Raw genomic sequence first — 71,110 nt, forward strand, 5'->3', positions numbered from 1 at the left:
AGTTTGGGCCAGGTACATCTCAGTCCTCAAAGTGTCATCCTTGCTCTTCAACCTGTAAGGAGGTCTGTGCAGCAGGTTTGCTCAACGAACTGCATCATTTAATTGACTGTGGCTTCCATGAGTATTGATTGCAGATCCAAGCGAGATGAACTCCTTCACGGCTTCAATATTATCTCCATTTATCTGATATTTTCCATTGGTCACATAGTGGAGAGTTTAATTTCTTTACATTGAATTTTAAACTAAAGGGAAAGCAGCAGTCCCGCTCTTTATCAGTAAGTTTTACAAGCCATGCTGCCTTACAATATGTAGTTTTGTGTCATTTGTAAATGACAGATCATTAACATGACTTCCTACAATCTTGATGTCGTAGTTTTCAGTTAGTACAGCTTCTCAGGTTATTTGCTGAGTATAGCATGTTTCTCAGAGAAACTACTGAAGTTTTCAATGATTCTATATTACTGTGATGTACACTGAAAATCCATGGAAACAAAAAAATACACCACAGATTGCATTGAAGGTATGTGTTTAAAAGAAGAAGAAAAAAGATTCCATGAAAGTACTAAAAATGTTATCTGGGAAATATGGCCAGGTCCTCTCTAACTATTCCACAAAAAGATCTGAAAAACAAAATCAACCAAATAATAACAACACCAATGAGTAATGGAAGTTAACATATTTGTATGTGTATCTTTGCAACGTGAATGCCTCCTTTAGTCATGTATCTATTCATTTCTTTTGCCCATTTTGTGTCTCGAAACTGTACATGTACATTGTCTCAACTGGGCTGATTTAGATGTTAGAAAAAATAAAGAGGATTAAATTCTCAAGAGAATATTCAGAGAAACGAGGAAACACAGTAGAATTAATATCCACTGTCAATTGGGGGTTTTAATGAAATCAGAATTTCTTAACACTCTCTATGCTTTCTGTGTCCAGACATTTTCTCTGCTCTTCAGCTTAAGGACCTTGAGTTCTCAATAAATGGAGGCCAATCCCAGAGAAGATGAAGACATTACACTTTCTCTTTTCGGTTTTTGAGAAAAGACTGAAAGCTTCTCTACTTTTTCCTCCTGAGACTCTAACACGCAGATCACACCTTCAATTTTTGGGTTAAATTTCAAAACATGATGAAAGACATGACACTGTGGTCAGAGATCTCTACGAACTACCTAACTTGTCCATAAGTTTTTATTTTCTTTCGGATATTCTTTGGCCTGGTGGTTATGTATTTCTCACAATATCAAGATATTTTAAAATGGTTGATATAAAAGAGGCTCATATTAGTAGTCATCATGGATTTTTCTCCCTGTCCTGGGTGCCCTGTGACAGGTACACCATCAGGATTTGAGCCCAGGAGTGATGAATCCCTCACAAATTCTCCCCCTAAGATTTTCTGTCTCTTGTGGTTCCATATTTCTGGAGCTAAATCTACCACAACCTGCAGAAAAGTTTGCAGTGGTTGTAAGCAATATGTTGATCAGCAGAAAACAATTACCCACCTCAAAGGAGTTGACTATCAAGCTCCAGAAGAACATCCACCAAGTCGTTCACCCCGCAATACTGAGCTCAATGACCACTGAGGGACACAGCTGTCCATTACTGTGTGAGAGGAACAGTGAGAGGACTCAGTGCCATCCCAGGCGCAACCTTCCCTGCAATAATGACCTCAGTCTATAGGGATCACATGGGCTGCACAGAGCATAGGAGCCAGACTTCTGGGCAAGGGCAATGGGGGAGGCAGAGGAGCAAGGAGCTTCCTGTTAGTATCTAGGGTTTCCTTTCCCTCCAAAATAGTTTCTCCAATAATCTTTGCTTCCTTAATATTTATTACAAAATCACACATCAATTTCAATGTTAATTCATTTATAAGTTGTATGCATAAACACAATTAAATATATGTATGCATGCACACATGAATCGTGAGGGTATAGTGGTTGCTCATTAAGCTGAGACTTCAAATTTCAGGAGATCTGAACCACCAGCTGTTCCACAGTAGAGAAATGGGTCTTGCTGTTCCCATAAAGAGTTACAGCTTCAGAAATGCTCACGGGCAGTTCTATCCTGTCCCCGTGAGTCACTGTGAGTCTGCACTGACTCATGGCAGTGAGTGAGTGTGAGTGACGAATACATGGATGTATACTATATTATTTGTATCATTAACATGAATGGTTGTACTGGGTTAAATGAAAATGAAATCACAATACAACAAACTGTGGGGTTTATCTGAAGAGAACTTAGAAGGCAGTTCATAACCACACACATTTGAATAGTGTGGAAGCAAAACTCTGAAATTGATTACCTCCATTTCCAATTAATGGACCTAGAAAAAGATGAGTATGCATAGGTAGTATCCATAGAATAGGTAGCAGAGGGGAGGAGGCAATATAAAAGGAACCAAGATAAATGAAATTATAGGAACACCATCAGTAAGCCAATGATATGAAAACTGACTCTTTTAGAAAATAAAGAAAAGTGAAAATTAGCCAGGTTTCCTGATCATGACAAAAGAAGGGGGACTTGAATCTCCCAGATCAGAAACCAGAGAGACACCATTCTGCATGTTTTGTGGACATGCCTTATGAACAGCTTCCTGTCCACGGGGTACAAATGTCACTGAAATGTGGGAATGCCTTGGAAGGCAAGAAAATCAGTAAGATTCCCACACAAGAAACATATAATTGAATGGCCACTATGATCATGTGTATCCACATCTTAAGGGGAATGAGAGAGGATGCATTGTGAGCGTTCATACCACAAAGTTAAAAAGTTTGTTTTGTATGTAATATAAAGTTTACAAATAGAAAACTACTTTATAAAATGTTGATAATATAGAACAATTAAAGCAATGCTTGATAAACAGTTTGTTAAAGTGCAGTTTTTCTTTGATAGTGTTTGTATTTCTCTGGGTCCGAGGGAGAATTATTGCCTAAATTTTCTACTCATCTGCTTCTAAATATCAGGGGATATGCAAATGCAACTGTCTGCTGATAAACCAGCCACAGTCCCTGATGTGGGCCTTCTCAGAAGACAGTCTGTCTCCGGGGTCTTAGTTACTATTTTGAACACAGGAACTAGTACAGAGGACACATAATGAATTTTATACCAAAGTTGGCTTTCATTTTGACAATTTTACATGGCAATTACTGAGAGCTTGCTGTATGTGTGTATAATTGCGATTGTCTGTGATTTTATGTGTGTCGTCTAATCACAGTGACTCTATGTTTAGAGGTGTCCAGTGTGAGGTGCAACTGGTGGAGTCTGGGGGTGACCTAAGAAAGCCTGGGGGTTCACTGAGACTCTCCTGTGCAGCCTCTGGATTCACCTTCAGTGACTATGGCATGAACTGGGTACGCCAGGTTTCAGGGAAAGGCCTGCAGTGGGGGGCAACCATAAGCTATGATGGTGGTAGTACATACTACACAGACTCTGTAAAAGGACGATTCACCATCTCCAGAGACAACTCCAAGAACACGCTGTATCTTCAAATGAACAACCTGAAAGCTGAGGACACAGCCATGTATTACTGTGCAAGTGACACAGTGAGGGGAAGTCAGTGTGTGCCCAGACACAAACCCCACTTGCAGGGAGGAGACTGGTCCCCAGGAGGCACTCAGGACCCTCAGAGCACAGGACTCAGACCCAGGAGTAGGTGCAGCGCGAGCTTCAACGCTAGTTTCCTGTTGTCATGTGTGGATTCTCTAAATTTTAGAGTTCCCTCTGGGAATCTCCGTCTAATTTAAAAATAATAATTCTGTGCCTACTCCTGTTATCTATATTAAAAAATTATATTGTAACAGGAAAAGATATTCTGTCCTACAGCAACAATCAACTTGTTAACCTTTAAGGACAAGAAATGACTCTGCCAGGGGTCCCTGCATCAGAGTTCTCATGACTTTCAGATAAATACTTTCCAATCAGACTCTAGAAACATTGTAGCTGGCAAAGTTGAGTCTTAAGTGTTTGACTATTTGCTGAAAATTTCACAGCATGTTCTTCCAACACAATTTGTGAGGCATTCTGACAATCATCTAGCTAATGATGTAGTTAAAATCTAGGCAGTCAGCATGTTTTATGTTGAAATTATTCTTCACATGACACAGGTTTTGTTGCTGCTGTTGTTTGGTTTGGTTGTTTTCCTAATCTGGATGGTAGCCTACGTGTGTGTGTGTCTTTTCTGGAGCCCCATATGAAAACACACAAGCTCATCCATTGCATTTTATTATCTGTGTGCTAATATCTTGTGTTGATCTATCCTTCAGAACCTTCAACCCGTGATAATCCAGAGAGACACGAACTTATCTGTGCAAATTCAGTATTCAGGGAGATCTCTAGGGCCAAAAGGGATCATTCAGTTCTTCATGCTGGATGCTGTATCTTCACCTTCACAGCCCCACAGAATGTTGGCCACTCTTTCTTGTTTCACCCAGAGAGTCCATACCTGTCACTCTCCTTCTGGTGGCTTTGCTACTATTTTGTATTGGGATACCAGTAACATTCCCAGTATCAAGTGACATGCAACTTTACGTGAGGATTTTCGGATATTTCAGTATAAGAATCTGTATTAAATGTAAAATTAGGTGTGAATGACATTATTAACGATGACATTTTGTATGAGAAATATCTTCCTGTGACAAAGGTAAATTGCTTTACAGTGATATGTACTCTTTCCACAGTAGAATGACTCTTAAGTAGACATAGCAGTGTAGTTGTTGAAGAAAAGCTCTTTCTCTTTAGTGACTTACAAAAGCCATTCCTATTTACAGCAATCATTGAATTGGAGCCACTTTGGGAAGAATTCACTAAGATTGCTAGATTTAGCTGATCTTCTAACTTTTGAATAATTCTACCATAATCTAATGGAGAAGAGAAAATGTATATCTGACAGTTTAAATGTTCTTGGTTTTGTTATGTGTGTCTGATAAATATATAAGTTCCCGATAGTAGAGGACTACTGACTTTATTCCTAAAGTCATCCTCAATGCTAAGCCAAGTCTACCTCCTCAGCCATCTTCCCCATCACTTTCTGTGTTCTGGAAGAATGGGACCTTCGTCTTGGTGAATGGAAAAGTCATGGACAGGATTGTGTTCTCTGAGGATACAGTCAACAATCTCAACCCAGATGAACCCATTTTAAAATATATTAGAAAGCTACCAATGATATGCAAATCTCCAACCAGATATAGTTTCATGATGTATTTATTTAAATTTAGGTCTCATTCACTCTTTATAATATATCTCAGAACCATGGACCTCATTCCCAAGAATATGTCGGTTTCGTCATATTGGGGCAGCTCTCAGAGGTGAGTAGGTCAGAGACTGAAACGAGAAGGTTTGGCAATACTTCATCTGAGCACCTGGATCTCTGTCTCCAGGCCAATGTGCTGGGGTTGGACCAATGTATAAAGTGTATACATTTTGTCTCACTATTCTGTCTCCTGATTCTCTTACATCAGCTACGAGTCAGCGTATTATGGAGTGGTGTGTGCAGACTATACTCCTCCTCCCATATATCAAGTACACATCCCCAGTGACCCTGTTCATAGTCACATTCATTGAACACTGAGCTCCATTGCTGCGCAGGCCATTGCCGTGCATCCCTGTGAAAGGAGGTGGGGGAGAAGGCAATGTGACTCCTGAAGTCCAGGAGAAGAAAGGCGTATGAGCTGCATAATGCTACATGATCTCCGTTTCTGTGTATTCTTGTTTTTTCTTACACGTAATGTACATTATTGGATAGAATGTTCTTTATTTTCTATAGTAATAGTCTCCAAAAATAAATACCCACTTTATGTTTTTCTTTGTATCAGGTCATTTTTGTGACCTTGTTAACGATAATATTTATACCACATTTATTGACATTTTCCTGTAGATTTTTTATCATAATTTTAGAGTTTCATATTTAATTTTATAATACCCATCTCTGTGTCAATCATGTATCCCAAATTGATGTGTATCACTTACAACCGTTTCTTACTATTTTGTATTACCCATAATATTTGTGGATAGATGGGCATGTTCAATATGTCCATATATATCAGCATATTATGTTCTGTATGATGTTTTCTATTGAGGACTGATTATGACCAAAGTTCTGCTAGGCTTTAGTTGTCAGAGTTTGTTAAAATATAGTCATGGATCCATTTGTAGTTAACTACAAACAATGTACATCACTGCTAACCTTGGTTTTTATTTAAAATATTAAAGGACTCAAATTCCTCTATAAAACTCTTTTTAAAATGTGTTTGCTTTGTGTTCACTTGCTCTATCACTAGAGAGAATCTCGATATTAACTTCCCTGATGCACCCTGCTGTTATTTTTACTGAGTGCGGGTCACTGTTGTGGCAGGGTGTGGGCCATGAGCATTTCTCTGGTCTTTTGACTGAGCCTCATTCCAAGGGGGTCCTCCTGGACCGGGCTCTGAGATATGGTTTCTACCTGTTCCTTTTAGTCTGCGAAGGTTCTACGGATCTGCACATTCTGCCTACCCTTTCCCATTGGGCAGAGAACTTTTCTTCCAAGTTGTTCATTCCGTTGGTGCAAAGGTTTTCCCCAGTGCCTTCAGCTACTAATCATTAAGCTCTTCCTCTTCAGATGGAAGACTTCATGCCTAAATAGAGAGGTGGTCTGGGGCATGACTTTAGACTTGCCCTTTTAAAGATAGATTATTTTTTTTGTCTTACGGTGGCTTTTATTATTATTTTTTTGACACTGTTTTTTAATTTTAACAATTTATTAGGGGCTCATACAACACTTATCACAATCCATACATAAACATACATCAATTGTATAAAGCACATCTGTACATTCTTTGCCCTAATCATTTCCTTTTTTTTTTTCCTTTTCTTTTTTTACATTTTATTCGGGGCTCATACAACTCTTATCACAATACATACATATAAAAACATCAATTGTATAAAGCACATCGCACATTCCCTGCCCCAATCATTCTCAAAGCATTTGCTCTCCACTTAAGCCCTTTGCATCAGGTCCTCTTTTTTTTCCCTCCCTCCCCGCTCCCCCCTCCCTCATGTGTCCTTGGTAATATATACATTGTTATTTTGTCATATCTTGCCCTATCTGGAGTCTCCCTTCCCCCCCTTCTCTGCCGTCCATCTCCCAGGGAGGAGGTCACTTGTGGATCCTTGTAATCAGTTCCCCATTTCCAACCCACTCACCCTACACTCTCCCAGCATCGCCCCTCACACCCTTGGTCCTGAAGGTATCATCCACCCTGGATTCCCTGTGCCTCCAGCCCCCATATGCGCCAGTGTACAACCTCTGCCCTATCCAGGCCTGCAAGGTAGAATTCGGATCATGGTAGTTGGGGGAGGAAGCATCCAGGATCTGGGGGAAAGCTGTGTTCTTCATCGGTACTACCTCAAACCCTGACTGACCCATCTCCTCTCCTAAACCCCTCTATGAGGGGATCTCCAGTGGCCGACACTTGAGCCTTGGGTCTCCATTCTGCTCATCCCCCTTCATTCAATATGGTGTGGATATATATATATATATATATACACACATACATATACATACACACACATATATATACATATACATATATATCTTTTTTTTTCATGATGCCTTATACCTGGTCCCTTTGGCACCTCATGATCGCACTGGCTCGTGTGCTTCTTCCATGTGGGCTTTTTTGCTTCTGAGCTAGATGGCCGCTTGTTCATCTTCAAGCCTTTAAGACCCCAGACACTATCTCTTTTGATAGCCGGGCACCATCAGCTTTCTTCGCCACATTTGCTTATGCACCCATTTGTCTTCAGCGATCCTATCATGGAGGTGTTCAGCCAATGATATGATTTTTTTGTTCTTTGATGCCTGATAACTGATCCTTTCGGGACCACTCAATCACACAGGCTGGTATGTTCTTCCAGGTGGGCTTTGTTTCTTCTGAGCTAGATGGCCGCTTGTTTAAAAGATAGATTTTTACCAATTGGTATTGAGCCTTAAAGTCATTTTGTTCTTCGCAGAGTCAGGAGTGGTGGATCTGGTGCATGGGGCAGTGACTCTTCATCTGTTACTGTAGCCATGATCAAGAGATATAAGGAAATAAGGTTTTGTTTATTATCTGCAGCGTAAGGGATTTTTCTGCAAGAAAACAGTATTTTTTTAAGTCTGTGTTCCAGGGAGATGCTATTTACTTTAACCCAAGGAACATTTAACTGTTTCTTAAATGTTTCAGCCTAATCTTATTGAGTTTAAATATCATCCAAGACATCTTCTCCAGAGAAGGTAAGAACTTGCTCCTTTTCCTTCCTGATAGCAGCTCTCTCTCTCAAAATACGATCGATGTTTGTTGTTTTAAGTGTAATGATCAAGGACCTAATATGAATCCCAGCGCTATGAAGACCATTTATAAGGAAGCAGGGACACATGTTAGTGCCCCATTTCAGGGCGTTCATACGCTGTCAAACACAGCAAAGGAAGTACACACAAAGAAGGCAACATAGATGAGAGTGATCTAAAAATCAGACATTTATGTGCATCAAAAGAGTTAAAAGGGAAATCAAGCAACAAATAAAAAGCTCTTTCAATTTTAAGCTGCAATGTATATCTATTCCTTGTACAACAATAGACAACTGGAGCAAATATTATTGCATTTTCCTTAAGCCATATTTTCTATTATTTCCATCTTTCAGAATTTTGAGAGATGCAGTGCACCTTGATTAAGTGACTGACCAAGCCCAACCTCATGAGATAGGGGACTGCAAAAGAAACCCAGACATCTGAGTCTAGAAGAGTTCGATGTGTTGCTCCTTCAGAGTACAGGGAGATAGGAGATCATTGAGAACATGTGTACCAAACCTGTTAGGATAGTGATGTGTACATGAATAATGTCATGTGGTTGACACTTAAGAAGACCCCTACTAATCACTGCTATGAAATTATGATATGATCATGGCAGTGACCTGAACTAGTGTGCAGCTATGTGGTAGTCACCTAATCTGGTGTCAATTTAAGGACTGAGAGTGTAAGGGTGGAGTCTAGGTTGTCAATCTGAAGATAGCCAAAGGGACCTCTGTTGGCATGACCTTCTGAGAATTCCGATACTTCCTCTTTGGAGGAAGAAGACACCTCTCTCTCTCTGCTACTCCCTGGGAGACATTCCAGAAGACAAGCCACATGGACAGAACCAGACCACAGAAGCCAGAGAAGCCACAGAGACTTCTGCCAGGGCTAAGATATTCCTAATGATACTGGATCCAAAGACTTCCTACCCACTGGCCTGTGATCTTCTGCATTTGGCATCATTGCATGTGTTGTGTGAATCTCAAGAGGACTTTGCAGATTGATATCAGAAATATGGGCTAATATCGGATGTATGGACTTGATCTGGACTTTGCTGAGATGTTTTTCAATGTTCAATTGCTCTTGTATATAAATATGTTTTTTATACACATATGTGTGTCCATGGATTTCTTTCTCTAGTCTACCCAGATTAACACAAGCTACATCACGGTCTCAAGCTTGAATCGGTTAGACAAGCACCAAGAGCAAAGAGTGAGATGGGGGTTTGATGAAATGAACAGGATCAAGTGATGCTCTGCCAGTGTGCATATGAAAAGTGAACCAACTCAATGATCTCCAAATGAAAAATGCTAGAGTGTCCTGTGCTTTCACCCCTGGATTGTAGTGAGTACAATGTGTCTTCACTTTAAAGTAATTGATTATGCCCTTCAGCAAATTCTGGCACAAAGAAGTCCAGGTGACCAACACGTAGTGCTTGGATTTCCCCACCGTAAAAAGAAACATTAATTTGGAGGTGTACAGATTCTAATTAATCAGCAAATGAGTGTTGTCAACCCTCAGTCTGAGGAAAATATTTAAACTTTATGAGGAAAGAATCTATAAACTACATGTTTATAGATGTCACAGCTTCTATAGCCAATAATATGTACCATTTTCCAAAATTAGACAATCTTTGAGTTTAGGGAATAAATGTCAGTTGAGACCCATGAGCAGTTGTGATGTGGCTGTGCCCAGAGCACAAATGGAGAGGCTGTCTGTGGTTGGAGATGCTCACATTTCAATGGAACCAGAGTCCCAGGGCAAGGGACATTTACAAGAGTGTCTGTTTAATCTCTAAATGTCGAGGATCAGTTGGATGGATAGACCTAATTATAATGACGAGTGCCTCGTGGGTTTCAGGAAAAGGTCTTTGGTTTCAAAGTCGACAATATTGTACTTGACTCTTACTCTGAGCCTTTTCTTAAATGATTAGTTTTCATTTACTGGTTTTCTCCATCTTTGTACTTGAAATCATGACTCGACTGATTTTTCACTATTCCGGATATTCTAGCAAACAAGGGAGTGGTTTTCTATTCAGAATCTTGCATTTCTTAGAGGCTACTGAATTAAAATATTGTCTTGCCTGGGGCCCAACTTTTCCAGGTGTCACGTTCTTCCCTGAGACCCAGTAACACTTGAATCACTTTACTTACACTGAGGTTGACCTCGATCATTGGGCTCTGGGATGTAGTGTGGGTATTACAGGTAAGAGTAGTGGGGTTGGTGATGACCATGGCCCAAGTTTGGGAAATCCTGGCTGCAACAGATTAGCAGAGGGACAATGTTGACTGGAAACATTCTGCCTGAGGCTTCAGGTCAGATGTGTGCAAATAAACTGCAAAGCTGGGAGTGGAGCTTGTCCTTTGGGCACAGCATCTGGTTTACCCTTTCCTGAGTGTCAGAATTTGGACTGAACAGAACCCACCGTCACGTGATTCCTTTCCTCAAAATTTCATTAATTTCTTTTGGATTTTTCATTGATTCACAGAATCCAGAAACATAAGGGAATCTCCTCAAGAGTGGAGTAGGTGGAAATTGGAACTGAATGGCTTCATAGAAGAGTTGGACCTTTGGGATCTTATCAACCACAACTCCTTGGGACTAACCTGATATTCATGCTTCTCAAAGATGTCACTCCCACACAAGGAAAACTATTAAGGCTCTGAGGAGGTTAATTAAGAAGTTTCAGGGTATACAGGAAAAAAAGGACCTTGGAAATTGTGAGGTCTGAAGATGACTTGGGGTCCAATTGATGGTTTTAACAAACTATATTCTGCCCACTCTCTGGAGCACAGGATATACAGGAGCCCAAGGCAGGGCAGGAGCAATGAGGACCGGGAAGGAAAGAACACTGGGCTCAGAAATTCTGGGCACTCTTTGACCTCTCCCACACACCTCTTGGTAAAAACTTCTTCTGTTATAGACTAATATGCATATGAGTTCAAACATTTACCCTACCATGAGCTCAGAAGATAGAGGGGGTCTGGTCTCTATCACTTTCTGTTTATAAGGACAGGACATCCTCATATGCAAATTATATTTCAGGCACTAGGGTACAATTTCACCCTTGGGGTGGGAAAGCTATCAGTTCTCTTCAGACGGGGCTGTAGGTCTCTTGGGAAAGCAGAGGTGTGGTGTTAAGATGCTATTGTTATGTGTTCTCCTATGCTTGGTGACAGTTCCCCAAGGTGAGAGATACAGATATCTGACCTGGGTCTATGGGGATAGTTATGACTTCAAGTGACTGACATGGAACATTTGTTTTTGTTTTCAGGGGTCCTGTCCCAGGTGCAGCTTCAGGAGTCAGGTCCAGGACTGGTGAAGCCGTCCCAGAAGCTGTCCCTCACCTGCATTGTCTCTGGTTTCTCCATCACAAGCAGTGGTTACTGCTGGCATTGGATTTGCCAGACTTCTGGAAAGGGGCTGCAGTGGATGGGAGAGCTATGCTCTATTGGTAATACATATTATAACCCGTCTTTTCAAAGCCGACTCTCCATCACCAGAAACACATCGAAGAATCAGTTCTCCCTGCAGCTGAACCCCGTGACTGCTGAGGACACGGCCATGTATTACTGTGCAAGGGAAACACACAGTGAGGGGAAGTCAGTGTGAACCCAGACACAAATCTCCCCTGCAGGGGAGACACTGGGCAGCAGGGGGCACGCAGGATTCATGAGCACAGACACCCAGTCCTAGACAGGCACAGATAGATGACAGGGAGGATTTCCTGTTGGAATTAGGGCTTTCTCACTTAACTCTTAGCCTCCCCTGGGACAGCTTTTTTTTTTTTAATTTTGCCATCTTTTTTGTTTATTTTATATTGGGATGCAAAGTGCAAGGTCAGTAGTTTGAAACCACCAGTTCCTCCAAGGGAGAAAGATGAGGCTGTTTGCTCCTCCAAAAGATTAACAGTGTCTGAAACCCTACGGAGCAGTTCTACTCTGTCCGAGAGTCACTGTGATTTGGGATTCACTTGGTGCCAATGTCTTACAGTTATCAAATTTCTGAATTTGTATCTTGTTTTGTTTGTTTATGTCCATTAATTGCTTTCTGTGTATTCTGTATTTTGTTTAATCGTATTTGATATTATCAGGAATTGTTCTATTTTTTCCATCATCCTGGTCTCCATAGAACTTCATACATCGTGTTTTCATTTTAATTATATCATCCTTTTCTGTGACACCTTTTATGATATTATTTATAAAATTATTATTAACATGTTAATGGTTCCCTTTTACATATATTTTGCTGGTTGTGCTTCAATTTACAAGGTACTTTTATAAAAATAACCTTAGTCTCCCTTCAAGTTGAATTACTCCCCTTCTTGTGTACTGCACAAAATATAACTGTTGATTTCGGTAAAACCAGTGTGTGAGGTCACTGACAAAAGCTCAGCTCACACACAGGCTCTGTGTGCAACAGTAGTTTGCTCGCACAGAGAAGAGACAGGGCCGGCTCATCATCAAAGTAGGCAGCAGTCCTCACAGCCAGTGGCTTCACCTGTGGCAAGTGCAGGAATGGAGGTTTGCAAGCATGTCTTGTTTGTGCTGCAGTTGTAGAATAGTGTTCCTTCCTCAACAGCAAACATAGAGAAATAGGGTTGTGCTGTGAGCTGAAACCTCCTGGAAGGCAGGGAGTTGGTTGTGTTGTTTGTTTTTGTTGTTGTTGCTTGGTGTATTTAATGTCATGTGAAGGACAAGCCGTTTGCTTGTTCAGCATGAGCCACAGGGTGTGTTGCAGGATACCAGCTACTAAAGAGTGCTTTTGGTTCCAGAAAATCCTGAGAAAGGCGGTCAACTGGCAAGATCCTCACATTCCAGTAGCCAGACTGACACATCTGAAACACACCTAGGTCTGTTATGGATTCCGGGCAAGGGCCGCAGACTATACTTGGACTGCCTACTTCCTCAATTTTAAATTCCTATTAGAGTTTATCTCATGTGTTTTGTCATTGGGGGATAGCATTATTGAATTTCTGTGATATGTTTTTCTGTTTGACTGTAGATGAAAGCCAGAATTGATGTACATAAAGAGACAGCAAGTAGAATAAGGGCTTCTGGGGCTACAGTGGGGGGTAGGGGAGTGGAATAAAGGAAGATGATGCCATTAGTTGAAGAAGGAAGATGATGTTTTGAAGCTAATTGTGGTAGCAGTCATACAATACTGCTTGATGCACTTGAACTACTGATGAACATGACACCTGTATTTGCTCCCCAAAAAATGGTTTTGGAGGGGGAAAAAAGTGAGAAAATAATTAAAATATTAAATAAAGACTATTCCATTGCTAACAATTTTTACAAATTCAAATTTTGGGCTTATATCATAATCTCTTTTCGGGTTCAATGTTTTAGCTGGCTTTTTGAAGTGTTGCTGTACCAGCAATACTTTCCGTCAGTTTCTGATTGTGGTTGAAAAACTATGTCATATTTTAAAAGTTATTTTTCTCATACACGTGCAACAAACTAATATTTTCATCACTCTTCTCATGCATAATTCAATGGAGAGGGAGGTGGTTTATTGTACCAACCTGGTAGATAAACACATGTGGGGTCAATTGAGGGGCGGAGGGATAAATGACTCGGTGAGCCTTGCCTTTCTAGTTTTGGGGTCTCTTGCTTTCTGATGGTTGGAGCAGATTGCAGATCCCTTACCCAGTGCCATGCTTGATCTGGCAAGGCTCACTTCCTGCAAGAACATCCCCAAGGACACACCGCATGTACCTACCCCAATGCAGCCCTGGGTGCTGGAATAGCTCTGTGGATACCCCTGCCAGCGCTGAGATGCATACACTGCTCACTGATCCAGTTTTCCTCCTGCAATCGGTCTCATTGCATGTGTTTTGTGACATGGAGGAGGACTTTGTGCATTAGTGTCAGACATATGGGCTAATGTTGGACTTGTGGACTTGGGTAGTACTTGGTTGTGATATTTTCCTGATGTAAACTTACCATTTATATAAAACTTTCTCTTATTCAAATGAGTTTCTGTGGACTCGTTTCTCTAATATACCCACACTAACACAAATGGAATTAGATTATCACTGTGTTCAACAATTATCAACAGCTGAAAATTTTCCTATCACACGTCACTGAAACCCATAAAAAAGAATTCTGACTTGTCAATTTCCTCCTTAATGTGGAATAAATAACTCTATAACTCTCTTGCTTTAATTAATTTGAATAGAAATCTTCTTTAAGTACGTTTCCTCTTCCTGTGGAAAGAATGAAGCCTAACCGGTGTTCAATATTTGATTGTTTTTCAGGCAAATTTCTTTCTTGATCAGTATTTTATTGTGGTATATATCTCAATCTCAAAATCTAGATAAATATCTACATGTATATATCATACTTCCTTTCACTGCAACCAATTCAGAGTGTTTGCAACTTGTATCACACTCTATGTCCAAAGTATTTTATAGTGAGGGAGAGTCAGTGGGAGTCCAGACATAAAACTAACCTCAGGGGGTGGGCTGACTTGCAAGGATGCTAAGAACCCACCCACTCTGGACCAAGTGAAGAAAGAGGTGAGCACGGGAGCCTGGATAAGGACTGCAGTGCCCGGTCAGCTAGAACTGCTGTGCTGACCACTATGGTAGCTCTATGTGGACTCATCGTTGCAGCCTTTGTGACAATCCATCTCTTTGAGAGTCTCTCCCATTTTAATTGACATTCTACTTTACCAAGCACAAGACCATTCTCTGGGTTCTTGTTCCTACTAATGTAATGCCCAAATAAGTGAGATAAAATCTTACTTGAAAACTTACAAGAATTAAACAAGATGTGCTTACTCTAAGACAGAACTTCAGGCAGCCCATGACAAATTTAACATTATTCTCTAACACCATGTGTTAGTCCAGGCAGACTAGAGAAGCAAATCCAGGGAGACACTCACATGTGTATAGGAAAGAGCTTTATATCAAAGAGTAACTGTATATTAAGAAAACATCCCAGCTCTGATCACATCTATAAGTCCAATATTAGCCCATATGTCTGACACCAATCTATAAATTCTTCTTCAGACTCACACAACACATGTAGTGACAAAGATCACAGGCTAGTGGGTGGAAAGTCTTGTGGATCTGGTGGTGCTGGAAGCATCTCAGCACTGGCATGGGTCTTCACATTGCCAGGGCTCCAGTGCCAGGGCTCTGGCTATTATCAGTGTAGCACCATGTTGCTTTGTAAACAGGAATATTTCAACAGGTAGAGATTCTATCTGGGTCTGGCTTCCAGTGAGCTATTTATCTCCTTTGCACCTCCAAATGAATTCATCAAGCTGTGACCTCATTGATAGGCTAGACTCCATCCCTTCCCAAGTTGTCAAGAGATTATGAAACTGCCACACCATATCCCAAATGCGCCAATTCCTTGATATGTTTTATGGGGTCTTTGGCTATTATAGTAGTCACTCTTAGTTTGCACAACTCTGGGAGGTGTTTCTGGCACTGAAGATGGTGCCCAGGGTTACTATTAAAATCACACAATGCCTAGGACAGAATCCCATAGTAAATACTCAAGGAACACATAATAGTAACAGTACTTGCATTGAAGAACTCTACATAATGTCTTAAGACCAGCCATCATGCACAGAAATGTTCACCTGTAGAAAGTAAAAATAGATGCATATGAATTGTACATAGGTGAACCTGAAACACAGAACTATGTGAGCATAATTAAATGCTCAACTTCTAGCCAAAAGGTAGACAGTTCAAAACCTTGGCAATTCAGTTGGTTAAAGACCTGATATGGTTATCCAATTATTATTACAGAAAAGAAAATCCTTTCAGACAGTTCTCTTTCATGTAGGGTCAATACGAGTCTTTAACTGTTTTTGCACCCAAACAACCTTGGATGCTTAATGTTCTATAAATATGTAGACAAGACTTTTGCAACCAATAACTAACGAAGGCACGGGGAACTTCAACATAAAAACAGTTATAAAGAGTGTATTCTGTTACATATTTCCTTTTCTAAGGAAAAGAAAACATATACCCATTCCCCCAGCACTGTCATTCAATCTGGGAAGAACATTGTGTCTTTTCATTTGTTTTGATGATGTTACGTGCCACAGAGACAATTGCAACGCTAAGTGATTCAGTGTAAAACTGAACTAAATCATGCCTAGTTCAGTACCATAACCATAACGAATATTTTTAAGCTTATTGTTAGAGTCACTGTGTCAATCCATCACCTCCTCCTTCACTGATCCCATGCTTTATCGTGGATGATGTCTTTCTCAACAGACTGGTGTCATGATAGCCTGTCCAAATTACATGAAACAAAGTCTCATCATCCTTCCTTCTAAGGTATTCCTTGGCTGTATTTCCCTCAAAACAGATGTTTGTTATATTGATAGCCCAGTTTGTGGTGCTTTCAACATTCTTTTCCAAAAGGTAAGTGAATGGCCATAATTTTGGATATGCCCCCCCTTATTCATAGCCCAGAGCTCATAGTCACATAATAGTATTTAAAAATCACCACTTGGCTTCTCAATGTGACATTTATACAGCCCTTTATACGGGCTTCTTGGTGTAGAGATATATGAAGATATGGTGACACAGTGGGATAAGTATTGGATTGCTCACTGCAAACCAGCCCACTGTGCCTCCCGAGTAAGATGAGGTTGTCTTTTCCTGTAAGTATTTATGGTCAAAGAAGTTCTCAGGAACATTTATAATCAGTCTTATAAGGTTCCCATGAGACAGGATAGGTGCACTTGCAGTGGGCTTAGTTTGAGGACGAAATCATTCGTTTCTTAGCTCATTCGTTTCTTGCTTGGTTTACTGATTTTCCCTCCGTGCAGAAGACTGTCTGGTGTCTTCATAGCTCTCAGAACTCACAATGAATACAGTAATGCATACATTAGTGGATGCATGTGTTCAAATCAAACAATTCATATACAATGGAACCCTGATAATTTTGTGATTGCAAATATTGGGATCTGGGCAGGGTAAAAATTCAGTGTATGCCTGTGGGCCACCTCACTCACATTTCTGACATATTTTTGCCATCCAACTTGCTTCAAGGCCCAGCTCTGGAGAAGCTTCCTTGTGGAGCTGTGACCCCTGTCCATTAGCACAAGCAGAAGACTGGTGTGGTTTATTTTCTCAAATGATATGAACACCCACCTTCACTCCCCTCAAGATTCTCCTCTGGAACCAGAATTCCAGAGCCTGCTGAGCCAGGGAGACTTTGATACAGAAATGTCTGTCTCCATCCGCTTCCTCGTTTTGATGGTCCTAGGTCTCCCATCGGGTCAATGGCAGGGAGATGCACTAGGTCACAGCAGATTTAAGGACAGATGGGATATTCAAAGCTTGTTTCCTAAGACTCCTGGTGTCCTGTCCCAGGTGCAGCTTTAGTAGTCAGGCCCTGAGGTGGTGAGACCATCACAGTACCTCACTCTCATCTGCACCATTACTGGGGACTCAGTCTCCAGCACAAGTGCCACATGGGAGCAGATCAGGCAGCCCTGAGAGAGGCTGTGAGTGGATGGGAAGGAGCTTCTACAGGTCAGAGTGGTTTAGCGAATACACACCAAATCTCAGAGATCTAGTCAGCAACCCAGACACATCCAAGAACCAGTTCTCCCTGCACCTGAGTTCTGTGACCACTGAGGATCCAGCTGTGTATGGCTGTGCAAGAAGACACAGAGAGAGAAGTCAATGTGAATTCCCACACAAACCACTCTGCAGCACAGGGGTGGGGTTGGACTGAAGGGAATTTGGGGCAATGGGTGTGCTCAGGCCCAAATAGCACAGGCCCAGGTTCCAGGAGCAGGTACAAGTGAGAGCACAAATAGGATGGTCTGCTGTGTTCTTTAGTTTATTTTGTTAAAACAAAATTTGGATTTTAGCAACAGATTTAGCAGGAATTTCAGTAGGAATCATTCTATTTTCTCTTAATTTAAAAAAAAAAGATGACGCAGCAGCAGTAGTAGTAGTGGTAGTAGTAGTAGTAGTAGTAGTAGTAGTAGTAGTAGTAGTAGTAGTAGTAGTCGTAGTCGTAGTCGTAGTAGTAGTAGTAGAACAACAAGAAGAAGAAGAAGAAGAAGAAGAAGAAGAAGAAGAAGAAGAAGAAGAAGAAGAAGAAGAAGAAGAAGAAGAAAGAAGAGGATTGCTGTAAAGCTTTAGAAAGGAAATAGTAGAGTAAGGTAAAAAGTTGTGAAAAGAGGAAAACAATTATATTCCATGAAATAAGTGCTAAAAAGTGGTGAGGTGGAAAACTGGAAAGACCAGGGGTAGAGTGTAGGGATGGCCTCATTGGAATGGACAATGATTTCTCTTCACTACAGTTTGCTGGGTCATTCATGTCTGTGCCCTCAGGTTTCAATCCATTAATTTCAAAGGGAAACTGTTTTCAAATCTCTCTTGAGTGGTTCACCTGCCTTTGCTTTATGAAGCATTTTATGTTGTGTGACCATTGGCTTATATAGAAATACATCCTTTCCAGCCTCTTCCCTAATATCTGGTTGATTTACATTTAGAAAAATCAAAACACAGTGAGTCTATTCTGAGACGTTTCCAGAGGAGAGCGCCTGAGTGATTCAGACATGATAGTGTGTAGATGCTTCTCTTGATCACATGGCTCATTGTGATTGTCCTTGTTTCCTTGGGTCTATCTCAGTTGCAGGTATAGAGGCTGGACCCCAAACACCCAACTCACTGCTGTCCAGTCACATAAGAATATTAGAAACCCTATAAGGCTCTGGTTCTCAACCTATGGTTCGAGACCACTTGCTGGGGGGGGGGGCAGGGGGATGAGCAAACGACATTTGAGGTATTTACTCGTGCCAACATGGCTGGTAAACACATGTGGGGTTAAATGAGGGCCTGAAGGATAAATGGCTCGATGATCCTCACCTTTCTAGTTCTTGGGTCTCTTGCTTTGCGATAGTCGGATTAGGGTGCAGCTGCCTTGGCCAGTTCCCTGTTTCAGCTGTCAAGGCTCACTTCCTGCAAGACATCCCCAAGGAGAAGCCACATAGAGCTACTGCAGTGCAGCCCTGGGTGCTGGAGCAGCCGTGTGGAGACCCCCGCCAGCTCTGAGATGCTTACAGGTTCACTGATTTGGCTTTCCTCCTTCAGTCAGTGTTATTGCCTGTCTTTTGTGAGATATAGGAGGACTTTATGGATTGGTGTCAGACATATGGGTTAATCTTGGACTTGTGAGCTTGGGTAGCACTGGATTGGGATGTTTTCTTGCTGTGCACTTAACCTTTATATAAAACTCTCTCTTATACATGAATTTCTGTAGATTTGTTTCTCTAAAGTGCCCAGACTAGCACAACCCTTTCACAGTGATCACCTAAGATCATCAGTAAACACATTTTCCAATGGTCTTAGAAATCAAGACACCACTCCTCCATCCATCTCCAGGTGGGTATGCACTCGTGCAGATACACCCACATATGGGTAACTGGTGTGATGACATCATCGCGCCTACCCCATACAAATACAAGTGTATGTGAAAGGGTTGGCACCATAATGTGCTTAAGCGGACAAGTAACACATGTGCAGAGAGCAGCTACTCTGTAGAGATCAGTTGCTTTGTTGAAAGCAGTTAGCTACTCTGCTAAAAGCAGCTACTGTGTTGAAAGCAGTAGTATTGGAGGTAAAACGACACTTCATGAATTATAATTATTGGGTAAATGTAAAATCCTGTACCGTGAAATCATCAACTACTGCAAAAATATGGGATATCTGTACCATGGCAACTTAATCCTGATGCTGATTGGTCTTGTTAAATTCAGCTATGGTTGATATGAATACTACTCCCTTGTGAGAGTAACAGGTATGTAAAAAAAACACAAACAAACCAAAACCACAGAATGGTAAATCACAGGAAACTTTAACGAACTCTATTGACTGAACTGTGCCATGTATCACCTTTTGTATTATTAAAGCGATTGTTTTATATTATTTTCATTAGAAAACCATGCCATGACAATGAATCATGTAGAGAAGAATGTTAACAAAATAAAATATAGCGAGGATTTTTTACAGTATGTATTTATCTCAATATTTACAGCAGGAATTGAGGAATCACAATGTGTTATTTGTTGTGAAGTTCTATCAGCTGAATATATGAAGCCAAAGAAACTATAACGCCATTTTGTTAGCAAGCATCTGTGTTTGCCAACAATTATACCAACTATTTTAGAAGCAAAGCTCATGGACTCAAGAAAGCCAGACTTGACACTGGTGGCAAAACCACAAACCAAACGTTAACAGCCAATGAAGCTTCATACTTGGTGGCACTCAGAGTTGCCAGAGCTATGAAACCTCACACCATTGCTGAGGATTTATTGTTGCAAGTGACCAAAGTCATTGTTTGAGTTATGATTGGACACAAACTTGTTATGAAATTGAGTCAATTTCCTTATCTAATGATACTGTCCGCAGAAGAATAGGTGACAAGTTTGCTGATATCCTTTATCAGGTCATCCCGGAAATTAAATCTGCTCCACTTCCAATATTTAGCATCCAGTCACTTCCAATATTTAGCATCCAGTTTGATGAATCTACAGACATTGCAACCTGGTCCCAGTTACTGGTTTACCTGAGGTATATTAATGATGGCAACTTTAAAGAAGAGTTTCTTTTTTGCAAACCTCTTGAAACAACAACTACTGCAGATGATGTATTTGACACAGTAGGTTCATTTCTGAAAGAGCATAAGATCTCTTGGGAAAAGTTTATGGAGTTTACTCAGATGGTGCTCCAGCTATGCTAGGATGCCTACCTGCATTTCAACGTTTGGTACTGAATGAGTCACTAAAAGTCAACGGACTTCACTGTATGATTCATCGGCAAATATTAGCAATGAGATGCTTCCACAAGAGTTACAAGAAATAATGAATAGTGTCATAAGTTCTGTCAATTTTGTAAAGGCGAGCACTTTAAACAGTTGACTGCAACTGCAGAACGAGATGGATGAGCACAATAATGCTCTGCTATTTAACACGGAAGTAAGATGGTTGTTAAGAGTAAACGTTTTAAAACGTGTTTTTGAGCTTTGTGATGAACTCAAAGCATTTTAAAATCAGAAGGCAACAACGCAGTTCAAAGCACTTTTCAGCGATCAAAGTAAACTACAGAAAATAGCTTACTTGGTTGACACATTTTCCATCTTGAATGAGTTAAATTGATCACTGTGAGGAACAAATGCAACATGACTTGATTTTCTGAAAAGATCTGATCATTCCAAATGAAACTTTAGCTTTGGCACAAAAAAAAGGATGAAAATAAAATTTATATGTTGTATCTGCTTTTTTTGAGGAACATGACATTGAACCATACAAAAGAATGACGATGGTCATTCCTATGAAAGAACACTTGCACATGCTTGCAGATAAAATTTCATTGTACTTTCCAAATCTACCTGACATTCCATTTGCACTTGCTAGACACCCATTCACAGTCAAAGATGAAGATGCTCCGGAGACAGTTCAAGAAGTGTTCATTGAACTCATTAACAGTGAGTCAGCACAAACTGATTTCGCTACAATGCCAGTTACAAAATTCTGGATCAAGTGTTGGCAGTCATATACCTATCTGAGACCATCTTCTTCCATTTCCAACAACATATCTGTGAAACAGGGCTTTCCAGCTTTTTGGTTATCAAGTCTAAATACCAAAGTAGACTTCGTTGTGCTCTTGCAAAGACTGAGAACTTCTGATCTGGTGAGAAGGAAGGTTTCTCAGCATTTGCACGCACGCTGGCTTTTTATGCATACAGTCGCAAAATGTAGCAATGCAGTTTATTATCATTATATTAAAGACTGTTAACCATGCTACACCATGCTTCAAGACAAAATTTCATTTATTTGTAATCAGAAATAAATATTTCACAATACATAATTACATATTGTTTTTGTGATTAATCACCATGCTTTCATTATGTTCAATTTGTAACAAAGAAAATGCATCCTGCATATCAGATATTTATATTACAATTCTTAACAGTAGCAAAATTACATTCATGAAGTAGCAAAGAAAATAATTTTATGGTGTGGGTTCTCCACAACATAACATGAGGAACTGTATGAAAGGGTCATGGCATTTGAAAGGCTGAGAACCACTACTATTGGACAAGGGCTAACTGGCCGTTTTGGATTTCTGAGATCATAAAACTTTTCAGGATCATCTTACTCCGAAAGAGTAGCTGGCAGTTTTTAACTGAGGACCATGCAGCTAGTAGCCCATTGTATAATCCACTACACCATCAGAGCTTCTAGGTATAGAATCTCTTCCCTTTCTTTTTCAACTTTTCAGAAAGATGCTGGGATCTGAATCAGAATTGCATTATAATTATAGATCACTTGTGGTGTGTTTGATATTTTCACAAAGTAAAATTCCCTATTAAAGAGTATGGCTAATTTTTCACTTTATGTCTTATGGTATCCTGTAGTACTGTTTTTAAGGTTTTCTTTGTACAGATGTTTGTTTTTCTGCCCAGGTTTTTTCCATTTTATCTTATAGGTGGCTCTTGTAAATGGTATTATTTTCTTGAATTCCTTTCCAGAGCGTTCTCTGTTGGTACACGGAATCCAAATGGACTTTTCTATATTGACCTATGGCCTGTGAAATTGCTGAACATTTCATTTGGATGCAATGATTTTCTTGTAGGGCCTTGGATTGTCCATGTTTAGAGTGATACCATCTCCAATTACAGTTTTACATCTTTGCTACCATTGTCAGCTTTTATTAGACACTTGTTGATCAATAACTGCCATAAAGACTTGCAGCATATTATTAAATAAAAGTGGTATTAAATGGTATCCTTATCAGGTGCCAATATGTAAAGGGAAAAATTTAATTAACTATGCATCAAGCAAAATGTTTGTCATTGGCATTGCATTTTGCTGTTTAAGTCAAATTAAATCATGTCACTCTCATAGAAATGTTAGAGAAAAAAAAGAATGAAACACATATGGGTCCTGCTTCCTTCTCACAGTTGTCAAGTTTGAGCTTAGTTGCAGTTACTGTGATGTTCTATGTTGTTGAAGTTCATCCTTTTTTCAATGATATTTTGCTTTATCAAGCATGATGTCCTTTAATGGACAGATCTCTCAACAAATTTCTAATATACTTAAAATGAAATTTTCATAGTATCCATTTATGACAAGCATTATAATTGTACAACTTCTAAGCTACAATTGACAGTGCATCAAACTATCAAGTTCTTCACTAGCACTATAATTAAAATGCATCATTTTACTTTTAAACAGCCTCATTCATTTTTCAACTTTCAGTGGCATATGAGACAATTAAAAATAAAATAGCTTGGATCTGGTAAATATTAGTTCTCAAATAGACACTGCTTTTTAAATGTTTAAAGAGGTCCTGGGAAACAAATATGCCCAGGGAAACACATCACTTGTCTATGGCTTCTGTGTATATTGATTGAGGTCCAAGTGAAATGAAATCCTTGACAACTTCAATGATATCTCCATTTTTCATGGTAATTTGTATTGGTCCTATAGTGAGGATTTTGGTTTTCTTTCATCGAGCTGTATTCTGTAGTTAAGGCACCAGTCTCTGATCTTCATCAGTACGTTTTTCAAGTCAGACTACCTTATGGCATGCAGTATTAAGGCATCTTCACACTACAGGGAATTAATAAGGCTTTCACAAATATTATTTCCGTGCTCTTCTATATTTAGGACAACTTCTTAGATTACTTTCTTTTTTTAACATTTTATTACTCATACAACTCTTATCACAATTCATACGTATACATACATCAATTGTATAAAGCACATCTGTACATTCTTTGTCCTCATCATTTTCAAAGCATTTGCTCTCCATTTAAGCCCTTTGCATCAGATCCTCTTTTTTCCCCTCCCTCCCTGCTACCCCTACCTCATGAGCCCTTAATAATTTTTAAATTATTATTTTGTCATATCTTGCCCTATCCAGCGTCTCCCTTCACCCCTTTTCTGTTGTCCCTCAGGGAGGAGGTCACATGTAGATCCTTGTAATCGGTTTCCCCTTTCCAGCCCACTCACCCTCTACCCTCCCAGTATCGCACCTCACACTCCTGGTCCTGAAGGTATCATCCACCCTGGATTCCCTGTGCCTCCAGCTCCTATATGCACCAGTGTACAACCTCTGCTCTATCAAGGTAGATTTCAGATCATGATAGTTGGGGGGTGGGGTGGAGGAAGCATTTAGGAACTGGAGGAAAGTTGTATACTTCATTGGTGCTACATCGCACCCTGACTGACTCATCTCCTCCCCTAGACTCCTCTGTGAGGGGATCTCCAGTGGCCGACAAATGGGCTTTGGGTCTCCACTCTACACTTCCTCCTTCATTCACGATGTTAAGTTTTTGGGTTTTTTTTATGATGATGCCTTATTCCTGATACCTTTGGCACCTCGTGATCACACAAGCTGGTGTGCTTCTTCCGTGTGGGCTTTATTGCTTCTGAGCTAGATGGCCGCTTGCTCACCTTCAAGGCTTTAAGACCCCAGACACTATCTCTTTTGATAGCCGGGCATCATCAGATTCCTTCGCCACGTTTGCTTATGCACCCGTTTGTCCTCGACAATCGTATCATGGAGCTGTGCAGCCAATGATATGATTTTTTGCTCTTTGATACCTGAAAACTGATCCCTTCGGGACCACGTGATCACACAAGCTGATGTGCTCTTCCATGTGGGCTTTGTTGCTTCTGAGCTAGATGGCCACTTGTGCACCTTCAAGGCTTTAAGACCCCAGACGCTATCTCTTTTGATAGCCGGGCACCATCAACTTTCTTCATATTTACTTGTTCAAATGCTTTGGCTTCAGCAATTGTGTCGGGAGGGTGAGGATCATAGAATGACAATTTAATAGAAGAAACTATTCATGTATTGAGGGAGTGCTTCAGTAGAGGCCCAAGGTCCTTCTGCCACCTTAATACTAAACCTATAAATATAGACACATAGATCTATTTCCCCATCCTCATATATATATTTGCATGTACATGTCTTTGTCTAGACCTCTACAAATGCACTTTGCCTCCTAGTTCTTTCCTCTATTTCCCTTGACTTTCCTCCTGCCCCACTATCATGCTCCATCCCCACCTGGCTTACAGCTATACCTCTTCTTTAAGTAACCTTGCCCTTATCATTCCCTACCAGGCCAGCCACTCCCCACCTCGCCACCAATTTGAATCCCATGTTGCTCCCTTGTCCCTGGGTTTGTTAACACCACTTCTTTACGGCCAATCTCCCCCTATCCCAGGTACCCCCAGAACTGTCGGTCCCTTTGTTTTTCCTCCAGATAGTTCATCCAGCCTGTCTCATGTAGACAAACCTGTGGAGATAATAACATGCACAAAAATAAGACAGAGGAAAACAAAGCAACAGTATACAGCCAGACAACAAAACAACAAAAAACCACTGACAAAGAACAAAACAAAACACATCAAGATAGAAAAGCTTGTAGTTAGTTCAAGGTTCGTTTGTTGGCCTTTAGGAGTGTTTTCCAGTCCAGTCTATATGGGCACCACGCCCTGGCCCCAAATCCACTTTCAGCATTCCCTGGGGACCTTGCCACTCCATTCCCTTGCTGTTCCGCTGAACTCTCCCAGTGATTTGCCTCAGTGTGGTCGGATCAGGTCAGGTGCAATCCGCACACTGTGTCTCTGATGCTTTCTCCGGTAGCGCCATTGGTCACTGAGGGGTATCATGTCTTATAGTGGGGGCCATGTTGTCCTCTCTGTGGACTGGCTGCTCTAATCAGGAACATCATCCTCACGGCCTGGTGGGCAAGTCTGTGCTCCACTCTCTCCTCCTCCCCTTCATCTGCGCCCGTGTGCTCTGATCCGATATATCCTTCTGCCCGAGCTGTAGAATCAATGTCGTCCTTTGAAACAAATTCTTCTTGGGGGAGGGGCAGGAATCCACTTAATTTTTGGTGTTGGGGCCAGCCTCCCAGACCTCTTCACTGGTTCCCTACTCCACTCCGGAATGCTGCATTCACACCTCGCGGCACTGGGTGGAAGTCTGGTCCCACTTTCCCTGTGGAGATATAAACAATACCCTCCCCTTGGGTGGGTTAGTGCCCCATGCCCCAGCTCACCTTTTCTTCCTTATATTCATCCTTTTATTTTTCTTTCCCCACCTCCTCCCCAGTTGTCTACTATGTGCATCCCTGGTTTTGATCTGGTCTCTGCCATACTACACAGTCTTCAACCCAAAAATGTTAGTATATAGTAACTTTTTCCCCTATGCCACATTAGCATTTTTTTTAATATTTGCCTCAGCAGGATCATGTTTTACTTTTCCTTTTGTACCTGACTTACTTCACTTAGCATGATTTCCTCCAGTTCCTCCCAAGCCGGTATGTGCATCATAGTTGAGTTTCTTTCCCTGTGATCTATCTTTCTCAGAGTGGTGTGTTGAAGTCACCTACTATAATTGTCGGGTCTGTGATTTTTTCTTAATCTTTTGGAGTGTTTGGTTGACATATTCAGCTGGTCTCTCATTCAGGGAATATATGTTTACAATGCTTAGTGGTTCATTGTCTATGATTCCCTTGAGCATTAGATAGTATCCTTCCTTATCTCTTTTTATGGTTTGTACTTTGAGGTCAATTTATTCCGAGATTAGGATTGCAACCCCTGCTTTTTTTGTATTGCTGTGTACTTGGTAGGTCCTTCTCCAGCCTTTGATTCTCAGCCTATTTTTGTCTGTAGCCTTGAGATGTGTCTCCTGTAGGCAGCAAATGGATGGGTTGTGTTTTCTAAGCCATTCTGCTAGTCTCAGTCTTTTAATGCCTGAGTTCAGGCCACTGATTTCAGGGTTATTATCTCCATCTGTGGACTCTGTGATGCCATTTTATACCTTTTGTGTTGGGAGTTTTCCTACTTTCCTTTCTCATTAGTGTGTGTTTTTTGTGTGTATCATTCTTGACTTCTTTCCATCCTTAAACCAATGCTATCTTGGGGTCTCTTTTCTCCTTGTTGTGCTCTGGGTGAAGTTGTTCTATGTATTGGTCTCTTATTTGTGCTTGGTGAGTGTTGTTCATCTGCCCATACTGAGTCGGCGAGGATCTTTTGTAAGGCTGGGTTTGTTGTAATGTAATTTTTGAGTTTTTCCTTGTCTGGGAAGACTTTTACTTCTCCATCGATCTTGATCGATAATTTGGCTGGGTAGATATTCTTGGATTTGCGTTGTTTTCCTTCAATTTTTGGAGTAATGTTACTCCACTCTCTCCTTTTTTTCATAGTTTCTGCTGATAGGTCTGAGCATATCCTTATGTGGGAACCTTTATATGTGACTGCTTGTTTTTCCCTGGCTGCTGTCATGATTTTCTCCTTTTCCTCAAAGTTGGATAGTTTAACTATTATGTGCCTTGGTGATTTCATCTTGGGGTCCTGTCATGCTGGTGTTCTTTCAGCCTCCTGGATGGTTGCCTGGTTTTCATTCATTAGGCTGGGCAAGTTTTCCTCCAAGAATTCTCTCGCTATTGTAGCAGATGATTCTTTGTTGTGTCTTCCTCCGGTAGGCCAATAATTCTAATGTTCTGCTTCATAGCATCAGACATAGCTCTTAGGTTTTCTTCAGCTTCTCTGATGCTCTTGTTAGATTTTTGTTCACGTTTATTAAAGTCTGCTTGGCTGTCCTCCAAGACATGATAGGGTTCTCTGATTCCTCCAATCAATTTTCAAGGAACATGATTGTGCTATTGTTTTTCATTATCTCCTCGCTAAGCTCCTGTATCGTTTCATCCTTTTTCTGTATTGTTTCCCTCATATCCTGCATGGCTCCAAGCAGCATTCTGAGTTTCTTTGAGTGGCATCTCAATGTCTGCTTCTTCTATGTATGTTGTTATGTTCAGGTCATCTTCTGCCTTTGTCTTTTTTTCTCCTGTTTTTTTCGTTGAAGTCGTTAGGGGTGATGGCTTTTTGCGTTGAGTTATTTTAGAGGGACCAGGTGCCATTTTCTAGTCTCTCTCTGGAAGACTTACAGGAATGCTTCTTCGAACTGCCTACAGCTGATTTTGCTATGGTATTAACCTACCACTTTATCTTCCTGTGGCTTCCCTATCAGGGGAGTACCCCAGATGGCAGGTCGGCTGCCTGCCCCAGTGTTGCACAGGCTGGGCTGATGTTCCTGTTATTGGTTTGAATGTTGAAAAGTGTTGGCTGAGCTGCCTTATGTCCCCAGGTACTCAGGCAGGAACTCCCTGGTGAGAAGTCTGAGGAGTATCCCCTAGAGAGCAAGCAGGCCTTTCCCTAGCCTTTGGCTATCTAAGCAGGGTGGAGCTCACCTAGCTGGGTGTGGCCAAGGCGCAAATGCCCTAGGGCAATGGGAGTGCCCCATATGTCTGCAATGGAGCATGAGAGAGCAGGGTAGGAATAAAGAGCAGGGGGAGAAAAATTAAAATGTTAGACTAGACTCTGCAGGGGTATAGGGAAGTGAGGGAAGCAAAAGCAACTATGTAGCTGAGTCCCACTCCCTGCCTGTGGAGCTACAAGGGCTTACTCCCTGCCCCAAGCCCCAGCTGCTATCCACAGCTGAGCCCCAAGAGTCGCAAGAAAGCTGCTGAGCAGCCCCCAAAGAAGTGGGGGGACACAGAGCAGAGATGTTAACAGATGCAGCAGTGTAGCTGAACCCTGATCCCTGCCTGTTGGGCTGTGGGGTGTTGGGTTTAGTCCCTGCTCAGACCACGTAGGCACCGCAAGCTGTGGCCATGACATGAAAAAGCTCCTGTGCAGCCCTCCACGGCTGTGTTGGAATAGAGAGCAGAGATATAAACAGAAGCAACAATGTAGCTGAACCCTGATCCCTGCTGGTGGAGCTGCCAGGGTCCTGTCCCTGCCCTGAGGCAGGCAGGGGAAAACTGTGGCTGTGTTTAGACCAAGCCCTGCTACAGGCTCCAAATGGCCCCGGCTCCGGCAGATACATTGGCTGGGCTCCAAATGGTCCCGGCTCCAGCAGTTACAGCGGCTGGGCTAAGGTCAAGCCCCCGGCGGCTTCCAGTGATGTAAGCCAAAACCCACAGCCCTTCAAAACCCAGTGGATATGCGCCTACTTATCTTTATGATGCACCTCCTGCAATCCAGCAGCGTTGAATTTCCCTCTAAGCAACTCTCCTGGGCTGGATTCTGCAGAGTCCCCCTGGCATGTGTCACTACGTTGCCATCGTCCTGTGGGCTCGAACTGATAGTCCTTAAATTGGGGATAGGATTTAGTGCAAGCCCCAAACCCATTCCTTGATCTATTACTTTATTACCTTTTATTTGATAAAATTAAAATTATTTAACTTGGCAACCACTGTATAGGTCATATTGTTCCATAGTTCAATTCTGTCCAAACGAATTGTGCAATTTCTTGCATACTCATACATGTTTTCCAAATGATAGGGTTCCTTCCTAGACTTCTTGAAATCATCTCCCTTTTTTCTCCTCCACCCTTCAAGCACCCTAAAACCTTGTTATGCTTTCTTTCCCTGTGGGCACAACATCCCTAGGTTTCATTTTCTGAAAAATAACCAAACAAATAACACTGCTTCAAGACGGTGAGCTCCAATGGCGGCACACCTGTGAGAAACAGCCTAATGTAGATGAGTATAAGCAGACTGCAACAGAACAGCCACACAGTTGCCAGGATAATACGTCTTAACACAGCACACTTGCTGTACCAAGACTTGTTTGTTAGACAACCAATAGTAGACAGCTCTTGGTACAGCTATTTTCTTCAACCCCAGACACCATGTGTTTTCCAGCTTAATTCCTCAGGTTACAGTGAGTCTGGGGTAGAATCCAGTTCCCCCAGTGGAGTTCCCATTTGGGGATCCCACAGAAGCAGCTCTGCAGCATGACTTGTACTCTGAGAGTCAGGATTCAGTTTCCCACTGTTCTGTGACATCTGACCTGGCTTCGCAGGTAACCCCAGAGTCCTAAGTCAGCTCTGCTCTCCGAGTGCAAGTCATGAAATACCCTCCCTACCTGTTGATCCGAAGAGCACCTGCAGTCTCTCCTTACTCCACTTGGCTGTCAGCTCTCCTTTCCCACACCCGAGCAGACACGCACTTACGTTCACCCAAAATTGACTGTTCCATCTCCCCTCTTCAGTCCTGCCCACGCCCTACCATCACTAAGCCTCACCCCTTTGAGAGGGCCACCACCCTCTCCAGGGGACCTCACCCCAGATCCATATTGCTACTACTCAGCATCCTGCCCCCTTTCCCCCACCAATGGATCCCAGCTATCAGGAGATCAGGAAGTGTCCTCTGGCCAAATGACCTCCACTATACTTACCTTGACCAGAGGATTTGTGGTTCATGGCACTGGTCCAGCTCTTTCCCAGGCGATCTAGCTCCTAGCCAGAGGGCCTGATGACGTGCAAACTTGAGCTTGTGCCCTTTCTGCGACTTTTTCCAAGTGGAGTGAACTTAAATAGCATTTGTCCTTTTGTGCTTGACTAACTTCACTAAGCATGTCTTCCAGATCCTTCCACGACTTGAAGTGTTTCAATGCTGCTTTTTAGGGATTCATATTATTTGTGTGTTTACATCAGTTGTTTTTTTTGTTTTTTTAATGTATCCACTTTTCTCTTGATGGGAATTTAGGCTGTTTCCAGCTTCGTGCTATTGTGAACTGTGCTGCAATGATCATGGGGGAACACATGTCTGTTCGTCATCTCTTTCTTATTTCTTTGGGGTATATGCCCAGTAATGGTATTGGTGAGTCAGATGGTAGTTCAATTTCCATATGTTTTAGGTATCGCCATATCTCCTTCTATAGTGGCTGTACATATTTACATGACTACTAGCAGTTGTACAAAAGTCCTTATCCCACCAGACCCTGTCCACCCTTTATTGTTCTGTTATGTTTTGTTTTTAAATTGGGATACATTACTGGGCTTTAGTTGGTATCACATTGTTGTTTTGATTTCCAATTCCTGAATGACTACAGACCTAGAACATTTCCACATGTGTTTATTAGCCATTTATCTATCATCTTGTATGAATTGTTTGTTCAGGTCTTTAGCCCATCTTATCAAAAGTTTTTTTCTTGCTATAACCTTGTAAAATTCTGTGGATCTTAATCATTAGTCTTTTATATGATGTGTCATTACTAAATATCCTTTTCCAGTCTGTGGGCTCTCTTTTTACTCTTTTATTAAATAAACTCTATTGATTTACACAAGTGTTTTCTTTTTCATAGGTCCCATTCATCTATGTTACCTTCTATGGAGTATGTTTCTTTTGTTAATTCTGCCAACCCATGTATTCCCTGGACTAATGATCCTGCTAGCTCTGGATTTTACATGTAGGTGTTTAATCCACCTGGAGTTATTTTAGTACATAGAATGAGATATTTCATTTCATTCTTCTGCAGGTGGTTATCCAGATTTTCCAGCACCATTTATTGAGGAGGGCACCTGCTTCCCATTTAATGTCTTTTGGGCCAATGTAAAAATCAATTGTATGTGGATGTTTTTATTGTTGGGTTTTCTGTCCTGATTCATTGACCTGAGAATATTGGTCTTTTAAAATAAATTTATATGCTGTTGGATTCTATTGACCAGGGCTTTGTTGAGGATTTGGGCATCTATATTCATGAGAGATACCAGTCTGTATTTCCAGAGGTTATTGTGGTTTGGGGCAAGGGAGGAGTATAACCAATCCACTACAGTCCCTTATGTACCCTGTGAATTATTTTTAGAAGAGTGCACTTTTATTGTGCTTATAACAGTGGTTTCCTAAACAGCTCAGAATTATCCGCTGTTTATGCGTGGTCCTGGGGTGTCAATTTTCTATTACAATGAATGGCCCAGGGAGGAGTGTACATTCAGAAGTGGATCAGGCTACAGTCTGGGCACCAGTTCTGAAAGGTACCTGGCCTGTGCAGGACAAGTGCCGGAAAGCTGGAAATACCAGGTCCTATTTCTACTAGCACGGTGAGGCATTTTGTGATTCCTTTCTCAAAGCAATATAGAAACACCTCCACCGACACCTAGCCCTGCACCTGGCAGATTCCAAGCACTCCTGTTTCCCCAGTGCTGAGACTCTCTCCACGTGGCCTGATCTAATCATCTGCAGGAAGGAGCTGGGCATAGCTAGGGATTATCACCAGTGGGAGCTCTCCTCCCTCTGCAGACCTTGTGGTTCACCATCAAGCCTCCAGTTGTCTCTGCAGGCTTCTGTGGGATGATCCTGAAGTACCAACAGTTCGGCCGGGAGTTGCCACAGCACCTGCAAGGGAAGCAAAGCACAGGAAGGTGCTGTGAACTCCGACGGCATGATTGAGAGCACAGCTGTGCTCTCTGTGGATAAACCAATTTAAAGGACACCTGGTATTATATCCCAGGCCCCAACCCAGCTACCTACCTGCAAATTTGGCAATCCCACAGCAGTGAGCTGTTCACAGGGCCGATCCAACACTTAGCTTTCCTTTTAAATATATTTTTTCACTTGCTTTGCTTCAATTTAAAGGTAGATGTACAAAAATAGCCTTATTCTTCCTTCCAATAGTATCCCCCTCTATTGTAATGTAAGGTCAACTTAACAGCATGAATCTGTTAAACCATTGTCTGCGGTCCCCAGCAAAAGCACAGTTTACCAACAAATACTGCATGCAACAGTACTTTGCACACACAGAGAAGAGATGGAGCTGGCTCATCAGTAACGGGTCTCACTACCCCCAGCCAGCAGTCTCACTTTGCGGCCAGTGCAGGGATGTTGTTTTGTAAGCATCCTTCGTTTGAGCTGCTAAAAGAACAGTGTTCCCTCCTCACCAGCAAAGATGACAAAATAGGGCTGTGCTATGAGGGAGAATCTACTGGAAGGCAGGGAGTTAGTTTTGTCGTCGTCGTTTGTATTCCTTGTAATATATTTAACAATCAGTTTGGGGAATGTTAGCATGTGTTCAACCAAAGGTAGAAGGGGCAGGCTGTAGGACACCAGACCTAAAGAGTATGTTTGAACACAGAAGCCCCTGGAAAGGCAGTGATCCAGCAAGGTCACCACATCCCAGGAGCCAGACTGACATAATTGATCCTAAACACAACTGGTTCAGTCCTGGACTCCAGGGAAGGACAGAAGAGTACACTTGGACTGCCTTCTTCCTCAACTTGCAATTCCTTTTGGGTTCACCTCAGATGTATTTTGCAATTGGGGGTAATTCTCTTGAGTTTTGTTATGTGTCTTTCTGTTTAACAGTATACGAACCCAGAATTGATAAATGTATAGAGGCAGCAAGACAAACAAGGATTTCTTGGAGATACAGTGGGGCAATGGGTGGGGTAAAAGGGAGCCGATATTAAAAAGTTCAAGAAAGATGTTTTCCTCCTGCTTGATGTGATGGAACAGTGGGATGATATGATATCTATGTTACTATGGGTAGACTAGAGAAACAAATTCATAGACACTCACGTCCTTGAGAAATAGCTTTATGTACAAGAGAACTCAAATATCAAGAAAACATCCCAGCCCAGTCCAGATCAATTCCTTAAGTCCAATCTTAGACCATATGTCCGATACGTATTTTTAAAGTCTTCTTCAGACTCACAAAACACATGCAATGATGCCAAATGCAGCAAGAGCACAGGCCAGTGGGTGGGAAGTCTTCTGGATCTGGTGGCATTGTAAGCATCTCAGCGCTCGCATGGGTCCACGTGATTTCTCCAGCTGAGAGCACTCACATAGTTCCACATGTCTTGTCAGCTGCAATGTCTCCCAGGAAGTCAACAGAAAGAGACAGAGAGAGACAGACTCCTACATTCAAGGAGGAATGAAGGAGTTCCCAGAATCCTCAGGAGGCCACTCCAACACAGAGGCCACATTGGCTATGATCTGATTAACTGGCTAGACTCCACCCCTTCACTCTTAATCCTGTGAAATTGACAAATGATTATATGACGACCACAGCTAACTATAAGATGGTTTGGGCAAAAAACAAATAATCAAATAAAATAATAAACATAGACTATTTCATTATGAAATTTTTTATTGTAAATTCAGTTATTGGTTTATATCACAATCCCTTTCCTGTTCAATATTTTAAAGTTTTTGAAATATTGTACTGGCAAGAATTTCTGTCCGTTTGCAGCTATGTGTGCAAAACTTTCTGTCATGTATTGGAACATATTTTTCTCATGAAACATGCAACAAAATACTATTTGCAACATTCTTCTCAGGTGTAGTTCAGTGGCATTAGAGTATTGTTTTCAACAATTAAAAACATCTGCAAAATTTCCCATCAAACATAACAGAAAACCACCCCCAAAATAATTCTGACTAGAAACTTTCCCCTTAACATCAAATAATTAACTAAAACGTTCCAGTTTCAATTATTTTGAATAGAAGCCTGATTTAAATACTTCCCCGTTCCTCTGTAAAGAAGGCAGCCTAAATCCTGTAGAATATCTTTGTCTTTGAGCCAGATTTTCTTTACCAGTATTTTTTGTGGCGTACATCTCAATATCAAAATCTGTATAAAGAGCTATGTCTGTAGATCATACTTCCTTTCACTGTATCCAGCTCACAGTGTTTGCAACTTGTAGCACTCTCTACCTCTAAAGCTTTTCCCACTGAGGGACCAGAGGTAAAAATAACCTCAGGGAGAAAGTTGACTTGCAGGGGTGCTTAGGCCCCACAGGAGCCTGGATACAGACTGCAGTTAGAGCTGCTGTGCTGACCACTATGGTAGCTCCAGTGCCCGTGTTTGGAAATCTGCAGAGACAACTCCAGGTAACACTCCTGACCAACAATCTGAATGCTTATGACCAGAGAAAATGTTACTGTGTGCCCCACAGAAGTTGGAAGACTGTGTAAGCCCAGGAAACACCTCTCCTGTATGTGATGGGTTGCTGTCAGCAGGGGGCTCAGAATACCCATCACCCACAGAGGGTACTAATCCATGGGAAGAAATATGACCTTCTTAAGACTTCTGTGGGTTCCTGTTTCCCCACAAATAACCTTGTTGGTAGGAAACACTTTTTTTCCAATATTAAACATGGACTATAACGCAGTATATTTTATCCTTTCCCAAATATTCTGAAATGTTATAGGGGAAAGGAGTTTTAGGGAGACATATACTTGTTTCCCTACGTGGTCAAAGGAATGAAAAGATTCAGGTAGGCCTAGTCTTGATTCCATTGCATGGTAAGCATAGAGATTGTCTTTAATTTCACCAGATCATCTGTGTACTTCTGATGGTAATAGATGTAAAGCTACATTAAACTTAAAATCTGCACAGATGTCCGCATGATTGGTAGAGTGAAGACCTCAAAGAGAGGGCTGTGTTCTCTCAAGGACTCCACCAGCATCACTTTTCTAGTGTGAGTCCCAGAGGCAGGGGCCCCATTCAGCCCTTTCCACCTTTACATACCATGCACCTCCCACACGCAAATGCCTGACAAGAACCCAAATAAAACCACAACATGCAAGGACTTAAATTCATATTCCTTCTCACCTGGAGAGCATTTTCTGGGTGTCACGAATCTTATCCACATGAACATGAAGCATGTGTGGGTTTTCCTCTTTCTGGCAACTCAGGGTGGTGAGTGGTTCAGGGAGTCAGACATGAAGTCTGGGAGTGAAGAATCGGGGCACATGACTCACTGGGTTTCTCTCTATCCCCAGCTGTATAGGCCCAGGTGCAGGTACAAGAGTCAGGCCCTGGACTAGTGAGGCCCTCACAGACCCTATCTCTCACTTGTGCGGTCTCTAGATTGTCTTTAACCAGCTATCATGTGACCTGGGTCCACCGGGCTCCAGGAAAGGATCTGGAGTGGATTGGGATAATATGGGAGAATGGGGGGCACAAACTATAATCTAGCTCTCCAGTACTGAGTCAGCATCACCAGGGATACATCCCAGAACCAGGTTAATTTAAAACTGAGCTCTGTGAATCCTGACGTCACGGCCATGTATTACTGTGCAAGTTACACAGTGATGGGAACTCAGTGTGAGCCCAGACACAAACTCAGTTTCAGCAGAGACAAGGGAATGAAGGCAGTGAGGCTTTCCTCTCAGAAGCTGTGGTTTCCCCACCTTGTCAGCACTTCTCCAGGGACTACCGTGTATAGTCTAGGGAACCTTCATGCATCTGAGGAAGAACATGCACTCTGTGGAAGTCTGGAAGGTCATCTGTCGCCAAGATGGTGGGCCATGTCAGTAGAGGGACAGCAACACAGAACACGGGTACCCATATGGTAAGTCACAACTGTCCGTTCACACACTTGGCCCAGGCCAAACTCCAGCACCTCTTCCTTTGTTTTGAAAGCTTTGTTACACTAACTCCAATGAAAGTTTTTCTTGTTGAAAATTTCTCATGATTAACGAGATCTGATGTCCACATATAAGATGTTCCACATTTAATTCATGCAAAGGGCTTTTTTCCTTTTGTCAAATCTCTGATGTGCTGTAAGGCATTGTGTCTGGCTGAAAGCTTTTCCACATTCATCACATATATGGGGTTTCTCTCCAGTATGAGTTCACTGATGAACAGTAAGAGAAGCCATCCAGATAAAGGCTTTTCCACATTCATGACATACATGGGGTTTCTCCCGAGTGTGAATTAGCTGATGAACAGTGAGAGAAATCTTCTGGATAAAGCCTTTGCCACATATATAGGGTTTTACTCCTGTGAATTTTTATATGAGTTTTGAGATTTCCTTTACGAATGAAGCTTTTGCCACATTCACTACATTTATGTGGTTTCTCTCCACTATGAGTTTGCTGATTAATAGTGAGAGCAGTCTTCTGGATAAAGCCTTTTCCACATTCACCACATACATGGGGGTTTTCTCCAGTATGAGTTCGCTGATGAACAGTAACTTTACTCTTTCTGATAAAAGCTTTTCCACATTGACTACACACATGGGGTTTCTCTCCAGTATGAGTTCGCTGATGAACAGTGAGAGCATGCTTCCGAATAAAGGCTTTTCCACATTCACCACATACATGGGGTTTCTCTCCAGTATGGGTTCACTGATGAACGGTGAGAACATTCTTCGTGAGAAAGGTTTTTCCACATTGACCACATACATAGGATTTCTCACCAGTATGAGTTCGCTGATAAACAGTAAATTTACTCTTCTGGCTAAAGCCTTTGCCATATTCACCACATACATGGGGTTTCTCTCCAGTATGAGTTCGCTGATGAACAGTGAGAAGAGTCTTCCTGATAAAGGCTTTTCCATATTCACCACATATGTGGGGTTTCTCTCCAGTATGAGTTTGCTGATGAGCAGTGAGATCACTCTTCCTAGTGAAGCCTTTCCCACATTCACTGCATACATAGGACATTCCTGCCACATGAGGTTCCTGATGTCCCTTGAGGTATGATACACTGTGAAAATTTTTCCCACATTGCAAGCATTTTCCTAGCTTTTGTCCTTCATGACTTTTTTGATAATGTTCATTGAGTTTGAACATTTTCTTGAATATTTGCCCACACTGACTGCATTCGTAGGTCTTATCTAGTATACCAATAATCTGGTGTTCATAGAACACAGAGTCTTCAATGAAGGTTGTTCCACATTTATCGCCTGTGTGTAGTTTCTCAATTTCATCAGACTCCTGATGCTGAATGCACTGTGACTTCATGAACCTGGGTGGTTCACACTCAGGGAATTTCATTTCAGTATTAAATTGCTCTTGTTCACTGTGGAGAAAAGTTTTCTCATCTTCTGTATTTTGTTGCTTCTGTTCTGATTTAATTCCAGAATGATTAAATCTGATTTTACATTTTTTTCATGTAATCCAAACATCTCATAAGTTTCCTTTGGAGGAAAATTATTTTTATGCTGAGAATATGTATTACATTTGTAGCACCATTCCATTCTGTCAATGCATCTTTCACATTGCAAGTGCTCAAGCAAATGATCATCATCTTTCTGGATTTCTATAAAAGAACACAACATTGACTCTTTTAAATATCTTGGTTTTCAATGGACCCCATAAAATACACATTGATATAAAGTAGATCTTTAGTGACAACCCTCTTTTATGACTATAAATAAAACACTATGCTTAATGTTTATTGCCCATTGGACGAAATACAATCATGTAAACAATTCAAATGGTAAAAATAGTTACTATAGAAATCAGGTTGGATATGAAAGTGATAAATGGACACAGGTTTGATATTTGCTTAAAGAGGTACATGAATACATACAACAAACATAACAGAAGGAAGACATGAGACCAATAGACCACAGGAGTGATATGACTTGCTAATTCCATTTGGTAGAGGTTAAATGTATTCATTTAATCAATCTTTACTGAAAGACAACTAAGTGCTAGATAAAGTTGGGAATGCGAAACATGGCGAATATTCTACTTGGGAGAAAACCATTTTTACAGGTATATATGAAAGGGATTATGGTACAGAAACACATTCCTTATGTTTGTGGAGCCTGTATTTTAGCTCACAGCACTCCTCTTACAGTGCTGTCCTGTGGTGGCGTGCAGGTTGCTGTGATGCCAGAAGCACTGCCACCCAGTGTTTCAAATACAAGCAGGACCACCCATGGTGCACAGGTCTTAGTGGATTCTCCAGAAATAGGGACTGGGAGGAAGATCTGGTGATCGACTTCTGGAACATGAACCCCTCAGGTTTAATGGCAATGAAATAACACTGAACAAGTACTAAATCCTCAAAGTACAGTCAACCATAATGATGTAGATGGAGGAAAAGCTTTGGGGACCTTCAGTGCTTGACATGGCATGACTGAAAATGAGAAAAAATAGCTGCTAATATCCTCTAGTAAATGGAAAATGGCATACATGCAATATTGTCATGAAAAATTGCAAGTTGTCAAAACAAAATGGAATGGTAAAAATTGATAGTGTATGCATTATTCAACTTTAATAGACTGGTACTGGCTATTTTTAATTAGATAATCAAGTGGTTTATAAGGCTGAGATCGACAAATTCAAGAAGACTGGCATCATATTCATTATCCAAAAGCACACTGCAATATCTTCCCTGATGTATAATTTTGTCAGTGGTAGGCTAATATTCATATGCCTGCAAGCAAGACCAGTTAGTACAAGTGTTATTCAGTTTTGTGCACCAATTAAAGCAAACATAGAAGCATTCACAAAGTTGGAGAAGAGTCCCAGTCACATACTCTTAGTTAAATATCATCGCCACACTATCCTTTCATTGTAGTGCCACCTTAATGATACCTCATACAAGCGCATGGCTAATTACTATCTGCCAGCTGCTTTAACGACAAGAGCAGACATGTTGTTGTTATTGTTCTCCCCGCTCAGGAGACAATTACTCCACTCCACCTACCCTCAGCACTGGTCTTAAGTTGCTCATCCAATTATTTCAGGGATCCCGAGGCTAAAGATCCTGCCTACCTTGTTAGGTAGCTAGGTGTCTGCCTGTGTTTGTGTGGGAGGCGGGGGAGCTGCATGCCCTGAGATTATATAAATTGGTGAAAGAATGCAAAGCCTTTTTATTTCTGCCCTTCAATTACACACCAGTCCTTTAGGACCCATCCAGTGGGCATTTAAGAGAAAGAGATAATTGATTCCTTAAGTGACAGCAACAAAGGGAACCTGATTGCTTTCAAAGCTAGGCATCTTTCAGCTGAGAAGCAAGAAGTCAGGCACCTGTAGCAGCTGTATACTAACATCTTCCTGGAGGGCAGTTGGGGGGAAATCTCTGTCTGGAGATTGCTCATTAGCAGTTCTAGCTTTGGGACTTGTGGGGGTTTTCTTCCAACACTAGAACTGGTCTTCCAAGCCCTGTGGTCAGGAGTACAGATATAAGGCTGCTGCTCACACTTTCATCCAGGTTCTGTTTACCACCACAATAATGAAATTGAGGGGAGAAGGGATAAAGGAGAGCTGATATCAAGGAATTAAAGAAGAAAAAGTTTTCAAACTGTGGTAGCTATTGTACAGGACTGCTCCATGTAATTGAACTATGGGAAGTTATGATATCTATAAGAGCTCCCAATAAAATATTTAAAAATATATATTGAAATTTTCACATGAATTTTTCAGCCTGACATTGATCAACCAAACAATCATACACACTGATAAGTGTAAAATTTGGGGAAAGTAGCAGTAGTTGGAAAATGTGACCTTAGTAACAGAAATGACACACAGGTTCACTGATAACATTTTGAGACTAATGATGAATTCATAGCAAATTCCTTATTAAACACCAGAAATGGAAACTACACATATGGATTTTCCGGAATGGAACAAATGAAAATCAAATCAACCACATCTACAGAAAGAAATGGTGGAGAAGCTTATAAGTCAAAACACGCCCAGGGGTTAACTGTGGAACAGATCATAAATTGCTCAAATCCAAGTAGAAGCTAGCCAAAGTAGCTAGAGCACAGCTTAGAGACTATGTAAAGAATAAACATGAGGAATAAAAGTCTGACTGAAGACTAATGACAGAGACCAGATGAGATGTGGGATGACATGAAAGGCAACTTACACATGGAAACCAAAAGGCTACTCAAGAGACAGAAAAGAAAAGAGAGCAATATTGAATGTACTATGCATTGTTTGAATAACAGCAATAAAACCTATTGGAATATACTGCAAAAATGTTCTTTAGAAGCAGCAACAGTCATCTTTCGTGTATTGGACCTGTTAAGAAGGGGTGGGCCTAAGGAAGGGACACTACATAGTAAGAAATATATAGCAGACATTGCTTAATTAAAAAAAAACATGCCCTTTCCACTTACAAAAATTATTGGAGGAACAGACAACTTAAAAAAATCTTACAGGTAGAAAAAAATGTAAGGTACAGTGCTAAAGTATACTTTAAGCTGATAATTTTCTTGCTAGGAAGATGATTTTAGATACCTGGAAACAACAGAAGTCATAAATATATTTCACCAAAAGGAGTAAAATATGGGGAAATATGTCTGTTAAAGAATTCCAACAGAGAAGGCAAATTGACCATCTCTCTAAGAAAACAGAAAGAACTGACATCACCTGCATGAAGAAAACTTTAAAGGAACAGGACACCAAATGAGAATATGGACACCAAATCTTTAGAGAAACTTCAAGGGGGGAAGCTAAGGAAGCACAAAGGAGACCCGTTTATGGTGGGAGCTCAAGATGCAAGATGGTGCTGCATACTGCAAATGGATATCCATTCTTACTCAGTAGGGGAGGAATGTGCTGTATTCAGAGGACAGTTACTAATTCAGAGTTCTCTGTTTGGAGAGAAGCGTGCAAGACAGATTTTCATAGTAAAGTGGAAACATAAAAGAAGGGAAAATTTCAGAATGTTAAAGAAAATTATGGAAGCAAACACACTTAGTGTAAAACAAGAAAATGGAAATCTAATCTCATAAGAGCTACAGGTGTACTTCCCTCAACATCTTGGACAAGTGAACTCTCACATACAAAGTAGCACACACTTTTATGCATTTTCTGACACCTTTCATAGATATGAGGCCTTCTCCCTGTTCAATCAACTACCCCAGCCAATTCCCCTTAAGGTGTTTTGACCATGCATCTGAGAAAATTCCACTATAGCTTGCTTCTAATACCAAACACAGTTCTCTTGTTCCAATTGAGAGAAAGCTTCTGGGGTGACAATTAGATAACCTGTTTAAGGGAAATTACAGAATCTTGGACACACCAAAATTAACGTAAAGTTTGTAAAGACTGCAGTTTTGTATTTCTAGAAAAATAATGTTCAAAGGAACAAAGTAAATAGCATTCTTTCAAGGGTAGAAGACCTAACCCACTAACCTAGGATGAGAAAATGCAATGAGAATCTACCTCTTTGAGAATACCACAAACACCGCAAAGTTTTTAACATATAAGACAGGAAAAGCCAGTGACGAGGTCAATGACTTGAGAATTCTCCTCACCAATGGAAACCAGGTTGTGATAGTTCTCCAACATCACATCCTGATATAGGGTTTTCTGAGCAGAGTTCAGGAGCTACAATTCCTTCCGGGTGAACTTTACAGCCACATCGTTGAATGTCAGTGGTTCCTGTAGTAAGAGGGGTCTACTTAATGAAGTATTTTCCATTTGAAGATTTAAAAAAAATATATCTTACAGTAAAAAAAGGAAAACAATAATAAAAACTATTGTGGTAGTTCATTCCATAATGCGTCATTAACTGAGGACTTGGTACAAAATATTTTACCTTATTTCTACATTCACGACCATCAGCCGAGAAAACTAGCCCTAATTTTAGAAAGATCTCCAGTGTTCTGAGAAATAAATGTTTTCAAATACATTCTCCAGGTCAAATACTGTGCCCCCACAATAGCTAGCTCCACATTAAGGAGCAGGCTTAAAGGAGCTCCCATAGTAGAGGAATCATTTCTGTACCTGGCTACTTCACTATGCCTGAAGGTTATCTGTATATCTGAGCAATCAGGTTCTAGAGCCAGCCCAACATAAATGTAGCAAACACCTGGGGAGGGCACAGGGCCGGTTTGAAGTCAACTAACACTAGGTCAAGATGGTAACTCAGCATCTTGCTTGTTTAGAATTTTACCCGCTTATGATATGACCCATTAACTATGTACATGCTAACTGCATGACACGAACGCCTTATGGAAAGACCTGTAAGCTCCATTATATATACCCACTGGAAAATATATTCACTCTCTCAGGCCTGACATGGGAAGAGAGCCCCTGTGTCCAGCTGTCTGCTCTCTGTCTTTTAATATTTTCACAATTGCAATGTCACTCCTGAGGATCACTTTTGGAGTGTTGGGGACCCCAGTGCCTGAAAATAATGCACCCACTCTTAACATTAGAATTTTGAGTTCCAGTGACATTATCTGAATGTTCTAGAAATAGCTCAGCTTTATAATCACACAAGGTATATAAAGACCTATTTGTTATTAAATGGCATTAGGGTTTCTACCAGCATCACCATTATTAGAGGCTCGGTACCTTCAGTGGCAATAAGTACTGGGAACAGTGCAGATGGGGGAGGTCAAACATACCTCAACTCTCCAACACTTTTTGTCAACTCTAAAACAAGTCAATCCTTCCACACCACTCTGTCTCACTTCTGGGTTTGATAATCTGTTGCTGTGGTCACACAACACTCAATAGATCAAAGTGGTCTATTAATGAACAAGGTACAACTCGGGATCAGGAACAAGAAGCTATAAGTCAGAACCAAGATCAGAATGTTCATAGACATTATCTCCCTTACTGAGTGCAGAACAACTTTCTAAGCTCTTAAAGGCCACCTTAGGACAAGCTCCTCTTGACAACCTTAGGACAAATTCTCCTCAGCCACCTTTGGAGTGAATTATCTTAACTTTAATTGCAAGGTCCTCTTGAACTTGCCATCTTTCACCACATGCTCTCCAAGGCGCCCCCAGCCTAATTCTGCTGGGTGGATCTCTGGAGCCTTCCTAATCTTGCCTAGGCAGGGAAGATGCTGGGTTGGCCCAAGAAGCCAACATATTAAGAGGGAGAGAGAGAACTGCCTGCAGGCATGGTTTGAGAGGAGACAGTGAGGCATTATCCTGTCATCTGAGCTGTTGATTTGGGTTTATTAGCCCCTGCAGCCACACAGTTCAGAATGAACCCATGGATTAGGGATTTGCAGCTTCCAAAAAATTAATGTGGCATTTCCTTGAATGGCAACTATGAGCTGCCTGTGTGACCTGACTTGAGAGCTTCCTCCACTCTATGAGCCATTAGCTTGCTGTCTGACCTTCCAATTTGGGTTCCTCAGCCCCTGCAACCTATTAGCTGACGAGATTCAACAACTTCTCTTTGTGAGGCAGTGGACTGTGGTCTGACCTGATGATCTGGTTCATCAGCGTTTATAAACAAATCAATGAGGAAAAACCTACAGACTGATTCCTGACCTTTATATAGATCTGGAACTCACCAGCTTCCACATCTTGAAGAGCGATTTATTTACTTGATGACTTTTGAGTTTTGTGAGATGTTGCTGAGCAAATCATGGACCATCTTGAACCTCTACCACATAGGGATGGGTCTACTGCTGCTCCTGCAAAATGAACTGTACTATTCATGGGTCAAGAGCTGCACCAATGGAGACAATGACCAGGGCAGAAGGGACAGAGTGACAGAGCCAATGGTGTCAGGTCCAGAAAGGGCTTTTCAGCCAAGAAAGTGGGACAGGCAGGCAAGATCAAGAAGAGGATATCCAAAAGTAGTTGAGAGGACCATATAAAGATGGAACTAAGAAATGAGCCTATCTTTAGAAGGAAAAATGTCTGATAGGGGACAGGGAAAACAGGCCTTCCCTGAAGAAGAGCAAATGTGCCTACATGGTTCTTTAATATGAAAGTCAATGTGTAGCCTACTAATTCTGATACCAAATTATACTCTGTTACTGAGTAAAACTTGTACCTGTGACTCTGGACTGTAATTAGTCCATGGCCACTGCAAAAAAAAAAAAAAAAAAAGAATAAGCTGAGTAGGAGAGGAGTGTGGCAAAGATACTGGTGTCAGACTGGAAAACCATTGGAGGGTACAGGTCTGTCTAAGCTCTGCCTCATATGAATCAGAGCTGATGTTGACAGTTAATTCTCTCTCCTGCATCTCTAGTTAGAGGAGGTGAGATGCTGTCTCATTTTTAAACCACTAATGCAACAAGACCCATTTTAGATGCATTGATGAGAATGCTGCTGTGTGGGAGAGTATTTAACATATCACCTTCAGAAATAAGCATTAAAGAAAGTTACTCAAACAAAAATCCCATGGACTACTGAACTCTCCTAAAGAAGTGATTTTATTTCTCCTTAAAAACCATGTATAGCATATAATTTGAAAGATATGCTGGCCATAGAATAATAAATTATGAGCTGGAAGATAATGTTATCCAAAGAATCCTCAGTGCTATATTATGTTCAATGTCAATAGTTTATTGTTAATCCTATGATCAATATATTCCTAATCTTCTCCAGCCAAATGTTGAAATCAGAGTAAAAGTTTAGCTCTAAGTTCTACTATTTCAAATTTCTGCTTTTCCAATGAACTGAATCAGTATTATACAGGCTCCTACAATTCCAGTAGAAAATACAGAAAAGGATAAAACACATCAGAAGCACCTGAGCCTTGGCCATTTTCTTTAGTCCTTAGGACACTACAGGCAAATGGGATGCTCTGTCTTATCTGGATCAGCTCTAATGATGCTCACAAATTTCAATCTCTCGTGAGGAAATCCCAAAAGTAATAATACAAGGCACTCTTCCTCCTTCCTCTAAGCTGCTGGTGATGCACCATCGGCAGGCTGATGGGAGAATACAGTGTAACACATAACCAATAGGTCCAGGTGCTGTTACTGTTCTTTCCTTCTTCTAAACACCCAAAGTCCCCAATACTGTTAACGGTGCCCTTATTGAGTAATGGGAAACATGCTTATACCATGAGCAATAAAATCTAAAACTCATAATGTTCACACATGTGAATAAAAGATTATTTTATAACAAATAGAGATTGGGCAATCAAATATAAATATAAAAAAATAAACAAAGAGTTGGATCCCTACCCCACAGCATACAAACTACCAATTCCTTACTGTGTGACTCTCAAAGAGAATGACAAATCAATGAACCTTTAAGATGATTATGTTAATTAAAGCATCTGGAAACATTTTACATGGGATATATAAAGAGCTATTATAAACTAAAGATTATTTTATAGGAGAACTATAAATTGTAAAATAACTTTAGAAACACTTTTAAACTCACCATCAAGTAGAGTTAGACATATAAGCTGCAGATAGGACACAGGAGAACTGCTGTACAGAGCTTCCAAGATTCTAAAGCCATGACAGGATGCTAATGGGTGTATACCTCTGACCTTGAGGATAGAAGTCCAACACTTAACACATGTCAAAAACAAGGCTCCATAATAAACATTTATTAGATTGAAATTTATATCTATACATATATAAATTACATATAAATGTAAATGAAGAAGTATATATCCCCCAATAATGAGTGCACTTTTGAATCCCAATATAGATAATGTTTTTAATATACCATTATTTGTAGTACCTAATGCAGTTAGATCAGTGGTTCTCCACCTATGGGTTGAGACCCTTTTGGGGGTTGAAGGACCCTTTCACAGGGGTTGCCTGATTCATAACAGTAGTAAACTTACTGTCATGAAGTAGCAACAAAAGTAGTTTTATGGTTGGAGCTTCACCACAACATGAGGAACTGCATTAAAGGGTCGCAGCATTAGGAAGGTTGAGAATCACTGAGTCAGACAGGTGGTCTATACAAGTACACAGTCTAGCTATGCCCCCTTAACTTTCTCCAAATTATTTACCTGGGTTTGTCGCCTGCCAATGTGAACGAGGAAAAGTTGTCCCTCATAGTGGTTACTGTCAGGCTGCTAATTGCAAGGTCAGCAATTGGAAACCACCAATTTCTCCTCGAAAGCATGAGTGACATGGCTTTTTACTCCGTTATAAAGTTACAGTCTTGGAAACCCACTGGGGCTGTCATATAAGACAATCGGGCAGCTTGGCCAACAATACATTGGTACCGTTGTGCCTTGTGGTTATGTAAATAAACTGTCTGAAACCTAACCTACAGATTAGTTACTTTGGAATTCATGTTACAACTAATTGAGTTATTTCAGAGACAGAAATTGGGATCTCACTACCAACAAAAAAGAAGAACCAGGGGGACTTGCGGCAAGATGGCGAAGGAGTAACAAACACCAGAGGAACTCCACAGAATTCAAGCTAGGAGAGTTACTTAGAGATAACTGAACACTGCTGGAATGCAGGAGGAGCATCATAAAGACAAGTAGGCACAGACCCATGGGGTTTTGAGGGGCTGGGGGCTTTTGGTTTACTTCAGTGGAGGCCGGCTGGGGCTTGACCTTTGCCCCGCCACTGTCTCTGCCAGAGCCAGGACCATTTGGAGCCTGTAGGGCTGCTTGGTCTCAACACAGCCACAGTTTGCCACCACCTGCCTTGGGGCAGGCACTAGACCTTTGCATCTCCTCTCTGTCACCCTATCAGTCTTGGAGGGCTGTGCAGCAGCCTTTTCTCAACACAGCCACAGCTTGCTGCTACCACCTCCGAACAAGGATTAAACCCTTGCAGCTCCTCTGGCCTGGATAAGGGCTCAGCTACATTGTTGCTTTCTATCCATCTCTTCACTATATTCCCCCTCCCCCGCCCCTCATGGGCACATTTGGCTTGCTTTTTAACTTTTTTTTCTCCTCTTTTCCTCTTTCTTGGTCTCTCACACTCTACTGCTAACCTCCAGACCACTCCCTTAGCTTAGGGCATTTACACCTGAGCCACACGCAGCTAGGTGAGCTCCACCCTGTGTAGTTAGCAGGCTGGAAAAATCCCTGCTGGCCCCCAACAGGGGATACTCTGCTCAACTTCTGACTGGGGAACTCCTTCCAGCCTTTGTGCCTGTGGGGCATAAGGCAGCTCGGCCAACACTCCTCAACAAAAGTTACTGCAGGAGCCTCTGCCCAACCTCTGCAACACCAAAGCAGGCAACCCTTCTGGGTCACTCCCCCGAGAGGGAAGCCACAGGAGGACAAAGTGGTAGGTTAATTCCATAGTGAAATAAGCTATAGGCAGTTCAAAGTCTCCCAGAGAGAGCCAGTGCTCTTCGACTCCCTGGAAAATGGCACCTGGCTCATCTAAAACAACACAACACAAGCAGCCATCAGCCCCAAAAACCTCAACAAAAAAAGGAGAGGAACAAAAGGCAAAGCCAGAAGATGTCCTGAACATAATGCATGCATAGAGGAAGCAGACATTGAGCTGCCACAGAAAGAAATTTTCAGAATGTTACTTGGAGTCAGGGGATATGAGGGAAACAATACAGAAAAATGATGAAATGATAGAAAAGGTAAAAACCATAAATCAAAGAGAAATACAGGAGCTTAGGGAGGAGATAACAAAAACCAGTAGCACACTCATGGACCTCGACAAGCAACTGGAAGAATCAGAGGCCCGCATCAGTGACTTGGAGGACAGCCAAGCAGACTTCAACAAACGAGAACAAAAATCTAATAAGATCATCAGAGAAGCTGAAGAAAACTTAAGAACTAAGTCTGATGCTATGAAGCGGTACATCATTAGAATTATTGGCTTACTGGAGGAAGACAAAACAAAGAAGTCATCTGCAACAGTAGTGAGAGAATTCTTGGAGGAAAGCTTCCCCAGCTTAGTGAATTAAAACAAGGCAACCATTCAGGAAGCTGAAAGAATCCCAGCAAGACTGGATCCCAAGAAGAAGTCATCAAGGCACATAATAGTTAAATTATCCAACTTTGAGGAAAAGGAGAAAATCATGAGAGCAGCTAGGGGAAAACAAGCAATCATATATAAAGGTTCCCAAATAAGAATATGATCAGACCTATCAGCAGAAACTATGAAGAAGAGAGAGTGGAGTAACATTTTCAAAAAATTGAAGGAAAACAATGCAAACCCAAGAATACGCTACCAAGCCAAATTATCAATCAAGATAGATGGAGAAGAGTCATTACATTGCACGCTCATCTCGATAATATGATCACTGAAGACAGATTTGTGCATAAGCAAATGTGGTGAAGAAAGTTGATGGTGCTCAGCTATCAAAAGATATAGCATCTGGGATCTTAATGGCTTGAAGGTAAAAAAGCGGCCATCTAGCTCAGAAGCAACAAAGCCCACATGGAAGAAGCATACCAGCCTGTGCAATCACAAGGTATCAAGGGATCAGGTATCAGGCATCATCAGAACAAAAAATCTTACCATAGTGAATCAGCGGGGGAGTGTGGAGTGGAGACCCAAAGCCCATTTGTAGGCCACTGGACATTCCCTTACAGAAGGGTCTTGGGGAGGCGATGAAACAGTCAGGGTGTGATGTAGCAACGATGAAAATTACAACTTTGATCAAGTTTCTGGGTGCTTCCTCCCCCCCTCCAACTGTCATGGTCTGAATCCTGACTTGCAGGTCTGACTAGACCAGGGGATGTACACTGGTGCAGATGGGAACTGAAAATGCAGGGAAGCCATGGCAGATAATCCCCTCAGGACTGGTGGTGTGAGTGGTGATATTTGAAGGGCACAGTGAGGTTGGGTTGGAAAAGTGGAACCTATTTCAAGAATCTACATGTGACCTCCTCCCTGGGGGACATACAACAGAAAAATGGGACACAGAAATATATGACAAAATAACAATTTATAAATTATCAAGGGTTCATGAGGGAGGAGGGAGTGAGGAGGGAGAAGAAAAATTGAGGACCTGAAGCCAGGGGCTTGGGTGGAGAGCAAATGTTTTGAGAATGATGAGGGCAACAAATGTAAAAATGTGCTTTACACAATTGATATATGTATGGATTGTATTAGGAGTTGTATGAGTCCCTAATAAAATGACTTTAAAAAAAAAAAAGAACCAGGAGTAGGGGCCTTTAGATCCCAGATTCTTTCACAGAAATTCTTCAATCCAGCAGACAGGCAGCTGTGACACAAGAGTGGACATGAAGGGAAGAAGCAGCAACAGAGACATGGTGGCAGCAGAACCAAGAGCCTGAGACAGAGCAGTGGCATTCCCAGACCACAGAACAAGAGAGCTAAGTGCCTTTGGGCAGGAGGTTAGAGGTGAAATAGGGGTACATTTGAGTTCTTATCTGGGGAACTAGATTTGCCAACCCACATAGAGCTAAGTGTGTCTGGTATAAGGCTAAGGTGCAGAGAGAGAATTTATCCGCAGAACTAAGAGAACTTTGTAATTTTTGTACATTTAGGACAGAAGCCAGGGGGTTGCAGGGCCTGACCTCACCTGCAGGTACGGCTGTCAAGATGCTGTCCCAGAGAACTGTACCTTGAGGCACTGATGATGCTAAATTGTGTGTTAGGGTGGAAAAGTGACTTCTTTGTCAAACATAATTTGAGGAGAGCATTTATTGAACTTTAAGAGACAACAAAAGATACGCACACACATCATATGGATAAGGGAGGCCATTAGCAGTTCAAATGCAACTGAGGATTCAGAGTCGAGACCCTAGATAAATAGGACACAGAACAAAAGGCCATGTCACAGATCATGATTGGTGGCAAAGCAATACATCAGATACAGGTGGGACTGCAGCAGCAGGAATGGGACCATAATTGGGACATGCACATTATTAGATAGAAAGACTTAAAAGATTGGTCCAGGGCCTTCAAACTGAGGCAATCAAGGCCAGACTCATAACAATGGCCCCTGTGCTGTCCTCGCTTAGGTGAGCTCCATCAAGGATACATCTAGGCAGGCCCTTGGAGGGGGATGGATGGAGAGGAGTGCAGGCAATCTATTTTGTAAGGCATTTTCCGCAAGGGTAAGATGATCTACATTCTTGGCTAATTATCAAAAGGAATTCAATGGAGGCTTAATCAAACTGGGGAGGCAGCAAATGGACAGAGTTGTCACTGTCATCAGCAATGCAAACCTTAAACCCAACTCAGTGCCACAGAGTGGATTCTGGTTACAGTGACCCTTTAAAGGGAGGTGGAATGGCCCCTTGTGGATTTCGGAGACTATAACTCTTACCAAGATTGGAAACCTTGTTTTTCTCCTCAGGGGTGACTTGTAATTCTGAACTGCTGACCTTGCAGTTAGCAGTCCAATCTGTAACCACTATGCCACCCGCCTTTTGCAAATTGGAGTGCTCACAATTTAAGTTCTAATACAATTATACATGGTTACATTATCAGCAAATTCTATCATTCCGGGAGATGCGCAAATTGCTCGGACCCCGACCAATGGGGCAGCCTGGGTTCTTGTACACTGGTGTTTCCTGGGTTCAGACCCCAGAAAGCTCAGATCCCTCCTGCTTCCCCTCAAACTCCTCTGCCCAGTGCTGACCCCAGGAACCCCAGGGATGCTCACCCTGCTTGGAGTCAGGTGAATGGATTTGGTTCACGACCCAGTCAGAAGTTGAAGTCCTTCCTTGTCATGCTTCAATGTGCAAGACACTAGTACCAGATTTCTAGCTCCCTAGACTGGACTGTATTTCTCTGTGGCAAATCTTTGTTCTGAAACAGAAGAGGAGGCAATGTTGAAAAAGGCATATCACTTTCTTGGCCTGTACTTCTTGCGCTAAATAGTGACCACCCCCACCACCTGGGATCAAAATCCTGCTCAAAGCTGAGGGTTTGCATTAAACAAGGGTCCACTCTATCTTTGCAGAGCAATTTTACTAATTTCCCAAATATCATGATCAACTTTGGATCCACAAAGTGGAAGTACTTAAGGCCTCAAATTTCTCAAGCTCCATTGAAGGTAAATATCTTCTTTTCACCAGCAATCTAACTGAAGAACGGAATATTTTATGAAGAATGTTCTTTAAAAGCCCATAACGGAACCTCAGACCAAAACCCTTGACATATCTGGTGAAAGTGATCAAGCTGAATCACGCTCATATCTGCCACTCCAACTCAGGCTGAGCTTCTCATTAAGTAAAACCTACTCCAATCCCCTTGCATCCTGGGTATTCTTTACAATATCTATTGTGTGAAGAAATCCCTATGGTTGGGTAGCCCATTTATGCACAATAGTGTAGTAACTAGAGAAAGTTTTTGTACAGGTGGACAACAAGAGACAGAGCGACACCAATAGCACATCCTAGAGGTACCTTGGCCAAGATAGAGATATTCTAAACAAGAAAACAAGCCAGGGGAATCCTTATTTGCTACTCTCTTAAGCTCTTGTGTTTACAGATGTCCGATTTTAAAGCCTTTGGGAAAGACTGCAGCTTACAGTCATGGAATGGCAAGGGGTCATGGTAAGAGCCAAGGTGAGGGAAGATGCTTAAAAATGCAAGATGTATCCAGAAAAGAGATGACTGATCAAACCATTTTGTCATCTTGACCTAAATTCTGGATTCCAAGCTTTCTAGGTAATGCTGACTGATGGCAAACAACACACACTGTAGTAGTGGGCTTATTGGCTTGGGTTCAAGGATGTCCCATCCATAGTCTCAGGTGTGAGTGACGATTTGTCCCGTCAAGAGGGGTGTAAATCATTTATCACTCTAGAGGATCCAGCCAGAGCAAGTGATCTATGAGAGTCGAGTGGGTTTCAGGATGTTCAGAAAGTTTACAATCAACTGAATCACAATTCAATTCCATGAGAAACTTCAAGGCTAACTGTAAGACAGATTAAAGTTGAAGATTCTGGCAGCTAGACAGGAGAGTATTCACGCAATATGAATAGACGCTTTATTCTTTTTGTCTAAGTTCACGTTATTGGGTGAAACATAACAATAATTGTCAGAGTAACCTTATTAATATTTTCTATGAGACCAGTAATAACCTGTAAACAAGGTCAGATAATGATACTTCAAGAAAACTGTAGAGCAATATTGATAATGGATCTACATGAAAAAGTTCTTGAAAACATTGGGAATAGAGTCAGAAAACACATGAAAATAATTACACATGATAATTAAGTAGAATCTATCCTAGAGTTGATTTAATATAAGAAAATGAGCACTGTAATATATACCAATTAATGTAAAAAAGAATTAATAATCTAAATAGACACAAAACTTACTAAACAAAGTCAAAGACTTTTCATGCTAAGGAAAAATAACTCTACAAATCTAACATAAAACAAATATAGTTCAAAATGTTAATATGCTAATATACATTCCTAAAAAGAAAAAGTCATACTTGAAAAAACATCACCCCACGTCAGAAAAAGGACAACCATAAATGTCCACTTTTACCAGTGATATTAAAAATTGACTGTATGTTCTAACTAGAGCTACCAGGTTCACTTTTTTTTAAGGAAGAGGCTTCCAAAAAGACATAAAAATTCCTTTAATCATAATTTAATTATCACATCCATAAAATATTCACGATATGCCATGAATAGCTAATAAATGCTAAAACATTGTAGGCTACATTTAAACACGCTGAAATAACTCTTGGTACTTAACTCCCTAACTATTAATTGTTAATCAGAAGTGGAAGGGGAAGGTGGGGGGAGAAAGAGGGAACCTATCACAATGATCTACGTATAACTCCCTCCCCAGGGGGATAGACAACAGAAAAGTGGGTGAAGGAAGACATAGGGCAGTGTAAGAGATGAACAAATAATACTTTACAAATTATCAAGGGTTCATGAGGAGGGGGGAATAAAAATGAGAAGCTGACAGCAAGGGCTCAAGTAGAAAGAAAATGCTTTGAGAATGAGTATGCCAACAAATGTACTAATGTGCTTGACACAATGGATGGAGGTGTGGATTATGATAAGAGTTCTACAAGACCCAATAAAGTGATTTAATAAAAAAAGAAATACAGCATGATCAAAATTATAGCATTTATCTTACAGAAAAGGAAGTACAAATGTATTCAGATTAAAACCCTGAAACAGGGAATTTGTTTCCACCCATTCTGTGATGAAAGCATGAATTTAGAGTCCTGTAGTTTTCTGTAGTGTTGAAGGTCCTCATATACTGATGAATTAATAAACTAAACCAAGGCATTCGTGTGCACATATAATATTAGAGTGACTATATAGACACACATATATGTATGTGATACACACACATATATGTATGTGATACACACACATATATCAAGCTGGACAACAGATAGGATTGATGCTCACCCAAAAACTGAAGTTTGGGGACTTGAACACACTGAGCCATGGATGCTCTAGGTAGCATTGGACCCATGGGCTTCAGTTGGACTGGGCTGGGATGTTCTCTTGATGAAAAGCTCTCTCTTATGCATATGTCAGTGTCTATAGTTTTATTTTTCTAGAGAACCCAGCCTAAGGCAGATCCCCATCACATTAGTGTCATATGAGGGCGAAAAGGTGTACCTGACATGCTGCTCTTGGAGAAAAACACATCACAAGGAAAGTGTGAAAAGATAATCAACAATTCCCTGACACTGAGCCAGTCCTATGCTCCTCTAGGTCTGTGGAATTTTGGTGGAAGAAAATCTATTTATAACAAAAATATCAGAGGGGCCAGCCCCAATCCCAACTAAGAGGACAGCTGCCCCTTCCCCCAGAAGAATTTACTTCAGAGGACAACACTGAAGCTACAGCTCAGGGAAAGGGACATGTCTGATCAGAGCACACGGGAGAAAATGAAGGGGGAGGAAGAGAGAGTGGAGCACACATCCTGGCCCACCAAGCTTTGAGGACAATATGCCTGCTCTGAGCAGCCCATGCAAAAAGAAGCACTATGGCTGCCCCGACTATGAGTCATGACATCCCTCACTGACCTATAGCCCTATAGGGGACAACACTGGAGACAGTTTGGGAATTGCATCCGATCTGACCCCACCACACCCAGGCAAAACACTAAGGGTGTTGTGCAACAGAACAGCAAGGGAAGTAGAGCAAGGAAGTCCCAAGAGTACCAAAATTAGACTCGGGGGCCAAAGCGTGGCACCCCATCAGACTCCACAGAAAAGCACTCCTAAAGGTCAACATAGAGACCTCTAACTTTTTACAGGCTTTTCTCTTTTTTCCCTTTTTTTCTTGTTGCTGTTGTTTTGTTTTCTTTTGTCATTTTGTTTTGCTCTTTTGTGTGTATGTGTGCTTGTGTGTGTGTATGTGTGTGTGTGTGTGTGTGTGTGTGCATATTATATCTGCACTTCTAACTAGATAATATAGGCCAGATAAACAATCTGGAGGAGAAAGCAACAGGACCCATGGTTGGGGCGGGGAGCATGACATGGGAGAAGGGGAGGTGGGGGAAAGAAAGTGGTGTTAACCAACCCAGGGAAAAGGGAACAATCAATAAGTGATCCAAAATAGTGGGAAACAGAAAGATTTCTCCAAGTCATCTCCCCCAAATATATGTTAGACTTAGGACACTGCTCACAATTAATGGTAAATAATTGTCAAGTTACCTCCCTGAAGGCAATCAGCTGTCAGAGGACTGTCTAGTCCCACCACATATAGGGCCCATCCCTGCTGTTAAGGACAATGGGATACTTCCCCCTAAAGGCTTCAATTTAGACCCTGCAAGGTGGGTTTACAGTACACCTTACTGATAATGATTTCTACAGTGAACCAGAGAACAGGTCAAACCTGCTCAGTGACATCCAAAGTTAGGCTGCCATGCTGAATCTCGGGTCCGCCCATCTTGTCACATGCACACCCTTACTCCCTCCTCTTCCAACAGCATATGAACCCCTACAGCATCCCACTCCCATTACTATATTACCTATAGCACAACACTTTCCTGTGATGGATTTCTTCACCTGTAATTAGGGGGCCTGCACATCCCCAGATGATATAAAAGCCTTGGTTAGCAATAAATATTTCTCTCCCCATGTGGACCACCAAGTGAGGCTGAGGTGAACATGCAACTATGAAATGTGTCTGACTCCATTATTTCAATCCCTCTTCTATCTCTCATGCTCCCTATGACTTTACTATAATCTTTATTTATTATCACTGTACAATTGCACCAACCGACCCGCTGTGATGTGTTAGGGTCTGGCCTTTCCCCTGACACAAAATAAGTGGCAAGGAGGGTGTAAGATGCCTGGTAGGGATTGATCAAGGCAATGTAACTGAGAAGAATTACTGAAACCCTGAAATTACTGAACTACAGACAGAGCATGATAGTGGGACAAGAGGAAAGTAAAAGGAAATAGAGGAAAGAACTAGGAGACAAAGAGCATTTACAGAAGTCTAAATACAAGCATGTGCATATGTAAATATATTTATATTAGGGTGGGGAAATAGATCTAGGTGCATATATTAATAGGTTTAGTATTACGGTATCAGATGGACATTGGGCCTCCATGCAAGTGCTCCCTCAATGCAAGAACACTTTGTTCTATTACCTGGCATTCCACGATGCTCACCTTCCTAAGATGATAGCTGAAGACAACTGTGTGCAAAGAAAATGTGAAGAAAACTGATGGAGCCCAGCTACCAAAAGATATAGCATATGGGATCTTAAAGGGTTGAAGGTAAACAAGTGGCCATCTAGCTTAGAAGCAAGAAAGCCCACATGGAAAAAGCACACAACCTATGGATTGATTACAAGGTGTCGATGGGATCAGTATCGGGCATATTGTGAATGAAGGGGAGTGAAGATTGGGGATCCAAAGCCCGTCTGTCAGCAACTGGACAGCCCCTTACAGAAGGATCATAGGGAAGAGACGAGCCAGTCAGGGTACAGTGTAGAAACAATGAAAATACAACTTTCCTCTACTTCCTAAATGCTCCTCCTCCCCTCCACTATCATGAACCTAATTCTCTTACAAATCCAGCTAGACCAGAGGATGCACACTGGTACAGATAGGAACCTGAAACATAGGGAATCTGGGACAGAAGATGCCTTCAGGACCAGTGGTGAGAGTGGTGCTATCATGAGGGTGAAAGGAAGGTGGGGCAGAAAGGGGGGACCCATTACAAGGATCTACATAAAACCCCCTCCCTGGGGGATGGACAACAGAAAAGTGGGTGAAGGGAGACATCGGACAGTGTAAGGATGAAAAAATAATAATTTATAAATTATCAAGGGTTCATGATGGAGAGGCAGTGAGCAGGGAGGGGGGAAATTGAGGAGCTGATACCAAGGGCTCAAGTAGAAAGCAAATGTTTTGAGGATGATAAGGTAACACATGTACAACTGTGCTTGACACACAATGGATAAATAGATAATAAATAGATAAAGCTATCATGTTAACCTTGAAAAAACACAGAGCTCTTACAAGGCACAATGCACACATAGCCTCTCTGCACCAAAGGTCAACACTCACATTTATAACACGTAAGGAAACTTAGTAGACTCATAGTCACACTTGATATAAGAAATCAGTATAACACTAAGAGCCTTATATTCATGGGGAAACATGACATCATGCTCCTGAGAGGAAAGTACTACACTTGTTTATATAACAAAGTATTCCCATTACTCAGCTCACATACTGCAATAGCATCACTGAGTATGAAACATACACAAATATACATATACACACGCACGCACACATCTTTCCGTTTTTAATGAAAATATTCATACCTACTGAGGCCAGGTTTCTAAAAGTTTCCATCATCCCGTGTCTCTATAGTTTCCTCTCAGAAAGGTCCAGCAATGCCCATTCTTCCTCGGAGAAATTCAGAGCCACCTCCTCAACAGCCACAGTGTCCTAAAACATCCCGTATATTCTGGCTTGGCAAGGTACCATGCATTCCACTATGTGAAAGGATGAAGAAGACAGTCCTGGGGAAACAGAGACTTCACATGGGCATTAGACACAGGGGTCTTGCTCTAAGGATTTCCATCAGGGTTTAGCTAACCCACTTCACCCACTAGATCAGCTGTTCTGAACCTGTGGGTTGCAACTCCTTTGGGGGTTGAACAACCCTCTCAAAGGGTTCTCCCGTTCATAACAGTAGCAAAATTACAGTAATGAAAATAATTTTTTGGTTGGGGGGTGAGCACACATGAGGAACTGTATTAAAGGGTTACAGCATTAGGAAGGTTGAGAACCACTGCACTAGACACACTCCCTCACTAATTACATGTTATCCCAAGGACTGCATGCTTCTAGCATAATGAGTTTATCTCTGTACAGTTTGTCTGTGACCAACTGCAGCCTTATTTCTATCTAGCTGTTTCAGAATAGAGAACAGTCAGAACACATAAATCAGATGAATGATCAAAAATAAAAGCCTCGATTCCAAATTCATATCCTCTCTTCCATTGGAGGGAGGATTGAAATTAGAATATTTATCAGAACAGGAAGCACAGGGTGAAAGGAAGATGACAACTAGGAAACACTGCAGAATTTGTGCTTCTCCCTGTCGCCCCTCCTTAGCCATTGGAGAGCTGCTGGTATGAACTAACAAAGTAGGGACCCAAAGCCCTGGAGTCATGGTATCCTCTTGGAGAATTCTACGTGATCAAGAGCTGACGTGTTACCTGGTGATAGAGATGATTATTTGGGGAATTATGAAATTTTCTATAGAGTGTCTATGTTACTCGCCTACTTTCCAGTCACTCTGCAGTTGCACGCTTGTGTATTTTGTATTTTCAATGAGATAGGACAAGCTATTGAAAAGGGAAACCGGGCAAGAGTGAAAGGTAACAACAGAATATAGATACCCTCTGTACACTGGTACAGATAGGAACATGGAAACAAGGAATCCAAGGTGGATGATCCATTCAGGTCCAGTGGTGAGAGTGGCGATACCAGGAGGATGGAGGGAGGGTGGGGTGGAAAGAGCGAACTGATTACAAGGATCTACATATAACCTCCTCCCTGGGGGATTGACAACAGAAAAGTGGGTGAAGGGACATTTTGGACAGTATAAGATATGACAAAATAATAATTTATAAGTTATCAAGGGTTCATAAGGGAGGGGGTAGTGGGGAGGGAGGGGCAAAAATGAGGAGCTGATGCCAGGGGCTTAGGTAAAGTGCAAATGCTTTGAGATTGATAATGGAAATGAATGTGCAAATGTGCTTTACACAATTGATGTATGGATTGTGATGAGTTGTAATATAATGATTAAAAAAAAGAATATATGCAGATATCTTGAAAATTTTCCCACTGAGACAAAGCTACTGTCATGTAATTATTATGGACTGCTCCCCTCAAAAAATACTGGATACGCACATCAATACACACTAAGCTCATAGGATATACTGACAAAAGAGCACAATATATTCAGTATCATAATAGCATGTCCTTTTTGCTGATTGGGAAAATGTACTTAGGTTCCAATTTTCTTATAAGTTGACTGAACTTCAGTGCATTTCAATGTTAAACTGTTAGGATACTAGGACTTACATACCAGGCTTTGAGATGTTTTTCACATTTTAGATTTTTAAAGATTTTTTCACATTTGCAGATCATGGAAGGACGACTAGCTGAACATGATGACCACTAGCATTCTCTCAGCTGTGGGACTGGCCTCCATGACTTGTCATACTTTTGTTCCCGCATCTTTTCAGGAGAGACCAGTCCCTGGAGAAGGACATGGTGCTTGGTGAGGGAGAGAGAGGCAAAGAAGAGAAAGGCCTTCGCCAACATGGATCGACACAGGGGCTGTCGCAATGGCTCCAACGTGGGAACATGTGAGGATGGTGCAGGACAGGGCAGTGTGTCGCGCTGTTACATAGAGGGCTTTAGGGGCTGGAATGGACACGAAGCCACCTAACAACAACATAGAAAAGGTTGCACTTTATGCTAAGATTTCACAGCATGGCCAACTAGCTATGGCATAAAGTCGCATGAGCTGTCACGGTCACTCCACAATTCTGCTACAACAGTGTAACCTAGTGTCGACCCAATAAGCCTTTCAAAATCTCATCCACAGCAGTGCATCGGGTGCCGGGTTTTAAAGCCTTCCCTTTCCTTCATGATGAACCAAAACCAAATGGACTGCGGTCAAGTACATTTTAACTCATTTTGACCATAAAACAGGGAGTGGAACTGCTCGCTAGTGTTTCCAAGTCTGTAAATCTTCACGGGCCCACGCAGCCTCCTTGGCCTCCCTTAATGGGCCTGGAATGCTGGAGCCACAAAGGGTCTGGCCAGCGGCATCGATTAAACCAGTGAACCACTAGGGCCTCTTTCACACAACATGTTCATGATAAAACACTGCATTTATTCAGCAACCACGATTCTGAGGCAATTTCCAAAAAGATTTGGCCACATTGGCTCATTTAGTCCTCTTGTCACTCACTTTTAAGCAGATGTTGCTCCCAATGGGATAGAGCTGAAGTCACCAACATTACTCACAATTTCAGTATTGCTCAAATGAAAACTTGTTGAACCAGGTCAGCATGCAGGTCCATGTGTGTACAACTAAATGCCTGGCAATTACATTTCTGTTCATATGCCCAGAGCTTTTTATTCTGTCAGTCATCAGTTACAGAGATGATCTGGATCTTCTGTGTAGTACAAAGAGGAGATGAAGAAAACAATCTATTCAATTCAGATAACTGGAACGCATTGTCCTGGAAAAGCCAGGACCCTCAGACAATACTGCTTACCTCAGGGCCGTACAACTGGCTCTTGCATATAAGAAATTATTAGATTGATTGAGCAAATAAAAAACCATTGAGCAAATCAGAACAAAACCAGACCAATGTGTTCTGAGAGGGCACACCATTCCAAAACCAACAGTTCAACCCTGGACACATGAGGTGGCTATGAGTTGAAAACACTCCACAGTAAAAAACAAGAACAAAAGCACAAGGCCAAATGATAATAACTCTTATGAGAAATGCAACAGAGGTGGAGTCTAAGCATTAACACATACATATTTACATTTCGTGAGCTAGTGTAGGGAGAAATAAAATGATCACTTTAGGAAACACTAGCCAGAGAACCCTGGCATGATAAGGAAATTCTAACAACATGGGAAGGTTCTGTGATGAATTTGCAAATGCTCAGTTCGATTTCCGTTTCTCAAACATACAGGCTAAGGAGTCAAAGAGCACCCAGGTCTTCAGGGGCCGGAGAGGGAAGCTCCATGGTCAGCCACTAAATGAAAAGCTCGTTAGCAATAAGCATTCATGGAACTTCCCACACTGGAAAATAAGTGGAGCATGAAGAAGCACCAGCAAGAAAGTAAAACAAAAGAGGCAATAGTTAAAAGAAATGCAAATGAGGACGTTCAGGTTTATGACCAATATGTGAAGAGCTCAAAGTCACCATTCCAGTCTCAGAGATAAAAGCTGACCATGTTGAAGTCAGAGTACGGAGGTCACAGGGCATGTTTTTCTTTCTGGTGTACATTTTTTTAAAAAATTACTGTCATTGAGTCAATTCTGACTCAAAGCATCCCCACAGAGCAGAGTAGAACAGGGCCTGCGCGTTTCTGAAACTGCAACTCTTTAAGGGAGTAGAAAGCCTCATCTTCTACTGTGGACCAGTGAGCGGTTTTGAATGGCTGAACATGTGGGTACCAACCCAACGCATAGCACACTACATCACCATGGGTGCACAGTGTTGTAATAAATTGGAGAAAACTAGATGGTAACTAACAACAAGAAAAGCATCCTTTTAAATGCCTCTAATTAATTACTCTAGTTAGGACCCAGAGCAAACATCTGTCCTCAATACAGAGGGGCGGTGAAAACAGGTACTCTCTCAGCTGATTTCATTGTGAAATCATTCTGTGTACCTGCCTATGGGGCCCTTTTGTTTACAAGTGGTTTTCCTTATCTGCCCTTAGTAGTCTAATCAATTGCATTCATTGAAAACAGTGATTTGAAGGATGTGATGGGATTAACTAATGGGTAGTCCAAAAGAGTTTGTTCCTAGAGGAGAAAATACCAGACCACAGGGTATTAGGAAGAAATGTACTTGCTATGTTTTAAGGATAGTCAAAGCCCAGGTTGAACAAATACATTTTTATAAGGATAAAGGAAGTCAGAAAGGTGTGTCGTTGGGATTTCAATGAAGAAATGCAAAAAGATTGAAATCAATAAAAAAGTAGCATGTTCCAAAATTTCATACCATTGTGTGCTCACTTTCCCTATAAGATCACTAAAGACAAATGGGGGATGAACAACAGAAAAGTGGGTGAAGGGAGACATCGGACACAGTGGATGGATGTATGGATAGTGATAAGAGTTGTCTGAGCCCAACGTAAATGATTAAAAAAAATAGCATGTTCCAAAAAACTCTCCTCCACTAATATATCAGTTCCCAAAACTGTCAACAAAAAATATTCTATTTTTTGCACTTCACAAGAGTCCACAAAAAATGTGAATCAAATTGCATTTAGCCTCAAATAGCTAATAAGGGGTCAAGAACAAGGGTTGGCATTGTCCGCACATAACTCCCTGCCACCACATCTGGTCCAACTCACAGCAGAGCTATCACAGAGCAGAACTCCCTGTAGGACTCCCACGCCTGCACATCTTTAGTGGAGCAGGCAGACTCATCTTCTCTGCACATTTCTGGTGAGTGTGCACAGCTGCCCTTGCAGTCAGCAGCCCAATATTTAACCCACTGGACAAAAGGACTCCTTTGTTCACGTGTCCCACATACAATAAAGTATCATTACAGGAACTCATGAAAGACCTACAGAAAAAGAAAAGCAGCTCCAGAAAGGCCCACCAATTTGTAAGGGAAGCTAATTCCTGACACATCAGGCTACACAGGGCTCTGCCTGCAAGCACTCACACTTCAAGATGCAGGTCCCTAAATGGAGTCCCTGAGTAGTGTGAGCAACAGAGTGCTCAGCTACCAAACAAATGATTAGAGACTGAAGGCAACCTTAGAAGAAATCAACAACTTCTGAAGTTAGCCAATGAAAATCTTACGGAGCATAGTTTTACTCTGAAACCACATACGGTCACCATATGGAACCCAATGGTAGGCAAAATGATTGATATTTAACAAGTATTACTTAATTGAGATACAAGGAGCTCATTGGTAGCCAATCCTTCATGCCATGAATGCACAAGGGGTTTTTGAAAAAGGCCATGGGAAAATGGAATAAAAATAATGGAATTTTTCCATTTGGAAGCTACTGCATATCTTTTCCTAATAGATTATGCTAAACAGTGCAAAATTATGCTAAATAGAATAATGTCATAAATCTTTTTAAATTCCTCAAATATTGTACATCTTTAAAGTATTTAGGATCCCTGTTCATCTTCCATGATAATTCAGAAAGAATACTAAGCTATTTACATATAGCATCTCTCTTAAAGATCTATTAAAGCTGATATTAATTTTATTCTCTATCTATGGTAAAGAGACCAGTTAGGTTACCGTATATATGTACGATACACATAAAAACTTGAGAGCTGAAAATTTACAGAATGACTTTATTTTTCTGGGTCCTGCAAATTTTACAAATTCAACTGTGTGGTTTTTCATGTTATAGTTAGAAACTCAATCTCCTTGTAGTTTTGAATTTTCCTTCTTTGATAGATTGCCAGGTTTCATAGGTTCTGGCATGTGTGTACATACACACATGTGTGTCTTGCTTAGTTTTTTATGTCCCTGAGCATGATAATGGTTACCATGGATAGGTGTTCATGGAAAGGCTGGAAGTTTGTGTCTACTCAGTCTCCAGGGAAGAAAGCCTGGGTGATGCACTTGAGAAACCAGTCACTGAAACCCCTCGGCAACATCCCTGCACTCTGACTCACATGGAGTCCCCAGGAGTTGGTGTGGGTTTGATGGCAGATGCTTGATTTGGTTCATTCCTTTGGGGGAAAAATGAATTCTGGTATCATTTGCTACTCTGCAGGCTGGCAGTTCAACCTCACCAGCACATCTGCAAAAGGAAAATGAGGCTGGTTGCTTCTGTATAGATTTTGTTATCAGATACCTATGGAGGAACACTATGAGTCAGAATTGACTGTGTGGCAGTGAGTTTGTTTTGGGGGGTGGGACAAAGTTTCTAGGTGGCACAAACAGCTTGCACTAGACTGTTCCCCTGAGGCTTGATGGGGGTAAACAGCCCGCATTACTGTGGAAGAACAGGAGATCTGCTTCCACAAACATGATGCTCCAGAAAAACTATGGAACAGTTCTGCTCTATAACACATGACATAGCCATGAGATGGAACTAACTCCATGACACCTAACCAAAGGGGAAATTGAACATGATCACATATTCTTGTCTATGTATACACATGGATATTACATTGAAATTATGACTAAATCAAAAACAAATATAATTCCCATTAAGAATCACCATGTCTGCAATGAATAACATGTCAGTGTGGCCCATCTAAATTAGTCCGTGAAGAAGCCCCACTGCTCCAGTGGTTAAAGGACTGGCAGCTCCATGAAGTGGCCATCTGGTAACGCATGATTATAGCCTAGAAACCCCAACGAGGAGTGGAAGGTGCTGTGACATCACTCACAGAATCCACTGTAGCGCAGTGGACAAAACAAGCCTCTTATCAAGAACGCGTGGATAAAAGGCTAGAACATTCAAGCATTACCATGCAGTGGGGCACAGAGAAAATAACATGCTATCTTACTATATATAACAGTTATATATCTGGAGGTTGCCTTCTATTAGAAATAATCATGACACAAATTTTAAAAGGAGGAGCTATTAGTAGGACTCTGTTCTTGAACAGCAAATGCAAACAAATTGAAGAGCTAACATATGAAAAAAAAGTAAATCAAAAGATTAATCAGGGCCACAGGGAAAAGGATCAAATGCAAAGCTTCACTGGAGCTGGCCGCCAGGAAACAGCTGGCGCTCAATCCATCGGGCCCCAAGCGCACTACTTGAACTCTGGTTTATACAGCAAGAAACCACGAACGGTCGGGAATACTTTTCTCCTCCGATCACAACTGTACACGCTGACTAAGGGGGGTGGAGCAGCTAGGGAACTTCCTGCTGATATCCAACATGGGCATGGGCAGCAGCCCACTAACATTTTGAATCTGGTGGGTCCGGGGACCAATGCAGAAATAGCAAGCTTAAGCAATGGAAATATAGAGGCGAGTGTCAGCAGGTTAGCAAATGAGACTTAGGGTCGTTCAGTCACAGTATGCAGCCATTAGGATGTGGATGTATGTCCACTATTAATGATTTCAAAATAAATCATGTGGGGAGAGGGGGTTGGGGAGGATGGGGACCAACTCAAGCATAAGCTGGAAAATATAGAAGCTAAATTCATCTGGTTAATTAATAAACATCAGGATATTTCAAACGCTTTCTGTATCCAGTAGGATAAATGATGGATTTCAATCTATGTCACTGTGAAAATAAAATAACTGAAATTACCAAAAAGTGCTGACCTTGACCACATGTGCCACTAACTTACATCAATTCTGACTCACAGTGACCCCAGAGGACAGAGTAGAACTGCCCTGTGGATTTTCAAAACTGAAACACTACAGGGGAAGACCTATTATTTCTCCACATTAATATATAAAATGACTTGAAAATAAGTAAGTAAAATAATTGCTGGGTCCTGCAATTCAAAAGGATGTAAAAGGAAACCAAAACTCCCTATTAAAAATATGAGTGGATATTAAATCTGGGCCAGCAAGCTCTAAGAGCCAAGAAGGATCATAAGAGGGTGGCGGCAGGGGGGAAAGTGGCAGTTTAAAGAGAGATGAGCCATCAATGCAACCAATCTCTGAGATGAGGCTTATAGGGGAAACATCCCCCCCTGGGGCTCTTCACACTCCAAGTGGAAAAGTCCAGCATCCGCAGACACAAATCTCAGGAGCTGTATTAGAGATTAAAGTCTTAGCACTCCAGTGAGTAAAGCGCTATAGGATAGATGGCTGTAGATTAAGCCTCCATTGAATTCTTTCTGATCATCAAGCAAGGAAATAGATTAAATTGGCCCAGGGACAGAGGAACTGGGAAGGTGAACACCATTCACTGATCTCCAGGTAATGCAGAGGGTCCTATAGTCAGGAGCCCAAAATGCCTTAGCAGTTGAGCCCTGACTGCCTGGGTCAGAAGGACTTGGAACAATCTTGTAAAATGCTCTATCTGGCAATGAAGGTGGCTCAGTTACAGTCCTGTCCCTGCTTCTGTAGTCCCATTTATAACATGCTGTACTGATGCTCCACCAATCAGAAACGTGTGACCGTTTCCTCTGTTGCAATCTTATTTCATTCGATTCCCGACTTGACTGTTTCCCTGAACTGCACTATGATCTCCATCCGGTGATGGGTCCGTGTCTTTGTATTCTCTTTGTCTCTTTTAATAATTAATAAATGTTCTCCGTAAATTATATTTGAGATTGGAGTTCCTTTTGTAGTCCAAATCAGAGCACAAGCTAGTTTTTGATGGGCAGAAATGGTTAAGAACATGCAGTAGAGTAAAAAGGAGACCGCGTTTTAAATATAGTTTAAAGAGAACATCTATTAAATCTTATGAGACAAAGACAGCACAAGGGCACAAACACATCATCTGAATGAAGGAAGCCACCAACAGGAGGTGGAAATGGCTTCCAAGGTTCACAACTGAGATGTGAGCCAAAGAGGGTGTGGGGGAGGGGCGGGGCAAAGGAAACTCACAAAAGCATGCATCTCAATGGCAGACATTCCATCCTTAGATAGCAGGCTTACAAAATGGGTCCAGGGCCTCCTGACCAATGCAGTCAGGGAAAGGCTAAAAGCAAGTGGCTCCTGACTAGGAGTCCCCTGGACTGTCTCCAGTTTGGTGACCTCCATCAAGGACACACACTCAGGCAAACCTCCAAGAGAAACTGCTTCTCCATGGGCTGCCTGCAGAGGTGAAGCAAAGCCACCCTGCAAAGCCTGAGGGCCAGATTACCTACTACCTTGGTTCCTGGGCAGAAACCACTCAATAGAGGCTCACTCCATGTGGGGCTCTGCAATCTATGCAAGGACCAGATCTGTGCGGGGATTTGGGGCTGTCACTGCTCTGGTACCCCTTTGCAAAGCAGGGTGCTGAGAAGTTAAGCTCTAATACAGACCTCGGTCATCAGTGGGGTGGCCTGATGACTGCAAGGCTGCCTCTCCTTTCAGTAAAGGCCACTCTGGGGTCCCCAAGCTCTCATGCCCGCGACCTGACACGAAGGGACAGGCCCCAGGCAACCCCCCCCCCCAAAAAAAAAACAAAAAAACCACGCAATCGCGCCTTTCTGGACGGAGGAACTCTGAGCAGAAAAAGCGGCCAGAGTATTTCCGCGCCCGAAGGCAAAGGCCTGCAACCAATTCAATAAGGATTTAACTGGAAATGTCCCAGGGGGTCGCGGCGACCTGGAACACTGTTGTATGGGGTGCGGGAAGTGTAACGTCCACGGGAACCCGGACACAGCTGGGACTCCAGGCCTGCAGGGGATTCCGCGCCAGGGATCAGCACAGAAACACAGAAACTCACCCACAGAAGCTCTTGGGCCGCACTCTTGGATCCTTCTCACTCAGAGGAAATGGGTTCAGCAGGAAACTATCACCTGGGGAGGGGGTGGGGTGGTCTCTGTGGGAAGGGGCGGGGCCTGGAGGTAATGAGGGTGTCGTGGAGGGAGGTTCCTGGAGGTGAGGCTCAGGGCCTGGCAAGGCAAAGGATTCATTCTTAGTAGTTTCTTCTTAGTCTGGAAGCCCTGCTGAAATCTGAGCACTTTGGGTGGCCCAGCTTGCATTTGAAAAGCGTTTGCATTTGAATCCCAACACCACACAAGTCCAGGCACAAAGACAAACTGAAAGAAAAGTGATGGGTGGAAGGCATGCTTCCCAAGTGGGAATTTCCCCAAGAGACACTCCAGCAGCTAGGGCCACAGAGACACACACTTGACAGCATCTGCTGCCATCTGCTCCACCTGACCACATCTCTCCTGCTTTTCACCTGGACGCCTCTAAAACTCAGACACTGATTTCAGGCTCTGCTCCCTGTGCTTCAGGCTCTGCTCCCTGTGTATGATCAGGTGAGCATCAAGATGGGGAATCCCTGAAAATGCCAGTTATCCTGTTGTCTTCTTCTCCTCCCTTGCTCTCTCTCTCTCCCAGCACTGCTTAAGATTTATTTCCCCCCAATCTGTGGGTTCTTATGTTCACATAGGTTTTTATGAAACCTTTCTATGTGAACAAGTGTCTATTTTGACCAAGTTACAGTCAACTAATTGTCCTACACAGAATGTTTCCTTTAATATATTTCATGTGTTGAGGTCTCTCCTTTCTATTTCTATGTTATTGAGGGTTTTTATCAGGAATAGGTAGTAGATATTGTCAAATGCCTTTTACGCATCTATTAATATGATATGGTTCTTATTATTTGTCCTATTTATGTGGTTGGTTACATTAATTTTTTCTAATATCGAAACATTCTTGTATCCCTGGTAATAATCCCACTTAATCAAGTTGAAATATGAACTCAAAGTCAGGGATAGGCGCTCTCTAACTCAATCCATCCCATTTCCACAAATGTAAAGATAAATTGGTCTGATGTATGATCTACTCACTCACCTAAACCAATAGTTATGTAATCATCAAATATGTTCCTTTATTGTTAAAATATTAGTATAATATATTCTGTTGTAGAGTGTATTTTATAAATAATTTTACCCCATATTCTCTGTAGTCATAAAATTTTCTTTTAAAGTTTCTCATGCATTAATAAAAAGGTTTCTTGTACAAATCTATATTTATTCAATTTTGTCCTTTACTATTGATTCATATTGCAGGTATACATATTAAAACCATGATTATATTTTTTTTCAACAAGATTCTGGAATGATTATTACTTTACTGCTTATTTTAAAAAGAAACACTCTAACATTTCAGTACTTATTGTACATACAGTCCCTGTACAAGAGAGGTTGTTAGGTGTCACTAAGTTAGTTCCAAATCATAGTGACCATATCACCACAGGGAGAAACACTGGCTTGCCCTAAACCGTCCTCATAATTGTTCTTATATTTGAGCCCATTGTCTCAGCCTCTTTCAATCTAAAAAGTTTTCCTCTTGTTTACCAAGCTCCATGGTTGAAGTGATATATCTCTTGTTTTTGCCTCCGGTTTGCAAATACACAAAACTCTAAAGGTTTTACATATATGGAATAAGAAAATACATTTAAAAGAAGAACAATAAAGTCAGAGCTGTTGTGTGAATTCTGACTCATAGAACCACAGAGAGCAGAGAAACAGCTCCTTAGGCTTTTGTGTTTTACATTTTATAGAACATGTTTCATCTTTACCACAGCAAGTAGTGTCCTTATAGACAATAGTCCAAAACTAGACAGGTGATGCAGTGGTTGATTTTCTCAGTCTCAGACATGTATAAGCACCACCTGGAAGTTAAAATGTACTCGACTATCCAAGAGCTGAAGAACATATTCAGTTTATTTTGTATACAACTGTGTCGATATGGTAGAAGTGTATTCTTAATTGTTTTATGAGGCCCTGAGCACAGCTGTGAGATTCTGGTTGTAAGAGAATGACATCCTGACCCACTATCACAGTGACTCAGGCGTCACCTTTTCCGATGTGGATACTGAATGTCACAGGTTGGTGCTTTTAGCTCAGTGCTGTATGGGATATGTGACTTTGATCATACATGTAATACTAATCTAACCGTTTTTCAGGATAAGAATCTGGTGGGGGGGGTTTTCCCCACTAAGACCTACACATTGCATTATTTCCAACTCATCTGAATTATTTCCTGTATGGTCAGTGTTATGAAGAACAAACTTTCAGATACGTTGGTGGGAATTTAAGCACCAGGAACTACTGTTTTTGATGTCTCTGCCACATCCATATTAACCTCTACCACATCCATATTTTCCTGAATATCTGTGCTTAATGAAGTCTGTCCTGACTGAATTTTCACTTATGTGTTTCCCAATCACACCCATGACTATGCTTCTCCTATTCCGGGTCACGCTGAGACAGGACAGAAGTGGCAGTGTCCTAGCCGGAAGTGAGGGTCATAGCTAGGTTCCTACTTGCTGTGCACGGTGTGGAGCCAGAGAAGTGTTGCAGCCTGAGCTCTGTGTAGTCGGCGCGCCCACGTTGGGGTCGTGTTGGTGACCAGTTGGGGTGACCTTGCCGCACACAGCAGCCTGGCTCGGGTGCAAGCACCCTTCTCCCCTCACCTCCTCTTATCCAGTACCTCTCCCCTTGTACGGTGAGATGTGGGAGGGTGTCCCAGAGACTGGTCCCATCCCCCTGTTTGGGGATTGGTTGGAATTCCTTGCGAGAAACCTGTTGGAGAAAGGGGGATCCCAGACTGGCTTTGGGCGTCTGTGTTCCCGATTAGTCGCTTTGCAGGTCTCTCCTAAGCCCCCTGCATTGTCTCCATACAGTGTGCCACCTCCCCGAGACTCCTGGAACATCTTCAGCTCAAAGATGAGCCCCGGGTCCCTTTCTTCTCTCGCTATGAAGAAGTGAACGCTATTCAGGAAGCGAGTGGTTGCAGCTGGTGCACAGAACGTTAGGGCTTCCTCCTGAGTTTGCCCAATGTTGTGACCTGTGCAGTAACTTTCCCCGGGGAGCGGGGCGGGGGGAGAACCCAGGTCTGGAAATGCCCTGGCTCCTTGCCAGCCAGTAGGGTGTCTGCGGGGAGTACACCCACCCTTGAGGTTGTTGAAGTGATATTCCAGCGCACGCACGGCGCACTGAGACATGATTGGCATTCCCAGGTAGCTGGGCTAAGTCCTTCCAGGACTGGAGGCCTCAAGCGAGGTGACCCAGGTTGGTGGCTATCAGTCAACAGTCTGGCAGGTGGCAAGTAAAAGGAGAAAGAGACAGGCCCAGCTGTACAAAGATGGGGTTCAGTGAGCAGGAACTCAGCCAAAGTGAAGGCCAGTCTTTCTTTGGGAAAGCGTATTGGTCTCGATAGAAGGGCAAGAGCCAAGTACGGAAGATCTCCCTTCCCACATACACTCTTCAAGAATTTTGCGTTGTTTCTTTAATTTTTACAAAGCCGGGGGAGTGTGGGAGCTGCTCCTGCTTATTTATTGCCCAAAGGTAAATTTCTGTTTCCTCTGAAGAAGTTTCTAGTAGCTTGTCCTATGTTTAGACTTATGCCGACTCCATTTTAACTGTGTATTCCCACCTGGAGTCATTTATCTCTATTTTAATTCCCTGAGTGTGTTGCTTTGTTTGGGGACATTTTTTTAAAATTTGTTTTTATCTTGCACACTCATACAAGGTTGTGTCCTCAATTTCAATCCATTCATTTGCATAGGGAAAGTATTTTGAAATCATTTCTTGAGGTAGTTCATCTGCCTGGATTTGTGAAACATATTCTGCTGTGTGACCCTTGGCTTTATATATGGATCAATCTGTTCTAGTATATTCTCTAGAAACTAGCTCATTCACATCCAGAATACCTGAGACACAAGTGAGTGATTTTTTTTCCAGGTGGACATTTCCAGAGAAGACTGTCTTAGGGACTCAGAGACAAGTCTAGCGATGATCCACTTAAACTGTGATTGTCCGTTTTCCCATAGGTCAATCTCAGGTGCAGTTATAGGGATTGTCCCCCCAC

General features: G+C 41.7%; 1 long non-coding RNA gene across 8 annotated transcripts; it reads right to left on the reverse strand.

Moving 5' to 3' along the window:
- Window positions 1-22,201: 22,201 nt before the first annotated feature.
- On the reverse strand, window positions 22,202-59,685 carry LOC142436368 (uncharacterized). Of its 8 annotated transcripts, none has more exons than XR_012781916.1 (7): window positions 59,001-59,682; window positions 57,223-57,396; window positions 51,108-51,253; window positions 45,960-46,071; window positions 42,126-42,252; window positions 32,412-32,505; window positions 22,202-25,611 (listed from the first exon to the last, which is right to left on the reverse strand). It is a non-coding gene; the product is annotated as an uncharacterized LOC142436368 (long non-coding RNA). The 8 variants fall into 8 exon arrangements; XR_012781912.1 differs by having other exon boundaries at window positions 22,202-26,318; XR_012781915.1 differs by lacking the exons at window positions 22,202-25,611; window positions 32,412-32,505 and adding exons at window positions 37,072-38,161; window positions 45,318-45,499 and having other exon boundaries at window positions 59,001-59,685.
- Window positions 59,686-71,110: the final 11,425 nt, after the last annotated feature.

Source organism: Tenrec ecaudatus, unplaced genomic scaffold (assembly GCF_050624435.1).
Source record: "Tenrec ecaudatus isolate mTenEca1 unplaced genomic scaffold, mTenEca1.hap1 Scaffold_2380, whole genome shotgun sequence".
NCBI classification, from domain to species: Eukaryota; Metazoa; Chordata; class Mammalia; order Afrosoricida; family Tenrecidae; genus Tenrec; species Tenrec ecaudatus.